This window comes from Taudactylus pleione, unplaced genomic scaffold (genome assembly GCF_031769625.1).
Source record: "Taudactylus pleione unplaced genomic scaffold, aTauple2 ptg000454l, whole genome shotgun sequence".
NCBI classification, from domain to species: domain Eukaryota; kingdom Metazoa; phylum Chordata; class Amphibia; order Anura; family Myobatrachidae; genus Taudactylus; species Taudactylus pleione.
This window is the reverse complement of record NW_028284856.1, coordinates 8745275-8817363: the sequence shown is the minus strand read 5'-3', so window position 1 is coordinate 8817363 and position 72089 is coordinate 8745275. Positions and strand designations below refer to the sequence as shown.

Below are 72089 nucleotides of genomic sequence, written 5' to 3'. Positions count from 1 at the left end.
CGTCACAAGTGCCGCTCACCGCCACCACTGCACAGCAAGCACCCTCAAGCAGCCCAGCCGGCGATTATGTCTACCAGCACTGCAACATAGGCTCAGACACATCAGCTCCGTGAAGGCTGGCTGCAGCAGAATGGTGTCTGATGAGTCCCCCGAGGTGAGGTGCTTCTCAGTCCAGCTGGCCGGCTGCTGCTGTATAGTAGTATACTGCAGCCTGATTGGGGGGGAGAGAGAGAGAATATATATTTTAGGAATAATATATATTATACTATATATGTTATATATATATATATATATATATATTGTGACTGTACACACACCACACACTGTTTATATATATATATATATATATATATATATATATATATACATATATAGTACATGTGTGAATATATATCTATATATATATATCTAAAATGTGTGTGTATATGTAATAATATATATATATATATTATACTGTGACTGTACACACACTGTTTATATATAGCTATATATATATATATATATATATATATATATATATATAGTACGTGTGTGTGTATATATATATATATATAGTACGTGTGTGTGTGTATGTATATATATATATATATGTGTATGTATATATGCATATCTATACATAATAATAAATTTTCTCAAAAATGTTTATAAATCAATATATATAATATTGTGTATATATTCTAAATATCTAAATATAAAGAGCATGTATACAAACTATGGGCCTCATTCAGCGTGCACTGCTGAACGCAGATTCCCAATGTGTGGGAATCTGTGCAGGCGCAGGACCCATTCTGAAAGTGTGCAGAATGGGTCCTGCTAACTCGCTTGCACAATGGCAGCAGACTGTCAGTGATTGACAGTCTGCTACCGTTTGGTTGTGTCGCCGCCGTTGCGGGGGAGGGAAGAAGCCAGGATCTCCGTCGGGTGATGGAGATTTCCTGGCCTCTTCCTCTAAACTGCGACGGCCGGCTGCGGGACCCCATGGGTCACCGCGGCCGGCCAATGGTACGCAGATCAACTGAGATATATATATATATATATGCATACAGACACACTCTACTATTTATATATAAATATATACACGAGAGAGAGAGAGAGAGAGAGAGAGAGAGAGAGAGAGAGAGACAGACAGACTCTCGGACTGGCACTCTGGGCCTGATTCAGAGCCGCTCGCTCTGACAGAGCGCTTGTTCTGAATCAGGGCCGGGCTTTTTTTTTTTGGAGCGGCCACTTGGCCTCTTGCATAGCTGTGGGTGACCACCCACAGCTAATGTGAGCAGCCAGGATGATGGTCAAGACCATCGCGACCTTTGTGCTTGCAACGAGACCCTCGTTCATCGCAAGCCCCAGAGAGCTTTCGGCTCTAACAGAGCTGGAAGCTCTCCACTGACATCACTCGTGATGTCAGTGGGGCCGCCCCCAAATGACAAGCGTTCCCTCGGGAACGCCTCCGTTTGGGCAGCCACCCTCCTGGCTCGCCCATCAAAGGGGGCGAGCTGTCACTCAACATCGACAGCTCGCCCCCTTTGGTGCGAGACCCGGAGCTACGTATTGCCCGTTGCTAGCCGGGTCTAGCGCATGCACTCGACGGAGCCGGCTCCGTCGTGCGCATGCGCTGTGGGCCACCATCGAACCGGTTGCGAGTGCTCAGCGCTTGCGACCGGGTCTGAATCAGGCCCTCTATCTCCAATGAATCAACTGCCAGGGTGCCCTCCTCTGTAATTGTAAATAAATAATGATAGTCGGCACTCTGAGACAACAAATAGATAAAGCTGTATTAAGGCATGTCACAGCGTCCGTTTCAAAGCACTACTGTGCTTTTTTTTTTTTCTTTAACATGTTACCTTGAAAAAAGAGCACAGTGGTTCTCTGAAACGTTGGGCGCTGTGACATGCCTTAATACAGCTTTATCTATTTGCTAAGTCTCGGAGTGCCGCCTATCATTATATGTATATACACACACAGTCCAAGGTGCGGCACTCTCCTTAATAAATACAACAACAACTGGTGCGTTATATATCAACGTTTAGGGCACCTCCATAAGTTAATTGAAGTTGTGTGTGAGTGCTGGACCATTTGATTTCTCTCTCTCTCTCGCTCTCTCTCTCTATATATATATATATATATTAGATTGTATCCTGAGGAAGGAACGTTGATTTCCTACTACGAGTGTTTGTATCTTTTGGGAGGTCGCTGGGAGTGCTGCCCATTGCTGCATACATTTTTTTCCTTCCCATCACAGGGACAGGTATTTAAGGAAGGCACCAGGCGCACATTACACTCTTAGCCCTTTAGAGTGCCGGCCGTAATTGCTGTGTGTGTGTCTCTCATACTTGCCTACATTTCTCTCCCTCCTTCCGGAAGAGAGCTTTCGGGTTTTCTCGGCGGGGGCGGGTCGTGGTAAAAAAAGGGGGCGTGGCCAGACGATTATACATATTTGGGGGCGGAGTATGGTGATGTGACAGCGTGAGCGCATCATCGTGGCCCTGCCCCCTTTTCACAATGCAGTTATTATGTAATTGTGAAGCAGGGGCGGGGTCACGATGACGCGATTCAGCATGTTTGATTTTTAAGTTTGAATCAATGGCAAATAAAAGTGCAATATTTGAATGAGATAGGAAGGGGCAGGTGCAAAATTAAATTTTTTGTCAGGGTGCATACAAACATAATAATTACCAAGCTAAATACCCACACTGGGCCAACAATGGCACGGCCGGATCCCAATCACATTCTTTGTTTACAGCTCACTTGTGGTGTGGATGCTCTCGGTCACTGAGTCTCGTGAGACCTGTGAAATCATCACGTGCGACAAAGCGGTGTCTGTATGCACCCTGACTAATATTTGTATCTTGCACCTGTATGTGTATATATATTTTAGTGGAAAAGGAATCTTACGGTTCCTGTTCTGCATTATCCATCCATCACTGATAATTGGCAATGTACACATGAGCAGTGTCACAGTCTTAGGATGAGTCTTTCGAGGATGGTTGAATGTATGTGGGTAGCTATGCTCCATGATGCTAATCACACATCACGGCACAGACCACACCCCCATATCAGTAGTCGCACCCCCTGCAACAGCACACAATAGGCCCTTCATAAATTTCAGCTCGAGGCCCATGAGGACCTTAATCTGGCACTGGACTGAGGTACGTCAGAATGATGCACCTAGCAGCAGACCAGCTAAAATGGTCTTGCTATCGTCGCAATCTACTGTATGGGATGATGATGAGGTATCATCTGATGATGGACTGCTTCTGGATGAGTTTGACTCTGAGCCACCTCCTCTGGAGGCAGGGATCAAGTCTAAAATATATTTTCCAGGCTAATACAAGCCGTAAAGACAGCCCTGATAATTGAGGATGAGGCTCCAGCACCTAAATCTAGGCATGCATATTTCATGGAAGAAAAGGTGACTGAGACTACATTCCCATTGTCTGACCAATTGGTGAATCACTTGGAAGCAGCTTGGAAAACACCTGGAAAGTGGTATCTACCACAGAAGCATCTAGTCTCTGCTTACCCTTTTGCTGAGAAATATTTTTCCAAATGGGAGACTCCACCGGTGGTGGATTCCCATGTCACACGCTTGGTAAGAAGCGCAACGCTTCCTATGCCTTCCATGTTGACCCTGAAGGATGTTACAGATAGGAAGGTAGAGGTATGCCTTAAATCTGTTTATTCCCTTTCGTGGGCTGCGTGCAGACCAGCTATGGCTATTTGCTGGGTGGTTTGGGTCATGGAATGTTGGGCTAACAGCCTTGAAACATCTTTAGCCTCTAATGCTACCAGGGCGCAGCTGAATCTGGTGGGAAATCTCTTAGATACTGCTACCTAGATAAATGAGGCAGCTTTAGATATTGGTCTACTAAATGCCAGGGTTTCTTCGGCGGCCATTGCGGCTCGACGCTCTCTGTGGCTCCGTTCTTGGAGAGCTGATGTGGAATCCAAGAAGGGGTTGGAATGTTTGCCTTATGATGGTAAAGTCTTGTTTGGCCCTGATTTGGAAAAGATCGTGAATACCTTAGCTGCAGCTAAGTCGGCTTGTCTGCCTTCGGCTTCTTCAGGGGCTCGGACTCCGGCCTTTTGGACTTATCAGGCCCCAGGTAAGGCTAGAATTCAGTCCTTTCCCAGGCCATCCACCTCCAAGAAATCAGCCAGGCCTAAAAAGCAGCCTTGGAGTACCAGACACCCGGCTGCCAAACCTGATTACAAGCCCTCTGCTTGACGGGACGAGCTTCCTCCTGGGGGACCCCAGGGTGGGAGGACAACTTCTTCAGTTCACCCAGCACTGGTGTCAGACTACCACGGATTCCTGGGTGAGGGAAGTCTGTCTCTTTTGCACAGGGCTTCTGAAAAACGCGGACAAGGCTTTGGCTATTCAACAGATGGTACAGTCCATGCTACAGGCAGGAGTCATTGTACCGGTCCCGATGTCCCAGAGGAACAGGGTATTATTTCAGCACTTTTTCTAGCCCGGTTGCCAAACGGTTCTTTCCATCCTATTCTCAATCTCAGGTCCCTGAACAAATTTTTCAGGATACCCAGGTTCAGGATGGAAACCCTATGCTCAGTTATACTAGCTATGGACCTGGGGATTTCATGGTGTCTCTGGATATCCAGGATGCATAACTGCATGTTACAATTACTTCAACTCACCAATGTTTTCTCAGGTTTGCTGTATCACAACAGCATTTCCAGTTTCAGGCTCTACCAGTTGGCCTTGCAACTGCACCTCGGGTGTTTACAAAGGTCATGGCGGTAATGGCAGCCTATCTGCGGCTGCAGGGGATCCACCTGTTACCATACCTGGACGACCTCTTGCTGCTAGCAGGGTCTCCAGAGGTCCTTCACCACTACCTGCAGCCAATGGTATTTGTGCTCCAGGTACACGGGTGGTTGGTCAACTGGAAGAAGTCCTCACTGATTCAGTCTCCATCTGGGAGCGCTGTTGGATTCACAACAGCAGTGGATTTTTCTGACAGCCGAGAAGATCTCCACTTTGCAGATGCGAGTACACAGATGCCTTCACAGTTGCCAAGTGTCAGTACACTCGGCGATGCAGTTGCTGGGATCTAGAGTGTCAGTGTTCGACATGGTAGAGTATGCCCAGTTTTATACCCGGCCTCTGCAGAAATCAATCCTGTCCAAGTTGGACAGATTCCCCATCATATATGGACTCAATTAATGGTGGTCTCTCCGGAGGTGCGCCTGTCATTTACTTGGTGGCTACAGACGGCCCACCTCAACAAGGGGCGTCCCTTTTGGTCTCGGACTGGGTCCTTCTGACGATGGATGCTAGTCTACGGGGCAGTTTACAGGGCTCTGCAGCAAGCCAGGCTGTTGCTTCACAGAAAACCTGTGCAGGTGCAGTCAGACAATGCCATGACAGTGGCTTATTTAAACCATCAAGGAGGAACTCGAAGTCAGGCAGCAATAACAGAGTTGTCATGCATTCTGACATGGGCGGAAGGCCATCTACCAGCCATATCGGCGGTGTTCATTACGGGAGTGCTGAATTGGGAAGTGGACTTCCTCAGCCGTCACGACATGCATCCCGGGGAATGGTCTGTCCATCAAGAAGCATTTCAGCTCTTAGTGGACAGGTGGGGCCTTCCAGATGTGGACCTCATGGCCTCTCGGCTAAATCACAAGCTGCCACAGTACAGGTCCAGGACAAGAGATGCCAAAGCTTTCTTGGTGGATGTTCTGTCAGTCAGGTGGACCTTCCAGTTTGTGTACCTGTTTTCTCCAATCTCCCTTCTTCCTCGAGCTCTTCGAAAATTCAAACAAGAGGTAGGCACGGTCCTGCTCGTGGCTCCAGCATGGCCCCGACGTCCATGGTACTCAAATCTTCGGAGTCTCTCCATCGACATTGTTGCCTCAACATCCGGACCTGTTGTCTCAAGGTCCTTGCCTCCACCAGGATCTAGGACATCTATCTTTGATGGCGTGGCTCTTATCGTTCATCGTTTGACTCAGAAAGTGAACGATTTTTTCAAACGATATAGTTTAACGTTAATCAATCAAAAATTGTTGTGTGTGTATGCAGCTTTAGGGTTAGGCACCCCTCCAGGAGTGTTAGGCACCCCCAGGAGGTTAGGCACCCCCTGGGAAGGTTAGGTTTAGGGTGCGGTGAGGGGGAGTTAGGTTTAGGCACCCCTGGGGGAGGTTAGGGTTAGGCACTAGGGGGGGAGGTTAGGGTTAGGCACCCCTAAGGGAGGGTTAGCATTTATACTTACCTTGTTGGTATTTCATCCACCGGGCTAACGTTCGGCGGTAGAACATACCAATTCCAAGCTCGTTTTGTTCACACCAAAATAATTTATATCTTCCATATCCTATGATAGATTTTGGAAGTAACTGGCCTAAGAGCCTCTATCATGGTTTTCACTGCAGACCCTCAGAATCCTGGATTCAAGAACCATGTCGTCAAAGCCAAGTGAGGCAAATTGGGGTGACGGCATTGACCCTGAAGCAGCAGGTCTTGACGCTATGGAACGTCTGCCAACATGACCTGAAGAACTGTGGGCCTGATTCAGAGCCGCTCGTAAGAGGCCGCTCGTTCGCTCCGAGCGATGTTCGCACAACTGCGCATGCGTATGGATCGTAATGCGCATGCGCCAACCAGTCATTACGGTCGGAAATCGAACGCTCGCAAAGTAGCGAGTGCCTGCTAATTTGAGTGACAGGATGAGGCGTTTGTGGGTGGTAACAGGGGAAGGTGCTTGAAAACGGGGAGTGGTGATCCGAACGCAGGCGTGCCAAAAGGTCAAAACGGGCGTTTTAAGGGTGTGCATAATTAACAAAGCAGCGTCATCGACCACGTCACTTGGTTGTTTCTTAGCCTGAACTGTTCTCATGATTGCGGTAGGAAAATCCTACCACAAGCACTGCAAGCAGTTCAGACGCCTTTCGATGTACTCAATTAATCAAATAAATAGCGGAGATGACGTAGGATGCGAGCGGCCAGGGGGCGTCTTTACAAAATAGTGAGCGCATATTTCGTTCACTCGATCAGACATAGAGGCGTCAACAGACCGCAAAGAGCGAGCGCTCAATTTAAATAGCCGGCCCCTTTTTCTGAACGAGCGAGCGCAAATAGCGTCCGGCTCTGAATCAGGCCCTGTATACCAATGATGGCATGGCCAGTCTGAGAATGACCGGACACACCATCTCATCTGTCAAATTCTCTGAATTACCCTTGGCAACATTACCAGTGGAGAAAAGATGTATGCCAGCTGAAACTACCAAGGCTCTGTCATGGCATCCACCACTACTGCTTGACGATCCAGAGACCGAGCTCTGTACCTTGGAAGCTTCTTGTTTAAATGAGAAGCCATCAAATCTATATCTGGAGATCCCCATCTGGCTACTAATTCTTCATGGAGCTGAGGGAATTTGGGCTGCACACAGGGGCTCCCCATTGTTCTGATAAAAAATTCAGAATCCCACCCAGGCGCATTTTGCACTTTACTAGTTAGCCAAATAATAAAACTTTTATTATTTTGCTAATACTGTAACTCAGTTTTGCTATAACAAAATTTATATTGCATTTATAGAGCAAATAGCCCTTCTTTCTATTTACATTTGTGTGGTGCTAGCAAAACACCTGTAACAGCAGCAATATTACCAATGATTGTAGTGGTAAAGTACCAAGCTGCACCCCCATTCCCTTCAAACCTACCCAAAACACGATACCTCCATCTTGACTTCCACCTCCCACCCACCCACAGAGACACACACACCTACTATATGGCTTCTCAGTTCTTCCTCTTAACTCAGATTTTCTTCTTTTTACTATCTCCTCCACTGTCCCTGATTCCACTCCCCCAGGGTTTCTGCACTGTGGGCTGACAAGCTCCACCAGAGAGACACTCCCTGCGTGCATATACGTACTGGGTGGGGAAAGGGGACCCCAAAAAAATGTGTGCCCCCTACCTATCTATGCCCCTGTCCCTTTTTCCTCTGTGTGCTGTCTATCCACATTGTGCCTCAGCCCACATTATCTATGTGTGCCTCTGCAGCCTCACCCATTGGCTGCTGGCTGGCGATCAAAAGAGGCACGACTGGACAGAGGATCAAGTTCATTCAACACCGCAAAAATGAACCTAAGGATGCCAAGTAAGCACAATTTTCAGTTATTAAGGGCCCATATATATCATTAATGCTGATGCGGTCTCTTCACTCCTTTCACATCGCAGGGATGGGCTCCATTCAGATCACCTGTCTCTGTGGGTACTATTTCATACATCCCGGAGCTATCATTGCATACTTCAATGCGATCATGGGCACTAATATTGAGTATGCTATTATAGACAAATTGGCCCTAAAGCCTTTATGGATTTTTCTCCAGTTTAAAAAGGTGCTTTTTTCCTTTTAATCATTAAAAAAAAATATTTTGAAAAGTTTAAATAGTTTATCTACTCTAAATTTTTGTATGTGTGTGTTAGCGTACATACTGTGTGCGTATATATATATATTATATATTAGGGGTATGCACCAGCCACTTTTCGTGTTTTGGTTTTGGATCTTTCTTCGTGTTTTGGATCTGGATTGGTTTTGCCAAAACCACCCTTCCGTTTTTTTGGGTTCTGGGTTTTGTGTTTTGGATCTGTATTTTTTTGAAAAAAAACATAAAAACAGCTGAAATCACAAAATTTGTGGATTTTTTTCTGCTCCTATGCTATTATTAACCTCAATAATCTTAATTTCCACTCATTTCCAGTCTATTCTGAACACCTCACAATAGTTGTTTTATGTCCAAAAGGTTGCACCGAGGTAGCTGGATGACTATGCTAAGCGACACAAGTGGGCTGCACAAAGATGTGGCCCATCTAGGAGTGACACTGCAGTGGCAGACAGGATGGCAGTTTGAAAAACTAGGCCCCAAACAGTACATAATGCAAAGAAAAAAAAGAGGTGCAAGATGGAATTGTCCTCGGGCCCTCCCACCCACCCTTATGTTGTATAGACAGGACATGCACACTTTAGCAAACCAATCATTTCAGCGCCAGGGTCTGCCACACGACTGTGGCTGAAATGATTGGTTCGTTTGGGTCCCCACAAAACAAGCTGGCAATTAATCTGTCCCTGCACAAACTGGCTCTAGGGAGGCAAGATGTCATCCTCATCCACCGATTCCTCACCCTCTTCAGTGTTGTGTACATCCTCATCCTCACAGAGTATTAATTTGTCCCCGCTGGAATCCACCACCACAAGTCCCTCTGCACGTTCTGGAGGCTGGTCTCCCTGGAAGAGTTGATAATTCATTTTTATGAACATCATCTTCTCCACATTCTGTGGAAGCAACCTCCTACGCCTTTCGCTGACAAGGTTCCCGGCTGCACGAAACACTCTTGCGGAGTACACACTGGAGGGGGGGGTAACTCAGGTAAAATAGAGCCAGTTTGTACAGGGGCCTCCAAATTGCCTCTTTTTCCTGCCAGTACAGGTACGGACTGTCTGACATGCCTACTTGGATGCTGTCACCGATGTAATCCTTTAATAGACAGACGCACGCTTGTCGCTGCTGCTTTGAGGATGCAGGTCCGGCTACAGCCCACACAATTCACAAAGACAGAAAAAAAAAAAAGAAGAATTTTTAATATTTTTTGGAGTGCACTTTGGGGGTTACAGCACCCTTTAACGGACAAGCCAGCCGGCCCTTTACTTATGGGACACAGGTGCACACTTGGCGCTACTTTGTTGATGCACGTGGGGCTACTGCACACACAATTCACAAACACAGAAAAAATATATATATTTGGAGTGTACTTTGGGGGTTACAGCACGCGTTAACGGATGAGCCAGCTGGCCCTTTACTTATGACACAGGCGCACGCTACCTTGTTGATGCACGTGCGGCTACTGCGCACACAATTCACAAACACAAGAACTTTTTTTATTTTATTTTTGCACTTGGGGGTAGCACCCCTGATGGACAGAGCACCCCCTGGACAACACTACAGCACCCCTTTAGGACTGGGACACTGCACAGGACTTTGGAGTGGACACAGCCCCTATGGACAACTGACTGCACAACACAGCCCAGCCAGCCCCTATGGACTTTGGAGGAGTGGACACAGCCCCTATGGACAACAGCAGCACAGTACAATACTACACAGCCTAGCCAGCCCTAACTCCCACTCTCCCTCTTCACTGTCCACAGCCGAGTGAGAAAATGGCGCCGACACGGGTACTTTATATAGAATCCAAAACCCGCAAGACCCGGAAGGCGGGATGATGACATTTTGCCTCGATTTCAGATCCGAGTCAGGCGGGAAAAGTCGAGCCTGACTCGGATCGGGGGGGTTCGGTTTTCAGAAATCCGAACCCGCTCACCCCTAATTATATATGTTTGCATGTATCTTGGTCCCTATATTTTTTTTTTGTGGAGGGGGGGTGTCACCGTGCATTACAGCACCAGGTGACACCAACCCTAGAGATCTTTCCTCTGCTCCAGTGCTAGCCACTCCACATCCAAAAGGCGAAATGGCCATTTAGGCCCATGCTGGTCCAGAGTCTGTATCAACGGTCCTTCTACAACAAGTAGTATCTGTAAGTAGACCACTAGGGTATTTCTCCAGTTGAAAGATTTTTATGAATGTGCAAACAACTGGCTGCAATCCATTACGCTGTCAAAGTGACAGAATATATTGTAGGTTTCAGACCATTGGTGGTGCAGACCCCTCACTCTCCACTGACCCTTCTACTTCGGGACACACTCCCCCCCAAAACGAAAGTACTTTTTGGGGGTGATCTTTAGTAAATGTTTAACTTTTTTTTTACGCAGTTTACCTTTGGGGGACTGTACCAATGTTCCAGTTGTGTTGCCGCAACTTTGCACCCCAATCCCCCAATTCTGCACTTTTTTTCCGCCTCCATTCCGAGGCAAATCTTTTCCGCTGGTTACAAGGCGCAGACTTTTCGCACCGGCAAAAAGTCTTTGCAATTGAATACGGTGGAACGTTTCCGACAGACGAAATGACGTCATCAGCGAAAACTTTGCCGGCAAATTAGTACGGCCCTAAAGGTTCAAATGGGGAAGCTTGTAACCCCTTAAGAACCGAAGACAGTACTACTGGTGGAAGCAGGCTGAACTCGAGGAAACCCTTGGGAAAAAAATCTGAAACCAGACTGACAGTGCAGAAACTGCACTCTCAAAGTTGCCAGGTGCAGACAATTGTCTAAACCTGCCTGCAGCAAAACCAGTACCCTGGAAATCCTGAACACCTTAGGATCATATTTCTTATGAGAACACCATTGACCAAAAGAATGCCAAACTCTGTAATAGATGCGGGCAAAAGCAGGCTTCCGTGCTCTTGAATTACAGAACTGGAAAATCCCTTCGCTTTTAAGATTGAAGATTCAAGAGCCGCGCCGTCAAAGCCAGATGGGGTAAGTCCAGATGTCGGCAGGGACCCTGCATTAGCAGATCCTGCCATAGAGGAAGCAGATACGGACTGTCTATGGACAGATTCTGTATGTCTGTGGACCAATGACGTCTGGGCCAAGCCGGAGCCACAAATATTACTGTTCCGCCTTCCAGAGAACTCTTGGGAGGAGAGAAATTGGAGAAAAGAGAAACGCCAGCTCAAAGTCCAATCTTACTACCAGTGTGTCCACAAAGGGTGCTGATGGGTCTCTGGACCCGTACCTGGGGACCTTGTGGTTGTGGCGTGATGCCATGAGATCTCTCTGGTAGACCCAATTTGTTTACCAGGAGCTGGAACACTACCAGATGGAGAGACCACTCTCCGGCGTGTATGTCATGGTGACTTGGGAAGTCCGCTTCCCAACTGAGCACTTCAGGTATGAATATTGTTGAGACGGCTGGAAGATGATGTTCTGCCCAAACCAGAACCTTTGTCACCTCTTTCATGGCTGCATAACTTTTTGTGCCTCCCTGATGATTGAGGTAGGCTACTGCAGTTGCATTGTCGGACTGGATCTGGTACGGCCTGCCCTGGAGCAGGTCCTGTGCCATGACAAGTGTTTTGTATACTGCTCGTAATTCCAGTGTGTTTATTGGCAGATGACTTTCCTGATTTGTCCATCTTCCCTGAAAGGTGTGATGACTGGTCACTGCCCCATCTGTGAATACTGGCGTCCGTGGTGAGAAGCACCCAATTTGGAATCGAGAATGGGCACCCTTTGTTTAGATGGTCCTTTCTCAGCCACCACAGGAGGGAGTGAAACCTCTGGAGTGATAAGGATCCTCTGGGACCTTATTAGATGATGCTGTCCATTACACCTGGAGAGAATCAATTTTTGCAGAGGCATGAAATGGAACTGACCATATCCCACCATGTCGAAGGTGGATACCATTGATCCCAGGACCTGCATTGCTAACAGAATGGATATTCTTTGCTTGCTTAGCAGCTTGCATATTCGCAATGGTAGGGCCGCAATCTTCTCCTCTGGCAGAAACACCCTTTGTGCTTGAGAATCTAGAAACGCTCCCAGATGTACCATCTGCTGTGTTGGAGAAAGTGATGATTTCTTCCAATTGATTATCCAGCCGTGCCTTTGTAGGCAGGCTATGGTCAGTTGAAGATGGTTTTGTAAACCATCGGAGTCTGCCCCAATATCAGGTCATCCAGATATGGCAGAATTCTGACTCCCCGACGCCTGAGTATCCATGACTGTTATTATCTTGGTTAAGACCTGGGTGAGCTGTAGATAAGCCAAAGGGTAGAGCCCCAAATTGGTAATGTTGCTGAAGGACAGCAAACCGTAAAACTTGCTGGTGGGATGGTATAATAGGAACATGCAGATATGCATCCTGAATATCCAGGAAAACCATGTAATACTTCGCCTCCATTGACAAAATAATTAACCGGAGAGTTTCCATACGAAACTTGGGTACATGGATAAACCAGTTGAGTGTTGTTAGATTTAGTATAGGGCTATAGGCCCCATTCGGTTTCTGAACCAGAAATAGATTGGAATAATAACCATTTCCTTGTTGCGACACAGGAAAAGGGACTATAACCCCGGTCTGCAGCAGGGAGTGAATAGCTTCCTGTAGGGCTAAAGTGAGGATGCCTCCTGAAAGTGACGGCATGCCCCTGAGAGACCACTTCTCAGACCCAGGCATCTGTTATTTGATGCCAATAATCCGCAAACTGAAGAAGTCGGCCTGCTCCATCAGGCCGAGGGTTTGTCATCTGGTTTAGAAGCTGGATGTCTTGCCGGGCCAGACTTCTTAGTTTGTCGCCTTGTTGTTTTGCGAAAACTAGTCTGTTTAGAGGAAGACTGTACCCTAACTCATCTCTGAGGACGGAAGGACCGAAAAGAAACCTGCTTAGCCTTTATAGCCGTGGATAGCAGACCTGCTGATTTTGAAGCTGCCAGAGTAGCTATTATTTTATCCAACTCTGCTCCAAAAAGTACCTTTCCATAGAAAGGTAAGACTTCCAGTTCCCTCTTTGATCCTGTATCAGATTTCCTGGTTCTTAACCAAAGGGCCCTGCGTGCCACTATTGAAGCTGCTTATCCTCTAGGAGCTAAAATTCCAGCATCTACTGCAGCTCCTCCCAGATAGGAAGTGCTTCCCATATGTGGGAGATAAAAATCATCTGTTCTCTGGTAGCCTCCGGTAGAGAGTCTTCCAATGCCCCCATCCTTTCTTCAACAGCTTTCGCTACCCAGGCTCCAGCCATAACTGTACGAGTAACAGCTCCAGATGATAGAAAAATTGAAGCATGTCTTTACTCAATATTTTCATCTGTGGAATCCTTCAGAGAAGATGCCGACGGAATAGGTATTGTAACATTTCGGATTAAGCACTTAACTGACAATTTATTTTTCCCAAAAAACGCTGCGAAATTGACTTTTCTTTTATGATTGAATTAGGTCAAGAACATCTTTTTAAAACTTTTCCAGCACGATTTTATAAATTATTTTTTTCAAACACCGTATACCATAAATATAGGAATTGTTATGGTATACTGTAGTGATGGCCATTGACAACTGTACCATCGGTGGCCAATGGGTTCAACCACTGATAGAAACTCGATGGTTTGAGACTGCAGCCACTGATGTTTCCTTAAAATCAGTTGGGGGCTGCCATTGTTGGTGCAGCAACAATACCAGTCAGCGATGGCAAAAACACATGTCAGACTATCAATGGTTTGCAAACCATCGATGATCGGTGGCCATAAAAATTGTAAAATAAAATATATATATATTTTTACTGGCCAAGGACAGAGGTGGAGCTAGAATGGGAGGGAGGGGGGTATTGATGCCGCCGACTAAAGTCAGTTGTCAGTCACACAACTGCACCCGCATTGGGGACACAGATCAGCCGCCCGGATGAGTGGGCTGGCCGAACCAATGCAGCACTGGAAGGTGCGGGTGGGGGGACGACCGGGGACACAGATCAGCGGCCGCCCGGGTGAGAGGGGTGGCCAAGCAGCAGCGTCAAGAGGAGCGGGTGGACACAGATTAGCTGCCCAGATGAGGGCTAACCGAGCCGTCGCATTGGCTGGGGGACGGCCGGGGACACAGATCAGCAGTGACACGGATGAGAGGGGTGGCCACTGGCCAAGCAGCTGCACCACCGGGAGGACGGAGACAACACACACACCATCCTTTACATCCTCAGGAAACACACAGGCCATACATATGATTTACATGAAACCAGCACAGGTGGCTCCCCCTCCTGTTTCCCTTTATCTTTTGACATGTTCAATAAAGGCAATGATTGCAATGTTATGTGACAGCCTTCTCAAAATCTTAATGAATGTGAAGAACTCAGAGAAAAACCTCCATCCCAGAGGATGAAGAGAAAAAAAACCCAAAACTGAGTTATAATTGACAGACAGAAATAAAAGACTGTGTCAATACAGCAGCTAGCGAACAGTCACATACAATGCATATGTATAATTACAATCGACTCTAGATCAACTACACAAACACAAAGGAATGGTAGGATATAGAGCATTATGGGGACTATTCTGCAAGAAACACAGTTGAGAATTCGTACACACCCGGGCGATGTATTCGCACTGCGTGTGCATGAATTAGCCAATGTGAGCGAGTAAGGGTACGCAGGCTGCACTCTGTGTACATAGACCCTTCCAATATTGATTGACAGGAAGTGCAGTTTGCAGGTGGTGACGGGGTGGTCGGGCAAACGTAGACGTGCCTGTGCATTGGACGCTGTTATAGGGGCATGCGTAATTAAGGCAGTGCGCCAGCATACGCAGCCAGGCGACTCAGTGCACGGAGAAAGTGGCCAAAATCCTGCATGAGATCAGGTCAACCTCTATTGTGTGCATGGTTCTCGATGTTACAGATGTTTGCCCTGTCTTGCGGACTACTCAGGCTTTGAATAAAGGGAAGTGGGCGGCATTGTGTAGTGCTGGGTTTCTGCATCTTATGCTGCGGTTGCCATGCATATACATTGATTAGCATATATTTGCAGCGGCTGAGAGCGTGCACTCCTGTCCCTTGCTTAATCAGGCCCTATATACCTTAACCAAGGGAGAGGTTATACAGGGATACTAACCCAAACACTCCTTAGACCAACAGTTACAGAGTGCACTGAGCGTGGACCGCATCTGCTGCCGATCCCCGGGCGTCAGACGATAAGGCCCCAGTGGTGTAGTGAGAACGAACAATCCCAGGGATTCTCACCAGAAGCAAGTACTGCCGTGCGCAATTCCTCGTAAGCAAGGAATCGCCTTACAAGACATCCCCATGCGTCCGGTTGCAGCATCCCTGCTAGCAAGCTCAGCCACAATCCTCTGGAATCACCAGTCGAGTTACTGGTGTTGTGGTCCGGCGGAGGTAGATGGAGCTGCAGTACGTGCGTCTTAATTCAGACGCTTAGTATTGCCAACCCTAAATAAATCATCAAATAAAAGCTTAGGACTGCCTGAGCAGTCCTGTTACAAAGGTGCGTCTTGATCCTGCCGCTCCAAACAAACAACTGAAGTCCTATGACTAGGGGCGGGGTATATTATGGAGGAGGACCCAAGGCATCCTGGGAGCTGAAGCTTTAACTGTTTGCTGCCTGGTCTCTCCACCCATAATATCCCCACTGGCCAGAATTGGAAAGCAGAGATACCCGTCAAGTTGAAGACCTTTAAGAGTAACCGACTGAGAAGTGGGGATAACCGTATTCTTAAACAACCTAGCAATAGGAGCATCCACCATAGGAGGAACTTCCCAGTTTACCCTTTTGCTTAAAAGGATACCAAAGACCCCTTTACTTCTTAGGAATACGGAATCATGAACCAGGTTTTAACAAGGCTTCCTTTAATATTTCTTTGAAATGAGAAAACTCTGGAAAAACGGAAACATGTTGCTTCTTATGTTTCAAGAATGAACTTCCACTAGCCTCTATCATAGCTGCCTCCTGTAACTGCAGACTTGCTCTTACAGCATCTATCAACAGAGAAGCCCCTGAATGAGAATGCGAATCACCCTCCCAGTTTGAGGTGTCTTCCCCGTCATAATCCAATACCCCCTCTTCCAAAGAAGAAGTGGCCTCTTCTCCTGGAAAAACTGTAGAGGAATGTGACTGTTTTTTAGCGGCTGTGATTCCTGCAGACTGTGCCAAATTATTTAAAGATCTCGCCATTTGAGACATCGCCCCATATTTTGCACCCATTCGGGCTCCACTGAGGGATCAGCCAAAAATGCTTGATCACATGATCTCACATAATTATCCTGGAAATGACAGTTCACCTATGGCATCTGCCATAGATCAGCAACTGTTCTACCGAACCTCCTTATAATGAAACCTCCTTTGAACAACCTGCAGAGCGACCCTTGGTCTGTACCTTTTAGCAATTTTTTCTCCAATTTTGTACAAATATACACAGAATAGACCCCTTCTCTGATTTATCCATACTGAAGACAAGCCTATTGCCATCTAAATTCTAAAAGTGCAGCCCAAAATAAAAGAGGTAAAATAAAGGTGCAGACACACGTAACGATTTTTGAACGATTTAACTATAACAACGTCATTATCGTTCCAAAAAATCGTTCAGTTTCTGAGTTATAACAATGAACGATTATCGTTCATGCGCGTTCCCGTTTATAGTTCATTCTGACTGACCAACTGAACGATTTTCATTAAGGGAAGTTACAAAAATCATTTGTAGTTCAAAAAATCGTTCATTACACTTTAAAAAATCTGACAGAAAATCGTTCATAAAATCGTTGGTAACAAAATCGTGTGTATGCAACTTTAAGCTGCATACACACGTAAAGATTTTCTGTCCATCCATCCAACTAGTTGATTGGTTGGAATGAAAATCTGGTAAGGTATGGGAGTAACTGATGATCAGCAATTTGCTCCTAAATGCCAGAACACAGATGAAAATTGTTGTTAGACAAGTTTGTTAAATGTTTGATTTAAAACAATTTGTTCAAACAGTTTTTGTCCATTTTCCGGCGTTTGGGAGCAAATTGCTGATTGTCATTTGCTTTTATACCTTACCAGATTTTCATTCCAACCAATCAACTAGTTGGATGGTTGGACAGAAAATCTTTACGTGTGTATGCAGCTTAAGAGTTATATACACACACACGAAAGCTATTGCCCATCAATGATAACAGTGCAGTAACTACAATAACCATCAGCCAATTTCACCAGGTTAACTATATAGTACAAATGCTTTTTTACTGCAGTTTGCTTTGTCATGCCTCCATCCCCCAGTGCCAGACTCCACGGTCCTCAGCTGCCTCTTACAGCAGCCTTCAATCTTCTATAAATACCTGGGGAAATAGAGACGTGGCTGGCCGCAGTGACTTGTTAATTCAGGACACCAGTAAATTCCCTGGCAACACGGCCCGCCTGATTAAGTCACCGCTATGCGACTCTACATGTAGCGGTGATCTACGCAAAACTCCCCCGAGCACCCGCTGTCCTTGATGTCAGCCGCCGCCGGCACCTCAGCGCTACTATTCAGCCTGCAACCTCAGTTTGTGGTGGCACTTAACGTGTCAGTGGCATCCTGGAACCAGCAAATCCCCTCTCTATACATAAAGCAGCAGCATGTTGTTACTTCTGTTACCCTCTCTTGTGAGGATTGAAGCAGTGTTGTGCTAACCACCCCTGGAGGTGTGAGACCAGCCTGCTCCATCAGACCGTGAGTACTTCCAAGCCCTGGCCAATCTGCTCAAAAGCAGTGTGCCAGGCAGCAGTAATATGGCAACAATATTTAACACTTTAGTTGTAAATCCTACCTTTCCCCTCAGCTGTGTGCTGGTTTGGAGAGACCCAGGAACATGCTAGTGTGGTGACTCTCTCAGGGGTTTTTAGAAGGTTTTGGCTGAACCTGTATCCCACTCTAATCTATATAACTCCCACTCTTAGTGTTTGTCACCTGTCTCCAGGAACTAAACACCCAAATTCAAACATAAATTAAAAGAAATAAAACCTAACTAAAAGCTAGGACCTATTTAGCTAGTGCCTGAGCTTACGGTGGTTAAGGAGGTTATATAGGGGGTGGGAGGCGGTTTTCAATTAGTGTCCAACTCCACCCATCACTACACATAACCCATATGTAAGGCATCTCCCAGAAGGATGATAAAGGAATTCAATATTTGATACTTATTCAGTTTCTCCCTTGATATTCGACTAAAGTTATATAATGTAATTTACTACAGCAGGGACCAGGCATCAGTTTCAAAGTAGTTTTAAAGAAATAGGGGCTATTACAAGTATGGCATATTGAATACATCCAAAGGAGGACATTACATCAGAAGTGCAATTCATTCTGCAACAGACCTGCTAGCTACTTACATTTTACATTTAGGAAAATATTTCAGCCCATGATTTGCAAATTTTCAGATACAACAGACATGTACTACAAAACATTTGTCCCCAATGTCATGTCTAATTTAAGTATTGTTATTGGAATGCTGAACATTCACAATATATCAGTATTAGATGCCATGTTCAGGCCCTGCAATAAAGCCATAGTTTTCTTTTGTGCAGTTTTTGTTTTATTACATACAGGAGATTGCACAGTACACTAAAACAGTGTGTAGCACTAATGAAAACAGTAAAAGAGCTAAAGTAGTGGTATAATTTGAGAATTCAATACAGAATTGTGAAATCCCTTTGTTCATTAGTTTTTCTGTACTCCACTGTCATAAATATTCATGTGTCAGATATACCTCATTGAGGAAAGTATCACTGTCATAAATATTCATGTGTCAGATATACCTCATTGAGGAAAGTATCAGTGTCAACAGGGGATGAAGTCAGCATCTGGGCAGACGGGATGCAGACGGTCTACATACCAGCGTCGGACCGCGGCTCCAGAATTCCAACCACTGGCATCCCGCAGGTAAGTATCGGGGGATAGCTACTAGGGGGAGGGTTAGGCACTAAAGGGGAGGGGGGAGGGGAGTTTAGGTTAAGGCATCGAGGAGGGTTAGGTGTAGGGAACTTACCTTCCAGTGTCGGGATTGTGACTGTTGGGATGCTGCTGTCGGTATTCTTACAGCAGACATCCTGACAGCCTGGATCGCATACCCAAACCGTCAACAGACATCACTGAATTGCATCAGTGCTATGTATCTACATCAAAACAATTTATTTGCACTCAAAAAAAAGTTTATTGCAAAGTTTGTTTGTTTTTTACAAACAAAAAACATTCTAGTCTAACAGTGTAAGTTACAAATTTGCAAAACAAATAAAGATGAATAAAAAACATTTGACATGCATATACAATAAGGATAATGATTAAGTCTAGATATGCAACATTTTTTGCCTAAATTCAAACAATCACATTCCTGAAAACTTAAAGGCCAATTCAATTATCTGTGATCTACCACTGGAATAGCTACCAGTGGCTTTGCATTGTGTCTCGCCACATTTCAACTCGTAACCTGCAGAGGTGCGAGTAGAAAACTGCTACCGTTGTGCTTGTGTACAGCGCGAGGTCCCAGGAGCAGCTTGTAGCTGATTCTGCAACCAAGTATAAATTTCAAAAATTGCTCAAAATAAAAATATCACATCTTAAGACTTAGGGGGTCTTTCCTATTTGGTGCAAAGGGGGCGAGCTGCCATTGCAACGGAGTTAAAATGTCATCAATGGCACAGCAACTAGCCCCCCCTGTACACGACTGACCAAAAATCTGTCCAGAGGTTACGCAAGTGCGGAATACAGCCGAACTTACTCATGCCACGAAGGATCTCACGGCTAGTAGGAATGACCCCATAGTGTGTTTTATAAACAATACCGTAATGATTACGAAGATGCAAATAAGACTACTTGAAGCAAGCATATACCATATTACATATTTTGTCATTTTAAGTATGTAGCTCATATACTGGTACATTTCTACCAGCACTTACCAAAATAATGACCCATTCCACAAAAGGCAATTCATTTTGGTCTTATTTCAATATATGGAGTTTTAAAAAGTGGCCTCAAAAAGAATTAAGAGTATTCTGCAAGTAGTTAAGATTTTATGTGGAAGAGAAAGCAAGTAACAGAACTGTACTAAAATGGTAAGCGCAGCAAGCATGTAATAGTTACCCATGCTCTGTTATATATTTTATTTATTCTGTAATATTCATATTATATAAATACAACAGGAAAATAAAAGATATATAGTGTTCTGATCTCTAATACAGGCTCTCCATTTTTCTTTTGTCTGGATAGGACAACAAAGTCTTCCATCTACACCTAATTCCCACCACTCTGGCATCTGGTTATTTAAACAGTGCTTTGCAAACAGTCCTCAAAATACCAACAGTCCAAGTTTAAAGCTTCCCATACTTGAGCACAGGTGACTTAATTATTATTGCAGTCATTCTGATTAACCATCTGTGCTCAAGAATGAATAACCTTAAAACCTGGGTTGCTAGTGTGTCTTGAGGACAGAGTTTAAGAAGCACTGTTTTAAACAGTGACAGCATGCTGGTGGGGGCCAGGAGTAAATAGAATACTGTACTGCAGTGATTTTAAACCTTTTTCTACTCGAGGCACATTACGCAAGATTTTAACATTGCAAAGGCACACTATCCTGGCGATGTGGCATGAGTAACCAATGATAAAACATATACATTGGCTCCCACATAAAAAAATACACACGCATTGGCCTCCTCAGGAATGAAACACACTACAGTACAAGTGTGCTGATCTGTCCATCACTAGTGTCCCGCGGCACAGTGGTTGAAAAACACTGCTGTACTCAGTTTATAGATTGGTATTGCAGGTTTTAAGACTATGGGCCATATTCAATTTGGAGCGAAATGTCGGAATCTGCGATCATTTATTGTCGATGACGTAATTTCAATTACCCCCGTGTTCAATTTCAAAGACTTTTCGTAGATTTGAAAAAAAAACAGGGATAACTTTTGACCACTGAAATAGGTGGCGAAAAAAAGTGCAGAATTGGGGTTTAGGGGTGCAGGCTTAAAACAAATAGCCTGCACCCCTGGGAATGTTATTTAAAAATAAACTGTCCAAAAAAAAAAAATCGGGACACCCCAAAAAAATTACTAATTTTGGGGGTTAAAAAAAAATAAAAAAATAGGCAACACACTTCTAAAATATCCAAATTAAATTCAGAGGGGTTACTAAGTATACGGCAGGTGTTCTCTACATTGCAGGAGTAGCGGCTGGTGCATTTTTGCAGAATTTTTAAAAATCACTTTCGGGACTTAAAAAAATGCTTGCCCTCATTTTCATGTACCCCAAATTTGATAGCAATAGTTATAGTTAATAGTTATTTTTCCCCCCTAAAAAAATCTAAGTGCTATTCTTCACCACTTCTTCATAGCCGCAAATATGCACCTGCTGCGGAAATTACAAACCCCGACTTCCTTCAGCAGGCAAAAATGGGGGTACCCATAGTGATCCCCCATGTCTGGACATCTTTAGGGGGGTTCCAGGCACATTTCCCAAAAATTCCCGGTTTTATTTTTTCGTAGATCCATATTCGCCGGGTCCCGTTTTCGCTCCTTTTAGATTGCATACGGGAATAAAGCAGGCACGCGCCCGATACTTTATCCCCAGAAAAGTTCCGATGTGGAGTGAAAAGTCCGGCACGGAATTTTTGCTCCCTAATTGAATATGGCCCTATCTAGGCCTTTTCATCAATTATACCACTTTTATATTTAATACTGTTTTTCCAAATTCAATTTTGGAAGAAAAGGTTAGCATTTCAAAAACTTCTTTATGTCTCCTATAATAAAAATATTCTATACCCTCCCAACATGACCCCTTCCATCAGGTGAAAATGCTCTGCTCCTGGACGACTTAATTTATGAGTGCAGTCACCTGTGTTGAACTAGTAATCGAGTTGCAACACAGGTGGCTGCAATCATAAATTAAGAGGGAATTCCAGGAGCAGAGCATTCTGTACCTGATGAAAGGGGTCATGTTATCCACCTCGGCAGTGGCAAACACAGGATTTCTAGAGGGGGGTTTCCAAATGCTTGATTTTAGAGTGTGGCCAGTCCATGAAGAGGGTAGAATTAGCACTTATCCAGCTATAATATGCGTCATACAAAGTGAATTGTGTTGCATAATTCCAGCATATACAGGACCAGCGATCACAGTAAGCCATTAGATGCAGCAGTAGGTCCATCCTGTCTGACCAGAATGTTTTTTTTCCAGATGTGGGCACTATTCTTGAGCATTGGAGCAAGTCCGGGAGTCTGAGGGAGCAGCAGAACTTAGCACTGCCCTGGACATATATGTACATATTGGTCTCCTTATGTACTGGATAGTGTATTATTATACAGTATTAATAATTAACCCTATTGATGGTCTATAGCAGTGCACCCCTAACAGTGTAGATTTTCCACATCTCCTAGTTGGTGCACAGGTCTATATATTACTGGCTGACACATTTTAAAAGATCCACAGGTGTTGCTAATCATTTCGTTTGTGATACTGAGAAGAACATGCAGCACTAGTAACATTCTATTATATTACTATTTCTATTGTGGTCACGGTGTGTGCTGGGGAGCGGGGTTTCCAGGCAGACAGAAACCCCCCCTGCGTTTGCCTATGCTCGGAGTACTACGATTATAAGGACAGGGCTGAAAGATTTTTCTTTATACAGGTCACCAGATGATTGTGTAAAGTGTTCCTCATATTTAGTGGTGTTTTACACTGATATTTATAAACATAACTTTTTTTTTTTAACGATTTGACAGAAGATACCAAAAACTTTGCTTGCACCAGAGGCTGCTTCCTTGAAACTTTTTCTACCACGAGTCAATTTTTTTTTTTTAATATGTACAGGAAAAAAAACAGCTACCACAATGAGAAACAGGCCTGCAATATGCATGTGTTCCCTGCAAACAGCCTGGTGAGGATATTCTTCAGATTATTTTCTACAATGTAAGACTTAAAAAAATAAATAAAAAATTAGAAAGTGGGGAAGGGACATAAGTATTAGGATTTATATGTGGTGGGTGCTAGATAAGAGACTTTAGTTCATATTTACCAAAAAGAGCTTTACTAAATAAAGAAATGTATTCTGCTTTGCAGCTAGTCATTTTAAGTACTACATAGTTATTTTGGGATAATTATGTACGATTTTCCATTTCCTCATCTATAGCCTAACATTTCTTGTTTACATGTTAAAAATTATACATGATATAGAATGAATAAATAAATGAAAGCCAAGTATTTCATGCAATTGTTGTTTCCAAATTATTTTTTCTCTTTAAAATTAATACAAGTTTTCTTCCAATTTGTATTTAGATTCCGGATGCACAGTCATGTTACCAGGCTCAAGTGAAAGTATGCTTTTCAGCCATAAATACAAAATTAAATATGAAGAGTACACGGCTATAAAAGAGTAATGGATATGTATGACGAAAAGGGTCACAGTAGGTTTCATTCACAGTCAGAAATCAGTCTAGAAACATTATCTGATAACATATATACTTAGAAAATCCAGTGTTTGGGAACATAATTCAGTAAGCCACCATATCATACAGCCATTTTCTGGAGAAATGGTCTATCGCTCCTGTTGCTTATTACAGGTTGCTGCAATGAGAATCTCTCTTGCACTGTAATAATAGTTGCAGCATACTTTGTTAGCTGAGGCTGTATAAGTGTATAAACCAGCAGTGCACAGAGAGCCCTCACACAGGCCCTTGTGGTCCTCACTAATGATGAGGTGGCAAACTCAGTGATTAGTAAATCATTGTAATATGAAATGGTACCATCTTCAGATCAACTCGAGTCAAAAAAAAAAAATACAGGCTGGTGCTCAGATCTCACCTGATGCTTATCTGCAAATAGAGAGCTGCTTCCTAGTGGGACTGAGGGCAACTTCTGAAGCTCCTGGTCTAAACTTTGTGTATGGCTTTTCAAATTAATACTACGCAGGTAGACTGCAATACAGGCCTCCATGCAGACTGAATTCACAGGCATTGTGGCAAAAATTAAATGTTTTTATAGCTTATGTATCTTTGTATCTATCTGTCACATAACAGACCCCCCCCCCCCCCCCCCAACATGACCCCTTGCATCAGGTACAAAATTCTCTGCTCCTGGACTTCTCTTTATGATTACAGTCACCTGTGTCAAACTAGTTAATTGAGGAGAAAGGTGTTTCAACACAGGTGACAGCAATCCTAAATTCATTGGGAATTCCAGGAGCAGAGCATTGTGTACCCTTGTGCTTCATCTGCGACTTTGTATGTGATTAATACTAATTCCTGTACCGTTAAAGTTGCAGCCCAGGCTCAGTTGTGCTGGGCATCACGCTCCTTATGGCGTATAGAAGTTAGGCGTATTTGGGCACATCTGTATACCAGCTGCATAGATTGCACAATGGAAACCAAATGGAATCTTTGAGTCTGCGAAAAAGTATTCAGCATTAGCTGTGTTACATGCAAGGTATAAACTATCAAAGCACTACAAAATAAAGCAAGCAATACAAAATTAGTTGACAGAATAATAGAAAATAGAAGGCTAGTTATGAGGCAATATTACCTCACCTAAATTAGGCTTTGGGATGAGTATTTAACAGCCCATTGTCCACATACTTCAGGGAACAGATAGCATCTGCCCGACATACACAGGAGTGTTATTCACTTCACTAGTCACAATGTCATTAAATTGCATTGTATATGGACAAAGTAGGTCAGTCTCCCTGCACAATGCAGTTTAAGACATCAGGTGAACACATCACTATGAAGCTAGTGTGTATGACCCCTTGGAATTAAGGGAATAGCGTTTCATATGCCACTAATCGTTGGAGCATACAATTTATGAAGCATATGTAACAACGCTTTGCAACCTTTCGCTTGCTAGAAAGTACAAGTGGATGAAGAAAAATCATGTTTCAGTTTAGTTTTCAAAAGCAATGATGTTTTCCCATTAATGTGAGGACTTGCATAAGCAAGTTTATATGTAACTTTCACACTAGAACTGCATATAAATTATATATCGCTTAGAGTCACAAACTGTACAGTAGTGCTAGTAAAAATATCCTGCCGACCTATACACTGCAAGCAGAGGCTTGCATGTCATATAAAGCTTGCTGCTTTTGGGGTTCTATGTACTAATAATCCTGCTACTGCCACAATTATTAGTCCAACTCGCAGGGGATATTTTTCATTTTTAAAAGAAAATATCCCCGCTATGTACCAATGGGGGCTCACAGGGACAGTGGTTGCGGGTTCCACTGTCCCTGTGGAAATCATTCATAGAACTGAAAACTTTCCCGGGGGAAAGAGACACTGCCCCTGGAGCCTCCATAGGCTTACAGCAGTTTAAACCATCTGAAGATGGTGTAAACTACCGTGGCTAAACTCCAAAAAGCTTTGCTTTTAGGAGTTTAGTACATAGGGGTCAGATCGTAGTCCTCATCGATAATGAGGACTGCGATCTGCAGCACTAAATAACACTTTGCCGAAGATTTCTGTGAGATCTTCTGCATTGTGTTTTTAGTACATAGGTAGGCAGTTTCTGCACAATTTTAAGTAAAAAACAGCTTGATACATAGGCCTAATTTCACAATGCTAATAAGACAGCTGAAAGTCTCACTGGTGTCTGTGCAGCAAAATAACACCCATTTAATGCATAAAATTCATGAATACAGTACATTAACTGTACGTGGAAACATTTAGATACTTGTTTGAAAGAAAACGATATATTACTTGTGTTGTGAGAATACACCATAACTAGTAAAGGCCAGTGATCAAAAGGTGCCAAAACACAGGCTTTAGGAGGGTCAGCTCCAACAGGCACTTGTACAATGGAAACAGCATGGCCACTTATAAATCATGCCTTTTGCTTAGATTAGCGGTAACACAATCTATTTAACATGTAGCATCTAAAACCAGAAGGCGTATGATGTGATCCCTCACCTGCAAGACAAACGTCTTTGTTTTTACACAAAAAAAATAAGGTGTGCATAAACATGTGTTTTGGAAAATAAACACAAACTAGTATTGAGAAAAATATTGATTAGATCCTAAAATAAACTAATGTACTAATTAAACCAATGTATGGAATCCCAATGGTAAACTGAACAAAATACAAACGTGGTGGGTGGTCAAAAGAGGTCTTAAAACATTTACCATTGTCTAAGAATGTGGTGTTGGATAGAGAATATATTAGATATAGTTTCCAGACATTCTATAACAGGAAAATTAAATATACTTTCCCATGATTGTGGTTACTTTATGCAGTTGTGTTGTCGAGAACTTTACACCGAAATGTAACTGAGCAGTTCTGAGTATAAAGATATAAAACAGTTATACTTTAAATAAGGTCCGATACAGTTCCACAATTTAAGTTCCAAAAGTGAACTGATATTTGGGGACAATCTTACTTTTCAGTGACATTAATCCCTCTCAGAATGTTTTACTGTAACAATGTAGGACACTGTTTTTTCCTTGAAAGAGGGTTTAAAAATTGTATTAAAAAGCCAAAAGTGAGAGCATCTCATATGTAATTTGGATTCAAAATCTGATGAATAAGTTGATTATTATATAATAGAGCTAGTATGCAGGGGTGACCCTGTCTGTGTGTCCCCCCCATCACTTAATATGGAACCACTACAACTGAACACAGTGTAAGCAATCATGGGACCAAGGGCCTGATCAGAGTTGGGAATAGAGAGAGAGAGATAGCACTTAACTGTCTACCTGTGTACAAGGGGTGTAAATACATAAATTTTTTGCATGTGGGGTAAATACTGGCTGCTTTTGCATGTAGCTCACAAATACTGCACAGCTTTATTATGACTCTACAATTTAGATGTCAGTTTGGAAACACTCCCCCCAAATCTAACTCTCTCTGCACATTTTAAATCTGCCCCACCTGCAGTGCAGCATGGCTTCACCAAGATGATCAGTTGAGAGAGATAGCTCTCTCTCTATTCCCAAGTCTGAATCAGGCCCCAAGAGTCAAAGTAATTTGCTCCATCCCCCTTACTGGATCTATGGGCTCTTACCAGCAACCAAGCTGCAATGATGGTACAACCTGCTGTTTATCTATATTGGAGTCCTGAGCGCACAACTCGATAGGACGTAAATAAAAGGTTGGTGGGAATAAATGGGTAACCACCACTTTTGCTTAATAGACTAAAACATAAAACTTATTTTCCATACAAACTTACTCCAATATATAGCAATTTCAATTACATTGCAGTTTGCTTGAATAGAAATATTTATTGCAATGTGTGTTAACGTGATTTGACAGTAATTATGGATCAATCCTGTCTCACATTTAGTAGCAAAACAACAGTATTACACAACCATGAAATTATTTTTCCTGATTAACACAGTAATGTGACCTTTAAATATGAACATAATATTTTGGAACATTAAGTCATCATAAGCCACCACATCTCACCCCCCTCCCAGGTAGAACAAAACACTTTTCAAAGAGCTTAGAGTTATATAACAGCAAAGTTCCTCCTCTCAACAGGTTATTGCTGCCTGAAGATAGAACCGCCCTAATGTCAGCACTTTGTAGATTCTAATTCCAGGGTTGCCTGGAAAATAGACACATCTGTAACAAAGCTATTGGAACGGGATGAATGTTTTAAATGCAACACACATACACAAATCAGAAGGTCTAATGGGGGGTATCCACTTAGCGATTTAAACAAGCGATTGCACGATAACGATGTCATTATCGTGCAATCGCTTGCAAATCGCGCATGCATCGGGCATGTTGTGGACGGAAGCGACCCACGATGTGTGTGCCCACGGGTTGCTTCCGACGTCGCCCGTACATGCAGGTCAACCTGACAATCTCATCAGGTTCTGCATGTGCGGGGATGAGGGATGTGCCGGGACTGAACGAGTGAGCGTTCAGTCTAGGCACATCACTAGCTATACAAACGACAGCACGATTGCAATGTCACAATCGTGCTCTCGTTTGTATATCACTAAGTGGATACCCCCCATAAAGCACTGCCTCACCTCCAGATAGCTGATGAGATGGATCAATCTTTTAGTGGTAGCTAATCTATAAGAAACATGCTGGGATGATTTGACAATGGATGTAACCTTTTTCCTTCTGTTGAATAAAGTGCAGCTCCTGGCCAGTATACTTGTGTAGTACATGGCTACACTCTGCACAATTCCCCAACTAACCCAAAGCTTCGTGATACAGTCATACAACAAACAAGGAAACAAATCTACTTTAAATGGCTACGGTTCATCAGCTTTGAAAGATTAGGTCACACATTTTAGAACAGCAATCTACCAACATCTCCCCTCACCTCAATTTATACAACCAATTTTTCCATGCCGGGCACCACTGTTTAGAAATATGGACCACAGCACAATACTTCTTGTCCACTTGACTAAAAGCAGCTGTTTAAATCAGAGTTAGTTTAGAAGTTTGCCAGTGTTTGGCAACCAGGAGATTGGCAATGCCAATACAGGTGCTGCAGCTCTGCCCAATGCTGGGTTAAGCATGCCGACGACAGGGACAGGTTTCCCAAATCAAGGTGGTACCTTGGAAAGGAGCCCATGGTGCTTTTAGCTGGGAAAATGAAGGATACTGAGATCAAATGAAATTACCTTTTAAGTCAGATATCACTTTACGTAACTTTAAAATAGAACAAACTTAAACCTACATAAGACTATTTTTGCAATTAATATGGTAGTTTTCTCCCAACATCCTGCAATACCATAATGTATGAACACAGGAAAACAATTCACAGCATAGCTTTTACCAGTTAAAGTTGTTTTTAGAACTGCACCAGCCTTTATAACTATGGTGTGAAGTTTGAGGGGCCACTAAACATTGCTTTATCTATTAAGTTTTCCAGTGCTGACAGATATACATTATTTTTGTTTACTTTATCTGCAGATTCTTAGTATATCTGTCAGCTATGATGGGGTAAAATACAATGGTTTACTGATAAGAAGACACAACTTGTGTTTGGGAATTCCTGCCTTGAAATCACTTGGTTGATATCTAACAAAAGATTTGGCTATTTGAGCGTTAGAGACCTGCCAGTGACCAGCCGACTAGACACATAGCTCTAGCCTGGCCTCTGAGCATCTAAGCTACATATATACTCCTAGAACATCTTATCGTTGCAACGGAAACAAGAGTTCTAAAAACATTTCAAACTTTAAAAGTAGGCCATCAGTGTCACAAACAAGTTAACCAATAAAACTGCACTGCGTTCTGTGAGAACAAGCCACATTAAAACGTCTTCTCTACAAGATTTCTGCCATTAGAAAACAAACTTCTGTTCTCACTGCAAGATATATAGTGTTAAGAACATTAAAAATAAAATAAATTAAAAAAAAAGGATATAAAACCTTCCCAGATATGCCTGGCAGCTGATTTTTGTCTTCACATGAATTACAACTAAACAATGCCAAAAATAAAAAAAAGATTCCAGATATAAAAATAGATTTCTGTTGCTCTGGCAGTAAATCAAACATTGTAGAGATTCATTACATCAGATAACAGCCTGTAGAGGTTGCACGTGGATCACCCTGTAAAATAAAAAAAAAACAAAAAAAAAAAACACAAAATTAGCTTTCAAAATTAAAAACCTCAATTGAAAAACAATTTTTAATGTCCTGGAAGGATTCAGATGGCAAGAATCAGAGCAGGGGTCCATTTGGTCCAGGTCAATCAACATATGCATAATAACTTTACACTGGTCAAAGCACATTTCACCACTATACAGTATAACTCGTTTTGTAGCTAAGACAGCATTTATTAGAATGTACACTTTCAAATTACTAATAAATAATATGAAGAGATTTAGGGATCTATATACTAATAATCGCGGTACTGCTGAGATTATCCATCCATCATGCAGGAGAAATTTTCATTTTTAATTAAAATATCCCCACTATGTACAAAGAGGAACTCGCAAGGATACGGCTGTCCATGCGAGTTATATCCCCAGCAAATTCTAGAAGTCTATCACAGAAGTGAAAGACTTCTCCGGGGGAAGCTAACACTGCACATGCGCACAGCGTCAGTTTCCGGAACTGGCCGGGGTCTGTAAGAGAAACCGAAAGTTCTCTCCTGCCCCATAGGCTTACAGCAGTTTACACCATCTGAAGATGTATAATTTGTGCAGAATGTTATGCAACAAATAGCTTGATACATAGGCCCCTAAAAGTGAAAACAGACTATATAACAAGGGTAAAAATTATGCGACTTTATGGTGTTAAACTACTCCCAATTTTTAACTCATTACAATAAGTTGTCTGAGTGTTCAAATAAACTGCAATATAATGACAGAATATAGACAACATTTGAATTCTCCTTCAATATCTTCTCATTGTAAAATATATTAATGGTGCTGTCAAGAACGAGTACTGTCAATGTGGGTACACACTTGCACGATATCGGCCCGATTTGCCATACTGGAAAAACAAAATCGGGCATATCGTGTGGAGGGTGTGCCCGACTGAGCTCTCCACATCCACATTGTTTAGTTGTTCATTAAAGTTTGTAATGTGTACCGGCATTTTGCATGGCCCGAGGCGCAGGTAAATCGCTGCGACCATCGGCAAGATTGCCGGTCGTACAAGTGTGTACCCGGCTTCAGAACGGCTTTATTGGATACATCCCTCCAGGGGGCATTTGCTCACTTTGAGGTAAGAGGAGCCTAATTAAGAACAACCATTCAAGTTTCCTGTTGAATGACATTGTAATTATATATTCTTGGGTGCAATAATTTGTTTTCATTTTCAAAAATACTAAAACACAAATAAATATACGTGTGTGTATATACAATATGCAAAATCAAAATATACTATGAAAGTAATGTACACATTGTTTTGCATATGTAATAAATTTATCATTTTAGAAAGTGTAAAATAAAGTATTCACTGTTGGAGACAAAATGTGGGAATGAAAGGGTGAGCCAAGATAAGGAGGGGTGGAGGGTGCAGAGAATAGGGGCGTATAAATGATCGAGAGCCAGATAGTACTGTGTATATTTAGTCATACAGTATAGGTGGCTGCAATAGGGGAAATGACCTGCACCTTATTAAAATTCTATTCATTAAAATATAGTATAAAAAAATAAACTGATTTCTACTGTATAAAAGAGTACTCTTACTAGTTACCAAATGACAAAATTGGAAACCCAAAGACTAATTCTAAGTAAGGCCTGTACGCACTACTCTCCATAATACGTACATTGTAGTTAGGAGCTTCTCTTGGCATCAGACTATGGCCCATATTCAATGTGAGGCGAAAAGTCGCGGATTTTTCGCCTACATCGCATTTTTTTGGAGAAAACTTTCCGTGCACGCTTTTCGCCGTATTCAATTTCAAAGGACGCTAAAACAGCACCCGGCGAAGCTTAAACAAGTGGAAAGTCCTGTCAGATTTGGGGAAATCAGCCTGACACCCCCCAAAAAATGCTCTGACATGGGGGTTCACTATGGTACCCCCTGATTTGGCTTGCTGAAGGTATTTGGTGTTTTCAAACGGGCTCAAAAGCTGCTAAATAGTGTTTTTGTGTAAGTGGGGTTTTTTTTGCAGAAAATAAGTTATCCCAGCAAATTTGGGGTACTTGAAAATGGGGGCCAGCATATTTTAAAGTTGCTAAAGTTACGTTGAAAAAAAAAAAAAAAAATTGTGAAAAATCCACCTGCCGCAAGCGCCTGTGATGAAAAAAAAAACCTGGGGCATATTTGGGGACCCCCCCAGAGTCAAGTTCGCTAGTTTTTAACTTTGTCCCCCAACATTTTTTTTTTATCCCCAAATTCAAAGTGTTTTTTTTGGGGTGTCCTTAAGTGTTTTTTTAAAAACTGTCTGAAGGCTGCACGGGGGTTCCCGCAACATTGCACCCCAAAACCCCAATTTTGCACTTTTTTCCGCCTGGTATTCATAGGCGAAAAAGCATTTCATTGACTTTCTGCCTAGGCGTACAGTCTTCCAAATTGAATATGGAGTAAAATCAAAACAGGCGAAAATGACGTCATCAGCGAAAAGTTTTCGCCAAAAGCTTGCGAAACCGTCTTTTCGCTTCAAATTGAATACGGGCCTATGTTTCCTGCACAACTCAAGTGTATACATGCATGTGTAAACTTCAAATATCGTAACCCCCCGTCCCAAATATAAAAAATACATAAAATGAACACAAAAAAGTTTCTAACCTGCTGATGAAAAAGATCTTCCTCCCCAAAATCTGCTTCTTCGTCCTCTTCATCCTCCTCTACACTGGAGAGAACAGACTTTAATAGTGTTCTCACCGCCACTTCCTGTTGGAATAGTGTGAAGAAATGATCAGGTCACAAATGACATGTATAATAAAAAAGGTATGCACAGTACATAAACAATGCAACATATATATCAAAGCATTATTTTGATTTTACAAGAAAAAGAAAAACCGAAGTGTGCAATGTAAAATTTAGAAATATAGTGAAATAAAAGGAGAAATAAAATGCCAACAGAAATTAGATTTTTTTTATTAAAAAAAATATAATATATCTAATATATATATATACATACATACACACACACACAAACACACACAGCCTATCCACACTTATAAAAAAAAAATATGAGATATGGTAAGAACTTACCTTTGTTATCTCTATTTCTACGAAGTCCATTGGGTTCCACAGGATACCTTGGGGTATAGGTGTGACGTCAGTCATCGGGCACCATAGAGTTAAGCTTTCAGCCTCCCAGGATGCACTAGGGTCCCCCTCCTATACCCCGCCCCCGAGCCAAGGCACCTCAGTTAGTTACCAAGCCATAGGCCGGAGGAGGAGAAGGAAGAGAGAGAAAGAAGATCTGGATACACACAAGAATCACACTCTCACCAGAGGGAGACGGAAAAACCGGTGACCAGAACAAAGCCCATCTGCAGCACAGGTGCGACAGGGCGGGAGTCCTGTGGAACCCTATGGACTTCGTAGAAATAGAGATAACAAAGGTAAGTTCTTACCATATCTCATATTTTCTACTTCAGGGTCCATAGGGTATCCACAGGATACCTTGGGGATGTCCCAAAGCAGTATCCTTTAAGGGTGGGGATGCTCCTGTGCTGAAAGGAGAATCCGCCGCCCGAAGGAAGCATCCTGAGAGGCGAAGGTGTCAAACCTGTAATACCTCACGAAGGTATGGACAGAGGACCACGTAGCAGCCTTGCAGATCTGGACTGCAGAGGCACCACGTCGAGCTGCCCACGAAGGACCCACAGACCTAGTGGAATGAGCCTTCAGAGAAGGAGGAACCGGCAGACCTTCATTACGATAAGCTTCAGAAATAGCCATACGGATCCAGGCTGCCAAAGTTTGCTTTGAAGCAGGCCAACCCTTTTTACGGAAGCCATAGAGGACAAACAAAACGTCCGACTTCCTAAACGAAGAAGTGCGGTCAACATAAGTCCTTAAGGCCCGCACAACATCCAAAGTGGCCTCACCCACTGAAAGACCAGGTGAGTTAAAAGCCGGAACATCAATTTCCTCGTTAACATGAAACTGGGAAACAACTTTGGGAAGAAAATCAGGCCGAGTGCGGAGCACTGCCCTGTTCCCATGAAAAATCAAGAAAGGGGGTCTACAAGAAAAAGCCCCTAAATCAGAAACACGTCTGGCCGAAGCTATGGCCAGAAGGAAAACAGTCTTCGCTGTTAGCCATTTAAGATCCACTGAGCACAGTGGTTCAAACGGCGGTCCCTGGAGAGCCCTCAGGACCACAGCCAAATCCCAAGGCGCCACAGGTGGAACAAAGGGCGGCTGAATGCGGAGAACACCTTGCATAAAGGTGCGCACATCCGGGATTGTAGCAATCCTACGGTGAAACCAGACAGACAGGACCGAAACCTGTACCTTCAAAGAAGCAAGGCGAAGCCCATGATCTAGTCCCGCTTGTAGGAAGGCAAGTATCCTAGACAGACGAAACTCCAGCGGTGCATAACCTCTCGGTCGACACCATTGGAAGAACGTATGCCACACGCGATGGTATATCCTCGCGGACGACGGTTTCCGAGCTCGCAACATGGTACGCACCACAGAGCTGGAAAACCCCCTGGACCTCAACATGGCTGTCTCAACAGCCACGCCGTCAAATACAGCCGAGCCAGGTCCGGGTGAAGACAAGGACCCTGCGACAGAAGGTCCGGTCGTAGCGGCAACTGCAGAAGACTGTCCACGGACAGACCCTGAAGGTCTGAGAACCAGTGCCGTCTGGGTCACACGGGAGCTATCAACAGAAGCATCCCTCCTTCCTGTTTGAATTTCCGGATTACCCGTGGAAGAAGGGAAACCGGAGGAAACAGGTATGTGAACCGGAACGTCCACCGGACGGACAGAGCATCCACCAGAGACGCCTGTTCGTCTCTTGTGCGAGACCCGTACACCGGCAACTTGTTGTTGTGCCGGGACGCCATGAGGTCGATCTCTGGAAGACCCCACCTGTCCACCAGCAGTTGAAAAACGTCCGGGTGCAGGGACCATTCCCCCAGATGAACGTCCTGGCGACTTAGAAACTCCGCCTCCCAATTTAGCACTCCCGGGATCAAGACCGCTGATATGGCCGGAAGATTGCGCTCCGCCCAAACCAGGATCTGAGACACCTCTACGAGAGCCGCCCGACTTAGTGTTCCTCCTTGCCTGCTTATGTAGGCCACGGTGGTAGCGTTGTCCGACTGGACCTGCACCGGGCGACCCTGGAGACCTCGATGTGCCTGCTGGAGAGCATTGAAGACCGCACGGAGTTCCAAGATATTTATTGGAAGCTCCGCTTCTGTCGGCGTCCACCTGCCCTGGAACAAGTGTGGAGCCGAAACTGCTCCCCAGCCCCGAAGACTGGCGTCCGTTGTCAACAGGACCCAATTTGGAACCCAGAACGGACGTCCCTTGCTGAGCTGGGTCGTCTGCAACCACCAGGCAAGGGACAGGCGAACCTCCGGGGTGAGCACTATCGTCTGGGACTTCAGAGACTGAGGCAGCCCGTTCCACTTGGACAGGATCAGGTGCTGCAGAGGTCTAGAGTGAAACTGGGCATATTCCACCATGTCGAACACCGACACCATGGAGCCCAGTAACCTCATCGCCGAGTGTAGAGACACCCGGCGGCTGTGCAGACAACTGCGCACCCTCGACTGTAAAGCAGAGATCTTTTCCTCTGTCACAAAGATCCTTTGCTGTCCCAAGTCCAATAAGGCTCCGAGGTGCAGAATCCGCCGAGACGGGATTAGAGTGGACTTCTGCCAGTTGATTAACCAGCCGAGCCATTGCAGCAGCGCAATGGTCAGGTCCAAGTGGCGTAGAAGGAGCTATGGAGATCCTGCCACTAATAACAGGTCGTCCAAGTACGGCAACATGCGGACTCCCTGCAGCCGCAGAGAAGCCGCCATGACCGCCATTACCTTGGTGAACACACGCGGTGCTGTCGCCAGGCCAAAAGGTAACGCCCAAAACTGTTAGTGGCCGCTGCGGATTGCAAACCTGAGGAACTGTTGATGGCGCAAAAGAATAGGAACATGCAGGTAAGCGTCCTGTATGTCCAATGACACCATGTAGTCCCCAGGTTCCAGCGCCAGAATAATGGACCGTAGGGTCTCCATCCGAAACTTTGGCACCCGCAAAGACTTGTTGAGAGCTTTGAGGTTGAGAATCGGACGATACGACCCATTGGGTTTCTGCACCAAAAAAAAAAAAAAAAAGATTTGAATAGAAACCCTGGCCCCTCTGGGAGAATGGAACAGGCACTATAACTCCAGCCTGGAGCATAGTGTGCAAGACCTTCCGCAGCTCCGTGGCCTTGTTCCGGTGTGATGGTAGACCCGTGGTGAAGAATCGAGCCGGGGGTCTGTGCCGGAAAGAGAGAGCGTACCCGTGGGAGACCACCTCGAGAACCCAAGTGTCTGTCGTGGTGACCGACCAACATCGAGCGAACTGCAGCAGGCGGCCTCCCACTTTGGGATCCCCCAACGGGAGGCCCGGACCGTCAGGCCGCAGGCTTGTCATCAGGCTTAGGGGCCGGACGTCTGGTACTCCATGCCTGCTTCCGGGGCTTGGCCGATTTTTTGGGACCAGCCTGTCAGGGAAAAGACTGTGGTTTGGGCCTGCCCTGGGCCCTATAAGACCGAAAGGACGATGGTCCTGAACCAGAAGGAGCCGCGGCCGACGGGAGACATGCCGATTTGGCTGCCGCCAGCGTGGCCACAATCTTGTCCAGATCTGGACCGAAGAGAACTTCTCCGTTAAAGGGCAACGCCTCCAAGCCCTTTTTGGAGTCAGCGTCCGCCTTCCAGGATCGCAACCACAAGGTGCGACGAGCAGCCACCGCTGCTGAAAAAATTAGAGACACCAGTGTACTAATGTCTAAGGCCGCCTCGTTGATATATGTGGCCGAATCACAGAGATTACCAATCAACTGCGTTTGTTCGGCCGGACAGTCGGAATCAAAGGACGCCTCCAATGAATCCGCTCAGCGCTCCATCGCTCTGGCAACCCAGCAAATGGCCATAGCCGGCCGCGCTGCCCCCCCCGCGAGGGAATAAGCGGACTTCAGGCAGATTTCCACCTTGCGGTCCGTAGCATCCTTAAGAAAGGACATGGATGGCATCGGCAATGTGGCACTACGGACAAGACGTGTCACATGAGAATCCACCTGTGGAGGGGATTCCCACTTAGCGAAATAATTATCCGACGTATAAGCCACCGCCAGGCGCCTCTGCGCCTGGTATCGCTTGCCAGGCTGTTTCCACGCCTCCTCTAAATGGTCCATTAACTGACCCGAAAGAGGAAAGACTGTGGCGTCACCCTTCACATCCTTAAAAAAGGCATACTTGGATTTAGCAGCTGGGGGAACTTCGTCCTCAATGACCAAGGCTGTGCGGACTGCCCGAATAAGTCCAGAAATATATACATTGGACCTAGCGTCAGCGTCCTTAGTATGAAGAGGTTCCTGATCGTAAGGATCCAGAATCTCCCCATCATCAGACGTCCCTTCGTCATCCTCATAAGGAGCCGACAGAGACGCCACCGGCCGTTTATGTGGCCGCATCACAGTCTCCCCTTGCAACACATCCGACAAGTGCTGTACAGAACTCGTCAGGGAGTTAACCCACGCCGGCTCCAGAGAAATCGGGAGACTGCGGGGTACCACCAATTGTCTTGGGAAACCCTGCATGGGTGACGACACCACTGACTGCTGGGACAAACCCATCTGAGTAAAAGCGGGCTGCGGAGCTAACTGGCCCACTAAGGTTGTAAGCGCCTGAGCGAAACAAGCCCAGGCGGCTCCTGTACCGGTACTGTAACCGTAAGAGGCCGCGCCATTGACAAACACTGCCGGCAGAGGCCCTCCGCGCTACCCTCCCCCTCCGCTAACGGTACTTTACACGTAGTACACTGCAGCCGGAGAGGAAAATCACTTTCAGACATGATGGTACTAAGTATGTGAATTGTATTTTAAAGAGGTGAGAGACCACCCTGCAGCACCGCACCGCAAGGGCTTAGCAGAACGAACAGGGACAGTAATAAAGCTGACAGTCAGTATAGAAGATACAGGCAGCAGCGCTAGCACAGTCACATACAATGCAAAGAAAATCAATTCCTGCACTAACCAGCGCTGATCACTCAACTACACAGACACAGGGTCTGGTAGGACACAGCGCTGCATACACAGACCTGACCACGGCGGAGGAGAGGTATGCGGGGGGACCCAGACCAAGATGCTTCCTTCCAGGCTTCCAGCAGCGTTCACCATGCGTTCAAGGAAGATGGCCGCCGAGGAGCAGAGGGGAGGCTGGCCTGGGGGAGGAGGGCTGCTACAGGACCAGTCGGCAGTGTGCAGAGAGGGCTGTGTGCAGCGGGGGAGGCGCCGGCTGTGAGACAGGGAAGGCGCGCTCCCCTGGCATGCATTTAACCCCCAGGACGCCGCAGCGCTACCGCTCTGCTGCGGTCCGCTGTCCCAGGGGGGTAGTGGAAGCGCAGGTTCTTACCTGGCTCCACGCTGCAGCCAGTCCCCAGGTAGCCCCCTGCCTGGGGACTCTGGACCATGTAACAGAGTGGACCCACCGCGGGACCCCGCTGCTTACCTTGCTGTCCCCCTTGAATCCGGCCATGGTCCGGAACATCTGGGGTCACCGCTAGCTGTGACCCCAGATGCTCACCAGCATCCCCGGATCGGTACCGGCGTTCTGGTACCGGCGGGGGTGTAGGGAAGACAGCATGGACGTCAGGACTGACTGTCCATGCTGTACATCCAGATGTGCAGCCACAGCTGCATACAGGAAAGCTTCAGGGGCTCTTCTTAGCCCCCACTCCAACAGGTGCACCAGACTCCGGCCGGGCACCAAACTAAACTGAGGTGCCTTGGCTCGGGGGCGGGGTATAGGAGGGGGACCCTAGTGCATCCTGGGAGGCTGAAAGCTTACCTCTATGGTGCCTGACGTCACACCTATACCCCAAGGTATCCTGTGGATACCCTATGGACCCTGAAGTAGAAATAGGATTTTTGGTCACCTACATGCAATTCGCTCCTGCAAGTTGGGTAAACAAATGTATTTAATAAAGGATAAGGGATTAGGGATATACCTCTGCATTAGGTTTTGGTTTAAACAAAGAAATATTTGTGTATTGGCCCCAAATGACTGATATAGATCACATGAGTAATTAACCTTTGGGGGTGCTGCCAAAGACAATAAGAGAGTAAACATGCAAAAAGAAAAAGCATTGTCTCTTTGTTGGCGCACATAAGAAAAAAGAAAAATATGTATAATTTAACTTTTATTATACTAATTAAAAATCACTACCTTTTTAGTGAAATATGAGATCATAAAAAATAATTAAATTGTTGAAACAAAAATGTATTGTAAGTATCGTTATTTTTTGAATTATTGACATTACATATATCTCTATGTCCTATAATATATTCGGTTGACCTTCTGATTGATCACATAATAATCATTAATCAAATAAAGTGTATATCATCAGTGATATATTGTCATCTATTGAGTATGGTCTGTAATAATTTCATAAACTATTTATCCAAAAGGAGGAATCAGTTAAATAATTGATATAAATATCATAACCACCTTTATTAGGAAGATTATTGTCTATCCTGGATTATTGTCACATGGGATCATGTGTCCAGTATCCAATATACAGACGTCAACTTCCCATTGGGGTAAAATATGATGAATCTTCTTATTATCAGATTCACAATACGTAGGGAGTGTAAAGGGTTAACTCACAAAAACGGGTGCGTTAGGGTTTGTTATACATCCTACAAGCCTTTATGTGCAGAAAGATATTTTTATTGTATCATTCCTTATTTAAATATATAAATCCCAATATGATGTGCAGAGGAATCAATAGTATCCTCTAATAGATATTATATATTGTGTTAATACATTATCTGATATTTTTGTACTGCAAGTTAACAATCCTTTTTTAGGAATTCAGCAATAGTATATATCAATTGTAGTGCCCCCTGTTGGTTATTTTCATTTGTGTTGACACCGCACTATATAATATTTTATATTGCTGTATATGTAACACCCTCTAAAGGATATTACACATTATATCAATACGTGTTATTGGTTCTTATGCAATCAAAAATCTTTTTAATACACTCCCTATTCAGTGATTCATATTGCAAATCAACAACTCTTGGTTGGAAATTCAGTAATAATATGTACCAATTACAACACCCCCTATTGGTAGCTTTACTTAATATTAATACTGTATTATGAGATGTTATGTGTTGACATATAAGTTATTATAGCACCCCCTATTGGATGATTCACACTATGTTAGTACAGCACCATACAGTAATTTGCACACTTAAGCATATCAACCACAGCACCACCTATTGGTTACTTTTATATTTTATTAAATTTGTGCAGACAGTTATTTTTATTGCAGCGACCCCTGTTGGGTATATTTACTGCATGTGTAAAGTAAAAATCTCTATTGTTTCTCACTATATTAGTTTATAAACAATTGTATAATCAGACTACTGTTTGCCATTCCAAACAATTATTTAGCGGGATACAAGTGATATAACAATCTTTTTAAGATATATCATCGAGCATTAAAAAGCTATCAATGCTCTGTAAGATTTGTGCAGTCAGTTGTTTTTAATTGCAGCGCCCCATGTTGGGTGTATCCGTTGCACGTGTAAAGTTCTCTAGTGTATCCAGTTCCCACTATATTCATTTATATTAATTGTATACTCAAGTTATTATTTACCATTCCATTCGACTATTTTAGTGGGATACAAGTGGTACTCCAATTTTCTTAGATCAAAACATAAGACATGAAAGAGCAATCAGAGCTGTTCATGCCACGCCACCTATTGGATACTTTTATATTACTCTGTAAAATTTGTTGCAGTTACTTTTATTGCAGCGCCCTCTGTTGGGTGTAATTGCTGCACGTGCAAAATAAAATTCTCTAGTGTCTCCCACTATATTAGTTTGTATTGGTTATACACTCAGGCTACTATTTGCCTTTCCAATCAATTATATAGTGAGATATAAATGGTATAAAACTCTTAATTCACAACACACAGCATGAAAGAGCAATCAAAGCTCTTTGCAAATTATGTAAGGTGTTATTTTTTGCAGCGCCCCCTGTTGGATGTATCGGCGGCACATATAAAATTTTTAATGTATCCTGCTCCCACTAAATTAATATATTAATTGTAAACTCAGATTATTTGCTATTCCATACAGTTATTTAATGGGATGCAAGTGGTACAACAATCTTTTAAGGTCACAACATAGAGTTTGAGAGAGCAGTCAGAGCTGCCCACGCCAACGTACGTTTCAAAATTAAAGTTTTTTTCAAGGCAACCCGTTTGTGCCTGTTAGTATGGCTTTATTGAAAAATAACAGCCAATTAGGGCATGTTTCTATAATCATGTGAGCCGCCGGACCAATAGCGGACTGTTTTACTTATTGCTGATCACATGGGGTATCAGGCCAATCAGCATTGGCCTAACTCCCTCCTAACATGTGATACCAGCTTAGTCATCCCGGCACTCATGACCCATTCAAGCTGAAAATTAGTCATCGCCTTCTATACGCGTAGGACGCCGGGTCAATCAACAGCCTGCTCCACTCATCCAATCAGGACTCATCAGCGTCATCACCCAGGACATTGGACCAAATCAGTCATCTTCAATCAAAACAACACGATCTTATTACTAGGACCCATAGCATCATGTTGATACGTTACCTAGCAACCAGAATCACACACTTCTATGGCAAAATCACTTATTCTGTCTAAAGTAGGTCTCTGGTTTGTCGTGTAATAACAAAGATCAGAGCATATCTTATTGATATGAATAGATAACGTTCACTGCACTAAACATATTGATAATCTTGATAATAATCTTTTCCCTTTTATAGATTATTGTTACATAATTATAACCCAATGGAATCATATTGACATTAAATACTGTCATTATAAGTTCTATAATTGTTTTAATTATATATCATAGATTATGCATAATGATCAATTAATGATACAATTATGTTGCCCATATCTGTATATATTACCCATATTTATTAATATTCCTACAAATATTCCTTTAAGATTGTATAAAGGAAAAGGATTAATTTATTGTTACCATAATTAATAAAATTTAGATAAGTGTTTATAAAAAATAAATTAAATTTTAATGGATATCTAAACATTTAATAAAGTATGTGTATGTGTATATGAATATTGTGACTTGTGTATATGTATTAATATAATGTTCAAAAAATTCACAGCAAATTAAAACATAATGCTAATATTTTGATACGTATGTAAGTGCAAGTAAAAAAACGAAAAGAAAAATAAAAAAAGTGTAAAAAAATTGGTATAATGGATTATTAATTAATTCACTGATTATTGTCATGACCTTACTACAGTCAATAAACTAGTGAAATCTAAATAAGTGTCTATATACACTAAAAATATAATAAACATTTAATAAGATATATTTATATGATGTGCATTTAGTAACTAGTTGGTGTGTTAAAAATATGTGAAAGTGTAAAATTGTGTGAAAAAATAATAATTATTAATAAAGTGAGATATGACTCCAAAAATCCATTTATTTATAACTTAAATCGACACAAATTCATATCAATAATATATATATACCTATAAAATTCATAATGTAACTTCATCTATCTAAAAATTTGATTATATCAGAAAAAGATCCATACACAAACACGAGTAAGGGCCCCTCATTATCGTAATGATTAATTATTAATGAGATAATCCACAAGAAAGAAGAAACAGTATCTAATTATTTATGTATTCCAGTAAATAGATCATAAAAAAGATGAGTAGCTTATGTTTTCATTTAGTCCAAAGGGATGTAGACTATTCATTAGGAAAATCATTCTAGTTTCAAACCTGAGAAGTTCCCTATCTATATCCCCACCTCTAACACCTAACTATTTGGTTTATACCATTATGAATTACTGAATAGGGAGTGTATTAAAAAGATATTTGATTGCGTAAGAACCAATAACACGTATTGATATAATGTGTAATATCCTTTAGAGGGTGTTACATATACGGCAATATAAAATATTATATAGTGCGGTGTCAACACAAACGAAAATAACCAACAGGGGGCACTACAATTGATATATACTATTGCTGAATTCCAAAAAAAGGATTGTTAACTTGCAGTACAAAAATATCAGATAATTTATTAACACAATATATAATATCTATTAGAGGATACTATTGATCCCTCTGCACATCATATTGGGATTTATATATTTAAATAAGGAATGATACAATAAAAATATCTTTCTGCACATAAAGGCTTGTAGGATGTATAACAAACCCTAACGCACCCGTTTTTGTGAGTTGACCCTTTACACTCCCTACGTATGGTGAATCTGATAATAAGATGATCCATCATATTTTACCCCAATGGGAAGTTGACGTCTGTATATTGGATACTGGATACATGATCCCATGTGACAATAATCCAGGATAGACAATAATCTTCCTAATAAAGGTGGTTATGATATTTATATCAATTTTTTAACTGATTCCTCCTTTTGGATAAATAGTTTATGAAATTATTACAGACCATACTCAATAGATGACAATATATCACTGATGATATACACTTTATTTGATTAATGATTATTATGTGATACACAATTTTGTAAAATCAATCAGAAGGTCAACCGAATATATTATAGGACAGAGATATATGTATTGTCAATAATTCAAAAAATAACGATACTTACAATACATTTTTGTTTCAACAATTTAATTATTTTTTATGATCTCATATTTCACTAAAAAGGTAAAGTGATTTTTAATTAGTATAATAAAAGTTAAATGTTACATATTTTTCTCTTCTTATGTGCGCCAATAAAGAGACAATACTTTTCTTTTTGCATGTAAACATAAATGTACACTGACTACAAGCTAATACAGCTGTCTCAGACAAAATATCCAAACACAGTCACTTTGTGCAATGCTCTAACAAGTTATAATAAACTTAAAAACAGGCCTTGGACTTAAGGGAATGCTGCAAAAGCAAACAAACATAAAAAAATACAATAAAAGTCATATCAGTTAGCCTGTGATTAATCCAAGTAATGTTGATGCCTTCTAAATAATATAATACTTTAGACGTACCTCTTCATCACTGTTCACCAAGGAGATTTTGAAGTTACCATCTATTCCCCAAGAAGTTTGGTTCTTCCAGACCAAGACAGAAGGAGGGCTATGGGCCACGCCTGCATCTGCACTGTATATCTAGTGAAACATGGCTGCATTAAAAATCTAGACAACTTAAACTATTACACATCAAAATCAATGTTTTAGCATACGTCACAGAAAGCTACTTGAGGACTCACAAGATGTGAAATGCCCCTTAAAGGATTAAACAAAACAAAAAAAAACACCTCACCTTAACAGACTGGCCTGCTTTCAGCACATACTTGGGGGTGAATTTGTAAACGATTTCTTTTTCTCCAATTTGAAACTTTAGTTTCCAGCTCCCTAGAGATTGGTCCTAGGAAGTAAAAGATGTAAAGTGTAGCAATTAAATTTCTCCCCAATTCTTTTATCTTTTAAAAAGGTAAGACACTACAGAAGCACATACACTACACTCAGGGGGGGATATCCAATTAGCCGCGATAATAATTATTTAGCTGAAAACCTATTGGATTATTCTCCCAAATTTGCCACTTATCGCATGTTTGCGCGGTCCCATTTATCATGCTATCCTATTGCAAAACAGGAGATTACCAATTTGCACTATAATTCTTGCATGGATGACAGGTGATAAGTACAGGTGGTTAAATCAGCCTGTACCCCAAAAAAGGTAAACTAAGGTAGGGTAATGGTATAGAAGGGCGTTAGTGGCTATAATCCAAAGGTCTGGGGTTCTTAAATTGTGTCAAATGGCTGTTATATGTATATTTCTCTAACAGCAAAAAAAAAAAATATGTAGAAAGCACTATTTTTTGGCTAAAATAAATGCTGTAGTAAAACTAGGGGTACATTGAAATAGGTGTACGTACATTTTTGTGTCATTATAGGGCTTTTTATTTTCAATGTTAAAAATACACCTGTCACTTGCACCTCCAATGTTTAAATGACTTGTCCCACTACTTGAAACCCATTTTTCAACACTTAACTTTTCACCCCAAAAATGAAATGTCAGTATTGGCCAAATTAAGCCAATTAAAAATTAGCTTTGCCTATTTAGTAATTAAGGAGGGTGTCCCAGTGGTCCTGCACCGTCCCAAATTTTTTTTGCCAAAATTAGGGTTTTTTCAGAACTTATCATCACCTGCTCTAAGGTGGTAAAAAGAAATATGCAATAATTCCTATACAGCTGGAGTCTCCCAAACCCAAATATTCAGAAATACGGATTTTTTTTAAGCATGCCTGAAATAGTGACAACTTTGCTTTTTGGTACAATGTACACAAACTGTGCTTAAGGGACAAGCTTATTAAAACTAAAGTATAAAATTACCTTCAGGCTTTGTGTATTAGGTGTATATGAACAAATTAATTTCATGTATGTACAAAAACTGAGTCACACAATTATTGAAAATATGGTATCAAATTATATGCAGGCTGTGTGTATATGAAACAAATGCTTTCCATGTTTAGATTTGGGTCCCATTCCCAAAATGTTTCATTATGGTATGCAAATATTCCAAAATACGGATTATTCCAATATCCAAAATACTCCTGGTCCCAAGATTTCGCATATAAGAAAGCCGCGGCTAATAAGATAGCCCAATAACCATTTTTGGAGAAAGTTGGTTAAAGCTTCTGAGAAAACAAGAGATATGGTAAGAACTTACCTTTGTTATCTCTGTTTCTACGAAGTCCATAGGGTCCACAGGGTTGACCTTGGGGTATAGCTGGATCTGGATCCACGGGCACCACGTAGTTAAAGCTTTGCTGCTCCCAGGATGCACTTGGGTCCGTCCTCCTCTATACCCCGCCCCCGACCACATGCACCTCAGTTGGTAAGCAGATAAGGCCGGAGGAGGAGACTAAACAAAGAGAAGGAAGACTGGAACACACAAGAAACCATACTCACAGAAATGGGAGACGGAAAACCGGTGACCAGCCACACAGCCCATTTGAAGCCAGGTGCGTCAGGGCGGGCGCCCTGTGGACCCTATGGACTTCGTAGAAAGAGATAACAAAGGTAAGTTCTTACCATATCTCTTGTTTTCTACTTCAGGGTCCATAGGGGGTCCAACCTTGGGGATGTCCCAAAGCAGTTCAACTAAGGGCGGGGACGCTCCTGTGCTGAAAGGAGTCCCCGGCGCCCAAAGAATGCATCCTGAGAGGCGAAGGTGTCAAACGCATAAAACCTCAAAAACATCTGAATTGAAGACCAAGTAGCCGCCTTATACAGCTGAACAGCGGAGGCGCCACATCTAGCAGCCCAAGAGGGACCCACAGAACGAGTGGATTGAGCCTTAACAGAGGCTGGCACAGGTAAACCCTCCTGTGCATAAGCCTCACAAATAACTGAACGAAGCCAACGGGCTAACGTTTGCTTGTTGGCAGGCCAACCCCTCTTGTGAAAACCGAAGAGGACAAACAAAGAATCAGACTTCCTAACCGAAGCAGTCCGGTCCACATAGATTCTAAGTGCCCGGACCACATCCAAGGAAGCCTCACCAGCAGAAAGATCAGGTGACTGAAAAGCTGGCACAACAAGTTCCTGATTAATGTGGAACTTTGAAACCACTTTGGGCAAAAACTCAGGACGCATGCGGAGCACCGCCCTGTCCTGGTGAAAAATCAGAAAAGGAGGGCGACAGAAAAGCGCCCCCAATTCTGAAACCCTCCTGGCAGAAGCAATTGCCAGGAGAAAAATGGTCTTAAACGTCAGCCACTTGAGCTCCACCGACTCAAGCGGCTCAAAAGGAGGACTCTGCAAGACCCTCAGTACCACCGCCAAGTCCCATGGAGCCACCGGAGGCACGAAGGGAGGCTGGATCCTGAGAACACCTTGGAAAAAAGTGTGAACATCTGGCAGTGTAGCAATCCGTCGCTGAAACCACACGGACAAAGCAGACACATGAACCTTCAGAGAGGCCAGGCGTAAGCCGAGGTCCAAACCCGATTGAAGAAACTCCAAGATTCTGGAAACCCGGAACACCTGCGGATCATAGTTTCTGGATTCACACCACTGAAAATAAGTGCGCCACACCCTGTGGTAAATCCGCGCGGAAGCAGGCTTGCGTGCCCTAAGCATGGTACCAATGACCGAACTGGAGAAACCCCTAGACCTCAAGACGGCTGTCTCAAGAGCCACGCCGTCAAAGACAGCCGACCCAGATCCGGGTAAAGGCAGGGCCCTGAGACAACAGGTCCCGACGCTGAGGAAGAAGGTACGGAGCGTCGATGGAGAGGCACCTCAGATCGGAGTACCAAGGACGTCTGGGCCACGCCAGAGCCACCAGCACGAGCGTGCCTCCGTCCTGCTTGAATTTCCGCAGAACCCGAGGAAGCATAGTGTTCCCGCTAGGCTGTTTTAGCAGGGCGCGGCACCCTGCCCTCCTTCTGGAGGGCAAAAAGCACCCTGCCCTCCAGGAGGAGGGCAAAAAGCGCCCTGCCCTAACAGCCTGCGGGAGCCGTTCTCACCCACGGGACGCAGTGTCCCGCGGGTGGACAAACATGCGGTGACCCGGTCACCGCCGGAGAATAGACACCGGGCGCATGCGCCCGGCGTCTATTCTCCCTTTCTGCAGCGCTTGGGGGCTGCCCGGCATGTCCATAAGCGCCGGGCACGCCCCCAAGTATGACGAAAAGGGGACGAGTCTTATAGACACGCCCCCTATTCGTAACCACGCCCCCTTTTCGGACGCGCAGCGCGCCTTCGGCGCGCTCACAACATTGCCCTCTCTAGCTCCGGCACCCTGCCTGCCGCCGGAGCTAGAGGGAACACTAGAAGCAGGGATATCGGAGGAAACAGATACGCCAGGTGAAACGTCCATTTCACCGACAGAGCGTCTACCAGACAGGCGCCTGCGTCTCTTGTCCTTGACCCGTAAACGGGCAACTTGTGATTGTGATGGGAGGCCATCAAGTCCAGCTCCGGCAGCCCCCACCTGTCCACGAGTAGCTGAAACACCTCTGGGTGAAGCGACCATTCCCCGGGATGCACGTCGTGACGGCTGAGGAAGTCCGCCTCCCAATTGAGGACTCCGGGAATGAAGACTGCCGAGATCGCTGGAACGTGACACTCCGCCCAAGCAAGAATGCGAGACACCTCCGACATTGCTGCCCGACTGCGAGTTCCCCCTTGGTGGTTGATGTACGCCACCGTGGTGGCGTTGTCGGACTGCACCTGAACCGCCCTTCCGTGAAGAGCGGGGCCGGACGACTGCAGGGCCCTGTACACAGCCCGCAGTTCCAGGATGTTGATGGGGAGAAGTGCTTCTTCCGCGGACCAACGACCCTGAAGCGATAATGAGCCGGTCACTGCCCCCCCAACCCCGGAGACTGGCATCCGTCGTGAGCAGGACCCAGTCTGGGATCCAAAAAGGGGCGCCCCTCGACCAGATGCGCTGTCTGAAGCCACCAAGCCAAAGACTGCCGAACCTCCGGGGACAACACCAGCATCTGAGAGCGGATCCGGTGAGGTAACCCATTCCATTCCGATGCAGGGGCCGGGAATGGAACTGGGCAAATTCCACCATGTCTAATGTCGACACCATGGACCCCAGAACTCTCATAGCTGAATGGACCGACAGGCGGCAACTGCTCAGGCAACTGTGTATCCGCAACTGCAGGGAGGAGACCTTCTCCGGAGCCAGGAAAATCCGTTGTTGACGAGAATCCAGCAGGGATCCCAAATGAACCATCCGCTGTGATGGAATCAGGGAGGACTTCTTCCAATTTATCAACCACCCGTGTGCTTGAAGACAAGCAATGGTCAGGTGGAAATGTCGAAGAAGCACCTCCGGGGAGCTCGCCAGCAGCAGAAGATCGTCCAGGTACGGCAACAGACGTAGACCCTGACCCCGAAGGTGGGCAGCCATAACTGCCATCACCTTGGTGAACACCCTTGGAGCCGTGGAAAGGCCGAAAGGCAACGCCCGAAATTGGTAGTGATGGTTCAGGATAGCAAACCTCAGATACCGCTGATGTGCCGGTGCTATGGGCACATGGAGATAGGCGTCCTGGATATCGAGGGACACCATATAATCCCCGGGTTCCATCGCCAGAATGATGGAACGTAACGTTTCCATCCTGAACCTGGGAACTCTGAGGTATCTGTTCAGAGACTTCAAATTCAGGATAGGGTGATGAGAACCATTGGGTTTCTGTACCAGAAACAGAGTAGAATAGTACCCCGTCCCGCGCTGAGACTGCGGAACGGGAACAATGACCCCTGCTTGTAGCAAGGATTCTATAGCTACCTGAATCTGACCAGCTTTGGTCTTGTCCAGAGAAGGACTCGTACAGAAAAACTGGTGGGGTGGCCTGAACCGAAAAGACAGGGCGTACCCCTGAGAGACTACTTCTCGAACCCAGGCATCCGTGGTGGTATTGTGCCAACACTGTGCGAATTGGAGAAGTCGGCCTCCCACTCTGGGGTCCCCCAGAGAGAGGCCCGTCCCATCAGGCAGCAGGCTTATCTTCCTGCTTGGAAGAAGGGCGCCTAGCACTCCATGCTTGCTTCTTGGGCTTGGGTGCGGCCTTGGTCGCCGAATGTCTCGGGAAGGACTGGCCCTTGGCCTTACCCTGAACCCGAAAGGACCGAAAGGCAGAGCTCCTCACTTTAGCCAGCGCAGAGGCCGAAGGGAGGAAAGCCGACTTGGACTTAGCCAAAGTATCCACTATCTTGTCCAAATCCGGACCAAATAGTGAATCACCATTAAAAGGCAAGGCCTCCAGACCCTTTTTTGAATCTGCATCAGCCCTCCAGGACCTCAGCCACAGGGAGCGCCGAGCACACACCGCTGCAGCCGACACCCTAGAAGTGAGCAGGCTGGCATCCAAAGACGCTTCCCCAATATAGGAAGCTGCATCCCGCATCTGTCCCACTAACGCTCTCCGGATATCCAGAGCCTCCTCAGGAAAGGTATCCTCCAAGGCATTGGCCCATGCCTCAATGGCTTTAGCCACCCAGGAGATAGCCATGGACTAAATGGACTTTAAACAAGTCTCCACCTTCCTGTCCGTGGGATCCTTCAAAGAGGAGATAGACGGCAATGGCAGCGTCGCGCTTTTGATCAAGCGGGTAACGTGGGAATCCACCGCCGGCGGAGTCTCCCATTTCCTGCAATGAGCTTCAGGAAAAGGATAGTTCGCCGCCAACCTCTTCTGTGGATGGAACCTCTTACTGGGTAATTGCCAGGCCGCCGCCATATGATCCGATAATTGATCAGACAGGGGGAACACAGTTGAAGTCCCTTTGGCCTTTTTAAAATTAGGAAACTTCGACCTAGGAGCCGGCGCATCATCCTCAATATGTAGGATAGCCCGCACCGCCCTAACTAAGGCTGGAACATTAATAGAGGACTTAGCTTCCACCTCCTGCCCCATGGCATCAGAGTCAGAGTCCTCATGGATTTCTCCATCATCTGAGGACACTTCCGAGTCCGACAACTGCGCAGCTAGTGAACTCACAACCGGACGTTTAGACGCCCTTGGTGGCACATTACCTTGCAACATGGACTGAAACGCCGAGGATGAAGCCGCCAGACTCTGTACGGAGCTGGAGAGAACATCCACCCAAGGCGGAGGAGCCGTCGGAGCAAAACTCTGCAAAGGCACTACAGACTGACCGCAACATTTGTGGAACACCCGGGGAATGGGGGATGGTGGGCTGCGGCAACGCCCTAGAAGGGACCGCTGATGGGACCGATAACCGGTCCGCAATAGACGCCAGCACCTGTGAAAACATCGCCCAAGGAGGGTCCTGTGATACAGGGGGCTTGGAGGGGCCTGGTACCAGCTTGCACCGCCCGCACAGACCATCCTGAGATAAGTCCTCCCCATCAACTCCAGCAGCACAGCGTCTGCAGGAAAATAGCACAGGAGCCACAGAGCGCTCAGTCTCCTCATCAGACATGATACCGTAAATCACAAGAAATACGTATCACCAGAGGAATTACGGTTTTAACACCCGCGTACTCACCAGTATGCGACACAACAGCCCAGATATGGTACTGTGTAGCACACAACAGTATGTGACTGACCCCACAAATACGTGTTTTATATAAGTGAGGGTCTCAGAAAAACGCCCTTCCCCCACACACCTGCCGGGCCGTAGGAGAAGGAAAGGGATAGTTATAAGTTGACAGCAAGGAGAATAAGTCACAGACAGGCAGCACTAGCAATAGTCACATACAATGCAGAAAAGTTAGTACTCACTGCACCTTCCGCTACAATCAACCGCCCTGATTCAGTGTCTGGGAGGGCTATAGAGCTATGTACACTGTCCTTTAGCAGGGGAGAGGTACACAGGGGGACCGGTCCACTTGAAACCGCCTGGGAGTCTGCGATGCCTGCCAGTAAAGATGGCCGCCGGAGACCTCAGAGGAGGAGTGGCCGTAAGATAAGAGCAGCTCAGCGACGCCAGACTGCTAGTTGAAAGGCGCGCTGAGCTGAGGGGAGGAGCCGCTAGACAGGGAAGGCTGCCTCCCCTGGCTAGCAATTAACCCCCGGGTTGACGGTCCCGCTACCAGCCTGTTACCCTGGTGGTCTAGCAAACACGCGGGGTATTCCTCAATAGAGGGGGAGCCCGCCGCCGCTAGCGCCTCCGGTCTGTCCCCAGACACCGGAGGCTTCTGACTGCATAACCCGCGGCTTACCTGATCCCCGTCGCGTCCGGCAGCAGTCAAGGGAGTCCCCAGAGCCCGGCTAGTACAGGCTGTACTGGCGTCGCGGCGCCAGCGGGGAGAAGCAGCGGCAGCGTGGACGTCCTAAAGGACAGTCTGATGCTGCCGCTCTAAAAGTGTAAAAAAAGTAGAAAAAAATAAAAAATTTCTCTTTTAAAATAAAGCTTAGGGGCTGCTCCTGCAGCCCCACTGCGACAGGGTGACCCGACTCCGGCCGGGCACCAACTAAAACTGAGGTGCCTGTGGTCGGGGGCGTGGTATAGAGGAGGACGGACCCCAAGTGCATCCTGGGAGCAGCAAAGCTTTAACTGCGTGGTGCCCGTGGATCCAGATCCAGCTATACCCCAAGGTCAACCCTGTGGACCCCTATGGACCCTGAAGTAGAAAAACGGGTTATCGGGCCCAATCGGATACACCCCTATGAGAAGAAAAACAGCCATATGGTGTTACATGCTACAGGTTAACACACGTTGTAGCACACTTGGGGGGGCGTGGTAGGAACTTGCCGTGGCATTGGGGGTTTAACCACATCGTGGCCCCGCCTTGTGAAGCAGGGGGAAGGGCCACAATAACATGATCCACTGCGGGAGTTCAGGTGAAACAATCACTGGCAATGAGCATGGCATCAATTCACACTGCGGGGAAAGCTTGGGGGGCAACTGCGTCTCACGGTCATGCCCTTTTCTAGTGACCATGCCCCCTTTTCAGGCATGCGCAGAGTAGTGTTCTTCAATGAGAGACGCTCTGCCTATTACCAACCCTAGAAGAAACAGTATGCTGAGGTTTTAATCTACAAATATGAAAATAATGTGCAATAAAATGCTGATATGTTCTGTCTGGGCACTCACCTTGTCAGAATTATTTTTCAGGTGAATATACTTTCCCTCCAGATCAATCTCCTCTATAGTGATGCTACCAGTAGCACTTGACTGCTGCGATATATGAAATTTACTAGTACTACTTCGTCCACTAGTGATGCCAGAGCCCTCTACTCCACCAGCACTGCTTGAACCACGTGAGGAGATCCTACTCCAGCTACCAGAAGTCTGAATGTTGCCACCTTCTTCACTTTCTTCAGCTTCAACACGTTTCCTCTTGCTACGAGATTGGCGGGTGGTAGAGGAGCTGCTGCTGGATGTAGCTCGTGACACTGTAACACGAGATTGTGGACTTGGTGACAATTTCAACCTTTAAATTGAAACACAAGTCAGTATTTAAAAGTAGTTCTAGCATTTTGCAAAGCAAAGTAATTCTTACTTTATGCATCGCTACAGTAGCCATAAAACATGGGTGGTCAAAATAGTTTATATGCTATTACAACATTTAAAAATAATTTATACAAAGATTTCAAGTCTCTCTAACGAAAAAAAAAATAAACAACCCGTGAACATCTTCAGATTTGCCCAGACACATCTAGGGTACAATGTGCAAGTGTGTGAATCATTTGTAAAAATGTCACTCTGAAAATAGACAAATATTTCTCCAGTAATGAGTTTTACAGAAATTGCATAATTCTAATAGTGTTCCCACTATCTTGTATTAGCGGGGCGCTGCACCTTCCTCGATTTTAAAATGGCAAAATGCGCCCTGCCCTTTTTGCGGCGCCTTGCTTTCCCTACACACAGGACAGTGTCCCGAGGATGGGAAAAGTTGCGGTGACAGATCACTGCCAATTGAACATATGCAAGGCATCTCTACACCTAGAGGGGAGTGTTTGGGGTAAGCCCAGCACCTGTGGAAGCCCCAGGTGTGACAAATTGGAGGCGTCCTAAGGACACTATGATTTTTATGTTTTTTCATGTGGGGATTTTTCCTCTTTTTATTCAATAAGGAAATGTATTATTTTAATGTTAATTCTACACTGGTTATTACTAGCATCTGTATATAGTACCTAAGAATTAAAGTACTTTTCATTGACTGAACACTCCAAGCGCTGCTGTATTCTTTTGTGGTTAATAACAAGAGATATGGTAAGAACTTACCTTTGTTATCTCTGTTTCTACGAAGTCCATAGGGTCCACAGGGTTGACCTTGGGGTATAGGTTGGGAACCAAATCCGGGCACCACGCAGTTAAAGCTTTTAGCTCCCAGGATGCACTTGGGTCCACTCTCCCTATAACCCCACCCCCAAGCCAGAGGCACCTCAGTTTGTAAGTAGCCAAAGGCCGGAGGAGGAGAGAAAAAGAGAGAGAATACTGGAACACTCGATAACCATACTCACAGAAATGGGAGACGGAAAACCGGTGACCAGCCACACAGCCCATTTGAAGCCAGGTGCGTCAGGGCGGGCGCCCTGTGGACCCTATGGACTTCGTAGAAACAGAGATAACAAAGGTAAGTTCTTACCATATCTCTTGTTTTCTACTTCAGGGTCCATAGGGGGTCCACAGGGTTGACCTTGGGGATGTCCCAAAGCAGTTCAACCAAGGTAGGGGACGCTCCTGTGCTGAGAGGAGAATCCGCCGCCAAAAAGGAAGCATCTGAGAGGCAAAGGAAACCAATGCCCAGAACCTTAAAAAGGTGTGGACAGAAGACCACGTGGCCACCTAGCAAGGCAAAACAGCCAAGGCGCCACCGCGAGCCACCCACGAGGGTTACATGGCCCGAGGAAAAACAAGCATCAACAACAGAAAGGCCTACCCATGGGTAGGCCCCTGAAGAAGACATACGAGGCCCTCCAGACAACATTTGGCCACAGGCCAGCCATCCTTTCCTGTTAAAACCAGAAATCTCAGACCACCAATAAGGAGTCCGATTTCCGTCAGGAACTTGAACGGATCACATAAATCCACAGAGGCCGGACCACAGTCAATGAGGCCACACCAGCCGAGAGGACTGGGGACTGAATGGCCGCACCATAAGTTCCAGAATAATATGGAACCTAAAAATCACTAAGAAGAAACACAGGGTGAGAGCAACTCACACCCTGACAAGATGCCCTCCAGAAGAGGGAGCCACATGAGAACGCTCCCAATTCCGACACTCACCTGGTTGATATAAACTCCCTGAGAGAAAGCCAAAGCAATAGACCATGTAATGGCTATCACAACCCGCGGTTCCATTAACTTTCCCCGGAGTTAACGAAGAACCACTACTAACTCCCAAGGAGTCCCTAGGGAGGACAAATGGAGGCATAATCCAGAAAACACTCCAAAGGATGAACTGGATACCAGAGCGGAGCAATTCCATATCTTAATCATACTGACAGTGTAGAGATCCGCACTGTCAGGAAGGCCAGGCCGAGGGTGAAACCCAAGCCAGCCGGAAGGAATGCCAGAATATCTGGAAATCCTCAACACCAGAGGATCGTATCGACAGGTATAATACCATAAGAATTATGGCTGCCACAGTTTGTGGTAGGTCCCAGCAAAAGCTGATCCATGTGCTCTAATCATTCCAACAATGACAAAGCCAGGGAAGCCGTAAGACCACTGTAGGGACGCAGTCAAAGACAAACGACCCAGGTCCAAGGCAAACCCCAGGACCCTGAGACAACAGGTCTGGGCAGTGAAGCATCAGGAATGGAGTATCGATGGAGAGACTCCGAAAAACCAAGTACCCCTGACATCTGGGGCAATCAGGAGCCCCCAGCAGGAAAGAATCTCCGTCTCGATTGAAACACTTCCCTCGAGGAAGAATGGAGACCGGAGAACACAGGTACACAAATTGGAAGAACCACTTCACCGACAAAGAGTCACTGAAGGTTGCTTCAGAATCCCCAGAGTTGGACTGTAACACCATAGTGTGATAGAGTCAGAAGGCCATGAGGGTCACCTCAGGAGGGCCCCCCCCCACCTCTGCTCACCAGGAGATGAAACCTCTCTTGGGGAAGAGACTAGTCCCCGGGATGCACGTCGTGACGGCTGAGGACTCCCGCTTCCCAATGGAGAGCACCTGAAATGAACACTGTCGAGATGGTAGGGAGGAGACCCTCAGACAATGTCCGAATGTACGACATACCTGACATTGCCACCCAACGAACAGTATTGCTAAAAAGGAAGCCACTGTTCTGACCCTGTCGGACTGAACTTTTTCAGGTTCACCAGGAAACAAGGGCTATGCCAGAGTGAAGGCCCAAGACAGGCTAAAGTTCCAACAAGTTAATTGACAGGGTGGAATCGACAGACATCCAACTGCACTGAAATGGATGCGAACCAGACACTGTCCTTAGCAAAGAATACCCAGGACGAGATGGCCATAGTCACCCGAAAAGGGACCGACTTGCCTCCGGGGAGAGCATCATCGTTTGAACAGTGAGCAGACAGAAAAAACTTGTTCCATCTGGAGATAAGCCAATTATGGAAAGGCCTGGAATCGAACTAAGCCCATTCCACCCTTCCAAAGGCAGACACTGAATAGTGGACCATGCATCCCAGAGTGTAAAGACATATGTCGACTGCGCAGACATCCATGTACTCCTAATGGAAGAGTGGAGATGCCGTCTTACGCCAGAAGAATTCTCAGATTCTGAGAATCCAGCAGGGCTCCTAGGTGAAGAATACCAGAGAGGGATGCAGGGAGGACTTTTTCCCCACTGATTAAACGTCTGCACCCTGAAGAAGCCACAGTCGACCTGACTCGGCTGTAAAGTACCCAGGTGATCCTGCTAAGTGCAGGAGGCCATCCAGGTACAGGAGCATTGGGATATACTGAACAGAAGAACTGTCAGAAAATCCAAAACGCTGGTAAACCTCTGTGGGGCTGAGGACAGTCCCAACAGGCAGAGCCCGAAAAATCGTAAGTGCTGTGATACAGCAAACCTCAGTCCATGCTGAGGCAAGGTCTCTGTAAGTACCCGTAGGCACGCGTCCTGTATATCCAGTGATACCATAAAGTCCTCAGGTTCCAAACATAGTATGATGGAGCATAGGGATTGCCTCCTGAGCCCAGGTAGCTTTAGGAACTGGTTCAGGGAATTGAGACAGAGAATAGGCCAAAGAGGACCATTCAGCCACCGCACCAGAAAGAAAGCAGAACAACCAGTCTCTCACTGAGAAAGTGGGGATGGCCCAATTAGCTCCGCTTACCGCAACAACTGTATAGCTTTCTGGATTTGTAAGGCCTTGTTCGGGTCCGAATAAGGGCCTGCGTACCATCACATGGAAATAGGCCGCCTGAGCAAAGAGAGGGCATACCCTCCTACCCACATAGCCGCGGAAACTAGACACTAGTACCGGGCGAACTGAGAAAATCGCCATCTCCCAGTGGTAGGCTTGTCTCGTCAGGCTGACGATATATCCGTAGGTTCAGAAGCAGGATCGGCTGGCAGTCCAGGCCTGCTCGGTACTGGATATGTCGGCCCTTGTAAAGGCCGACAGTCTATGAAGAAATAGACCTTTAGGCTGACCCAGAGGACAAAAAGACTTAATAGACTTAGTCTGAGGCCCTGTAGTGGGCATAGCTGAAGGTGGGAAATTTGTACTGCCACTGTCAAGGTCAGGACCCAACAAGATCTACCCTATAGATGGTATCTGCACCTCTGCATTCCCAGAGCACAGCCATAGGGTATTACGGAGGATACCGTCGCAGCCGGAACTCTGAAAGTTAGGAGACTGATATCCAATATAGGCATGTCCACCTATGACAACTGCATATATTATGTGAGCGACCAAATACATTTGAACCCCAGACGTGTTGGAGGGGAAAAAACATTACAAATGCATCAGCTCTGTATGCAATAGTATTAACCAACCATGCTATAGCCATGGTAGGATGGGTAACAACCCCTGAAAGCGAGTATACTGATTTCAGGCAGAGTTACCACCTACGGATCAGAAGAATCCGACCACGCAGGAATGGGATGCGTAGTAACGTCTGTAATCCGACGAGTAACATGCCCATCCACCCCAGGAGGGGCTCGTGATGACCCTCAGGGAATTTGGGACAGGAGGCCAAACACTGTTGTAATACCTCATATCTGGCAACAGCCAGAGTCCAGCCATGCGATCCACCCGCTAGTCAGCAAAAGGGAACCAGAAGGCACGTAATACTGAGGGTGTATGATACAGGTGCAGATCAACATTCACTCTAACCAGAATGGACCTGCTACCAGCCCTAAAGCAGGGATAATAATACTTGAAATAGGCTTCCCCCCCGTGTAAGAGGGAAAGAGCCCAAAACAGTATCCAGTTCACGGCAGAGCCAACTAGGAAGTAACCACAGGGCGTCAACCACGCCAAATTGCGTTTCGTAGAAAAACGACATCCACCCAGGGTGGCTGTTGTGGTAATCCCTGTAAGGGGCATGACAAACTATTGTGACACCAGGGAGAATTCATATACTCGAAAAACCCCTGCAGGGAGCGATAGTCTGTGTCACAGGGGAAGAGTGCAAGAAACTGCGAGATACCCTGAGATGAAAAAGGGCAGTATGGTGAAGTAACCCCAAGTGAGGTACAACAACAGGGCCCACCCGGAGATCCGCAATCGAGAGGATCACGAGAAAACAAACTGCCCAAGGGGGTCGTGAAAGGGGCTGGCACCAGATGACTCCACACAGAACCCTTTAAGAGTTAAATCCTCCGCACTAACACCTGCAGCACATGGCTTGCAGGATAGTAAAAATGGGTGCAGTATAACGCTCTATCTCCTGGTCAGACATATCTGACCAAGCCTTGCGATCAAGCAGCGCTATACTGGTCCTGACTGATACTAAAAATTAGCTGCAGGGACCCATTTTCAGCGTATGCAACACACAGTTCCACTCAAAATATGGCAACGTGCAGCACGCAACAGTATGTGACAAACCTCACAAATATTAACAAGTATATAAATGTGAGGTCTCAGAACCACCCCAACCACAGCTGTATTAGGGCAGATAAGGAAAAGGGATAGATATACACTGACAGGTGAGAGAATAAAGTACAGTCAGCACTAGCATAAGTCACATACAATGCAGATATACACATATATACATAAACATGTCATATAATATACTGCACTATTACACTGCATGCAACTTACCCAGATTCAGTGTCTGGGAAGGCTACAGCACTGTGTACACTGACCTGATGGTGAGGTACGCAGGGGGACAGGACCAACTGCCATCGCCGGAGATTTCTGCTGCACCGCAAAGAAATGGCCGCTGGAGACCTCAGAAGAAGCGTGGCCCGTGCAGGAAGCAGCTCAGCGACGCCAGACTATAGCTACTGAATGGCGCACTGAGCTGAGGGGAGGAGCCGCTGTAACAGGGAAGGCTGCCTCCCCTGGCCGGCTATTAACCCCCGGGACGCCGGCTCCCTACACCGAACACTAAGTCCCTGGTGGTCTAGTGGACACACGGGGTATGGGGGGCCCGCCGCCACTGCCGGCGCCTCCGGTCTGTCCCCAGAGACCGGAGGCACAGGACTGCATTTCAAATGCGCGGATCACCGCAACCGGTGACCCGCGCCTTACCTGCTCCCCGTGGATCCAGCAGCAGTCCTGGGCGCCCGCAGAGTCCGGCTAGTACAGACTCTGGGGTCCCGCTGAGATCCCCAGATCTGTACTGGCGTCTCAGCGCCAGCGGGGTGACGGAGCGGCAGCTTAGACGTCCTATGGACAGTCTGACGCTGCCGCTCTGAAGAATCCAAAGTAAAAATAAAAAACGTTGTCCTTTAGAAAAAATAAAGCTTAGGGGCTGCTAATCAGCTCCCCACTGCACTAAACGGTGACCAGACTCCGGCCGGGCACCAACTTAAACTGAGGTGCCTCTGGCTTGGGGGTGGGGTTATAGGGAGAGTGGTCCCAAGTGCATCCTGGGAGCTAAGCGATTTAACTGCGTGGTGCCCGGATTTGGTTCCCAACCTATACCCAAAGGTCAACCCTGTGGACCCCCTATGGACCCTGAAGTAGAAAGTTCTATATCACACCAGGACACTACCTGGTTTCTTTGTGCAGCAGCTGAAGTGTTTATAGACAGTGAATATTGAGTACAAAATTTTGGATTCAAAGGGACTCTTAGTAGCGCTACCCATTGTTTCTTTATTCTTCTCATATGTTATACGACCTCTCTTAAAGTAGGCCACACTGCTTAATGCAAGATGTGCTCATCTGTTACAATTGAAAGGCAGTCTGGTGTCGAGAATTATCGCTAAAAACACAATTTAATCCATTAAATAACTTTGGAATTTATCTGCAGCATAAACAGAGCCGTCATATACCAGTGACCGAACACGTCAGATGGTGCCCAACACATTATACCAGCACCAGAGACTCCACATATCAACATCAATTACCCTACACACCTGCCTGTGTCCTCTCTACAGCTGGCTGGTCACACTGGAAACCAGCATCTACTCCTAGTCCCTACAGTACCAGCATTTATAACTAGTGTAATCTAGGTTTTCTTAAAAAAAGGAAGATTTCTGTGTTGTTCGGCTTAATGGCCCTACGCCAGTCACCAAGCAACTAGAATTCATGCAGCTCAGTGTTATTTTTAATGTTTTTATATTAAAGCCTAAAATCATAACCTGAAAAATGTATTGTAGTATTGCTATTTACTATAGAATATCCTCAATTTGTGTTCATTATAGCAATGGCACCACATGAATCTGTGGTCAGGGCTTCAGTTTTTGATTAATGGTGTATTTTCTCATGAAAAAAAATCTGTTGTCTACAAACTAAACATATTTGAAAAGTAACTAAAGTATCAGTACATTAAATACAAATAAGGTAATTACGTGCAGTTAAATCCCTTTCAGCTTTAAAAACACACACATACCAGTACTTTGTGTATTGACTTGTTGGGTTTATGGGTACACCATTAAAGTCACCACTGACTGAAAACTCTTTACCTCTCCTCTTCTCCTTCCAGCAGCTTGCGGTAAGCATTTATCTCCATGTCTAGAGCAAATTTCACATCTAGCAATTCCTGATATTCAGTCAGCTGCTGCTGTATATGGTCCCTCAGTGCTGCTATTTCACTCTCCTTATGGTCCAGCAGTCGGCGGTATTTGTCACGGTCACTGGATACTAAATCCTCCAATTCACGTATGCGGTCCTCTGCTGCATTCAGCTGAAATGAACATATTATAAAAGTCAGAAACTGTATATTCAGCAGCAGAACTGCCTATAAATACCAAAGAAAAACTGAGCAATGTTAAAATATAACCTCATTTACTATTAGATAATATATATATAAGCCCCATAAAACAAACTAACAATAATAAATGAGAATAAGAACAGCATAAAAAACAAAAGCGTGTTCTTTCCTGGGCTGTACCTGTTTCTGAAGACCGGTCAGCTGGTAACTGAGAGTCTCCATCCTCATTCGTGCCTCAGACAGCTCCTCACGAGCTACGTCTGCAGCCTGGTCATTGTAATCCGAAGAACGCTTGATGTTGTCCAACTGCAATGAGTAAAGAGATATCTAACCACACGGAAACCTCTACAAGAAGAAAGGTTTTAGCTCTTACTTACTGCTGTAAACACAAGAGTTGTATATAAACATCATACATGCTTTGAAATCTACATTTTGCCTTTTGCATAGGATTCCTTTTCACCAGTGGTTTTCCAGATGGATACATTTGTGTGGGTGCAGAGGTAATGTAACAAACAATATGTATAATGTAAAAAAAACAAAAATAATACCTTTGCCTGGTATGTCAGCTCCAGCTCTTCTCTGTACATATTAACTTGTTCATCATGCTGTTTCCTCAGCTCATCCAGAGCCTGTGCCAGTTTGGACTCATAGTCATACTTTTGGCCTTTGTCTACTTCTACTAAACTGCGCTCATGACGCTTCCTGGTCTCTCGGAATTCCTGCAGATAGTAACATGAAATTACGATACAGGAATGGCCCCTGATGGTCTATAACCATTGCATGTAGTAACAGGAAAGGTGTAGAAATGGTCCCACCTCCTCGTGTACATTCTTCCTGAACTCCAGCTCCTCCCTCAGACTCTGGCAGCGATTCTCAGAGTCAATACGCATCAAAGTCTCCTTTTCCAGTTGCTTCTTAGCAACAGCATGAGAATCTTCAGCCTGTTAAAGCACCATACTTAGTCCATTCACGTGCAATACATTTTACAGGAGTAATGTAACATTTACCCAACACTGTACAAGTGACTGTATAAACTGTGAGCATGTTTTTATTTAGCCAATGTGTATACATTTCAATTAGATTGACCTTTTAAATAACCTGCCGATAAGCAAGCTTGCAATATTCCAAAAGAGCCCTATGGTTACAAGCATTTCTTCAGTGAGTGAATTAATACTGTACTACCTGCTTTAACCCACGTAACAAGTGTGTGAGCGACTAATCATGATCTATATTGTTTATGAGTGCCTTATTAGAAATGTATTGGGTCTTTGGGTTCACATTGATATATTCACTCTAGTTATTGTGATATTTCCAGGATGATTAAAACATAGTATAGCTTCCTTGTAAATTTATAGTTATTAATGTTTATTGATTTTCTAATTGGGCTGAGAATTTATTAAAATATTTGATATATCAGTCTGTCAATTTTATCGATGTATTTGGGGTTCCCAAACTCCCCTACTAAGGGCAGCAGACAAACATATAGGGGGAGATTCTAATGGCCATTTTGATTAGAATAGGTCACGTCCAGCACTAAAGATATTATATCGAAGAGTCACATGAATCCTTAGTGAACATATTAGTTGAGTAGCCATTCAGTGAGCAATCTTCAAGGTCACTTAGATCTCTCAAATTATTTTAAAACATGTAAAATAATTTAACCCATTGGTGCATCAAGAAGTAAATTCATACAATGTCACGCAAGGTCTCACAGCTTACATGGCAAACACCCCATGTACAAGCAATTACGGCCGTTATTGGCGAATATAATCTCCATAAGAGTACCGACAACAGGGCACATAGGTATCTGTTTAAACAGAGGTCGAAAATTTAGCATTGGGTTTGTGAATGATCAGTAGCTGTAGAAATAAGATCAAAAATGGCAAAACGGGTGGCTGAATGTAAATAGTAAGTCACTTGGATAGGGGACGCAATATTAAAATAATCCTGGTGACTGCAACATACACAATCTGGTCTGCTCATATGGGGCAAAACACAGATGCCACCTTCACTTAGCAGTTTAGTAATTATAATAACAGCTTTCATTTATCAGTTTCTCTTAAAGACTTATGCCCTATGCTGGGCATCTCCTCCATACAGACTAGCATGGAAGAAGCTTCCAAAAACAGTCCTCTACGAAAACACCCAGATACATTTGGTAAATTCAAGAGTGGTGCACAAGCTAACTGTCCCCACAATGTAGTATGCCTATGCAAGCATTGCTGCATAGTAATGGTACACCAACATACTGCCAATAAGTGACTTCATTACTCCCTTACTTCATTACAAAGCTAAACACTTATTATAGGATTACATTTATTAACTTTAAGCCAATAACCACCATAAAATCACAAGATCACCAAGAAGCAGCTCATACATATGTATTCCAACCCCAGAAGGCCGCCCATGCAAAACCTTAGTAAGATGCAGGGAGACACCAATTCAAAGCTTAATCCTTTTGCTGAATACTTCGGCCTGCGGGTGGATCAGCGGGATAGTGCCCTGAAATCGGGATGGTTGGGAGAACTGCATCTTCTATATTCGACCGCACTGGTCGAGCGCTTTAAGAGCCGCCCCTGCACTTATTAGAGGTTAACAGAAAAAAATATATAGCAATAAAGAGTAGGGATATGGGTTTCTTTTAGCAATGTTGGTTAGGCTGAGACACAATAACATACCGTTAAAAAAAAAAAAAAATTAGTCTCATGAGGAAAAAAAAATAAAATAAAAGTACACATTAGGAATCTTATTTTTTTCTTATGTATCATGAGCAGTCTTACAGATTGTACTGCTGTAAAACATTAAAACATACATAAACTTAGGAAGGTCTCCTGTATTAGAAACTATTATGGCAGGCAATGATACGGGCAGCAATGATTATATATAACAGCAGTATCACAACATACCTTAGCAAGCTGAGCTCGTAGATCAGCCAGTTCACCTTCCAGATTTCGCTTCTGATCAAGGGCTGCACTCAGTTCTGCCTCACTCCGGAAATGCAAGGCCTCTAGGTCCTTATTGCGTTGTTGTGCATGAAGCAGATCAGCATCTTTCTTTTTGTAGCTGGGGAAACAAATGCGTTAAGACAGGGGGAAGGAAACACAGAGAGCACGCAATTGGGACAAAAATACAATGGGGAGGAAATTCAATTCAGCGCGATGATGAATAGCTGCAGGAGGGAGCTCCCGCAGCGGAATGGGTATGATATACCACCGGCCGCATGTTCGATTCCCGTCAGCGGCAGCCCGACAGGAGCAGAGTTAGAAGCAGCGGAAGCCCGACAGCGCTGGAAATCCCGATCGTGGATAGGTAAGTATACACCAACCTAACCTAACCCTTCTTAGGGGTGCCTAACCCTAACTTCCCCCCCAAGTGCCTAACCCTAATCCCCCCTAATAGTGCCTAACCCTAACCACCCCCTTCCCCGCTGCCTAAACCTAAGTCCCCTGGGGGGGTGCCTAACCCTAAGTCCCCCCCGGGGGTGCCTAACCCTAACCCTCTCGGGGGGGTGCCTAACCCTAAGTCCCCCCCGGGAGCCCTAAACCTAAAGCTCCCCCCCGGCGGCTGTCCGTTCGCGGCGCCCAGCATCACTACGATCGTGATGCCGGGCGCCGGTCTCCCGGCGTCAGGGAAATGCAGGAGTCTACATCTAGACGCCCGGCATTTCACCCATGCCGGGATAAGACAGTCGGGAAGCCGACTGCCAGCTGCCGATTGCTTCCCCCCGCAGCTACTCAATTCAATGTACTGTGTGCCTTGTCGGGAAGCAGGCAAGTAAGAGAATGCCGGCTCTCGCGACTTAACCAGGTTGTTAAGACGCGGTAACCGGCACTCTCAAAGTGCCGGGCGTGCGGATGTTAGCGCCGCGCTAAGCCAGCAAACAGCTGCGCTCCCGACACTTTGTTGGATTTCTCCTCGCATCCCCAGGGGGGTGCGAGAAGAAATCCTTTAGCTGCCAAAACAGCACGGTGTATTTATAGCTGCAGGAGCTCCCTCCCGCGGCTATTCTATATCGCACTGAACTGAATTCCCCCCATTCTCTCCTAGAACAAGGACAAGAATAATTTGAACTATTACGGAAATCAATATCCATCAAACATTAATTTAAACCGTGCTGTGCATTACATTTGCTTTTATCATTCATTGAAGAAGCAATCCCATTAAAGATTGTTTATTATATTAAAACGTAAATCCATCACGTTTCCTGCAAGATATATGGTGGCAAACTTACTTTCTTTGAACTACTATTAATGATTTACAGTTTGCGACTACCATATTAATAGTCACACAACGCATATAAGTGAAGGGAAGATTCTGATTAAGATAAGTGACGCTCATTGCTGAAAATGCGGAGATATAGACAGTGGTCTAAACTGGAATTTAGAAGTGAAGGTATGGAAAACTGAATGGCCGGAAGCTACCTGAATGGCCGGAAGCTTCAGGAAGTTTGATAGGCTTATGTCTTATTTTAATAAATAATGCTAAAATAAATTTAAGGAGTGTTCTCTAGTCTGTGTCCCCCACCTCTCTCATGTCACACACTAAACAGAAATGGAGAATACACTGCATGTAAAAGATAGACAATTAGATCCAGTATCACTGCAGTAGTTCTCTGCAATTCAGAACAATTTGTGGATTATGCGATTATCCAGGCAACTTTCCACATATGAGAATCTGTATTCATCACTAAATCCTGCACGTGTCCCGAGATTGATGCAGAGAGTGAGGCTGAGTAAACTAGAACAAAACAATTCCTGCTTTGTTCATTCTGCTAAATAAAGGTTTTATCAGAATATCACTTTTAGCGGAATTAGATTCTATCCTAAGCAGTGTCTATTACTGAGATTTGTTGCAGCCATTTTCTGTAGAAAGACAGAAACCTCACCTACTGTGGCTTCTGCATTGCAGTCTTATTTGTTTGTGGTAACTGATTACCAAGAGGTAAGTTAGATTATCTATTCTATGAGGAAAGTGCCAGTAAGGCAAAACACCCCACTTTGTCCACTGGAAGACATCATACAAAAAACCATAATAATGACTCCAGTTCATGACCAACTGGGACAAAATTTGCTGTTACAAATAAATAGCCTGAGGTATATCATCTTTACAGTGGCATCTACAAAGTTTGAGCAACCACCGTCATGGTAATGACAAATGCATTCTCCCACTCTAATGCATGGGATAAAGGGCCTGATTCAGAGCCGGACGCTATTTGCGCTCGCTCGTTCAGAAAAAGGGGCTGGCTATTTAAATTGAGCGCTCGCTCTTTGCGGTCTGTTGACGCCTCTATGTCTAAGCGAGCAAACGTAACATGCGCTCGCTATTTTGTAAAGACGCCCCCTGGCCGTTCGCATCCTACGTCATCTCCGCTATTTATTTGATTAATTGAGTATATCGAAAGGCGTCTGAACTGCTTGCAGTGCTTGTGGTAGGATTTTCCTACCGCAAACATGAGAACAGTTCAGGCTAAGAAACAACCAAGTGACGTGGTCGATGACGCTGCTTTGTTAATTATGCACACCCTTAAAACGCCCGTTTTGACCTTTTGGCACGCCTGCGTTCACATCTCCACTCCCCGTTTTCAAGCACCTTCCCCTGTTACCACCCACAAACGCCTCATCCTGTCACTCAAATTAGCAGGCATTAACTATTTGGCGAGCGCTCGATTTCCGATCACACTGACTGGTTGGTGCATGCGCATTACGACCCATACGCATGCGCGCGAACATCGCTCGGAGCGAACGAGTGGCCGCTTACGAGCGGCTCTGAATCAGGCCCTAGATGCGTTATGCGGCTTCTCCTGTGCTATGTTCCAGGCGGACTACAGTTAAGGTGCTCCCGGCACTTGCGACCAGCCTCAAAGCCCTACTTTACATGGATTTCTGCTTACACCTCAGGAGGATACAAACAGAAATTCATAATAGCTCCCAGTCACTTTAGACATGACCTATAATCAAATGAATCACCCCAATGTCATGTTTGTATAACCAGCTTTGCTGCTTCAGTGTTCTCCCCATGCTGCTTTCTGCAGTCGCATCGCCCGGCAGAAACAGCCTGCCGCCCGGCACTTTTCCCCGCCAACCTCTGCTGTGGAATGCTGGCCTCTGAAGTGACCGGAGACTAAAGAAGCCTCCGATCGCTTCAGAGGCAAGCGTTCCCAGTGATGCACTGCGCGGGTGACGTTATGACGTCACCTGCAACGTGAGGGGACTGCCCCGCGCGCCTGCTGGATCTAATTAAATCCAGTCAGTGCGAGGCAGCAGCCAGCAAATGAAAGTAAGCGCTGGGCTGGGGCTAGGACCAGTCTGGGGGCACTGCATAAGGGACACTATTAAACCTGTTGGCACTGCATAAGGGGCCAGTCTGGGGGCATTATTTAAGCCTGAGGGCACTACATAAGGGACCAGTCTGGGGGCTCTACTTCAGCCAGGGGGCAATGCATAAGGGCAAAGTTAAACTACAAGGGCCAATGCATAGGGGAAAACTACAGGGGGCACTGCATAATGGGCACTATTGACTGAGAGCCAGTGAGGGAGCAGCCTGAGACCTGTCAAGCTGGATTGGTAAGGGAGATACCCCTTTTCCCGGCACGCATAATTGCGAAGGCCCCCACCCGGCTACTTTTGGATGCCACCCGGCTGGAAAAAATTTCTGGGGAGAACACTGGGGGTTTAGGTTAGGGATTATGATTAGGCACTAAGGCGGGAGGGATAGATCCGGGGGAAAGGGTAAGGGTTAGCGGTAGGGAACTTGCCTTTTAGTGTCGGTATTCTGACAGCCGGGATCCCATACCAAACATATATACATATATATATATATATATATATATATATATATATATATTATACACGCACACACACACACGGTTAGATTTTATTTTTTTATTTAGCTTTTTCCAATCCTGGAAGAACATTTTCTAATGGACACATGTACAGTTGTATTATTCCTTAGTCATTGTTTTAACTACATAGCATAGGTCGACAGGTGCATATTAAAAGAACAAAAGAAAGCCCGTCACTGTATATATTGATGATAAAGCAGGAGAAATAAGTATGGACTGTCTGCAGTGGCAAGGTAACACAGGATTTCATGGTCATTTAAATATAGGACAAATACACAGTAGTAGGATTCTAATACGCAAATTCTGACCATTTTTCTCCCGTATTTAACCTGAATCCCCCATCAAGACATTTTTGAATATTTTCCTGTGCAATATATATTCACTTATAAAGACATGAAAATAAGAATAGTGATTACAGACAGTTTGTAGCTATACAACCATATTAATGGGGATGTTCTACAAGACAAGATAGAATAAAATAAACATAACACTAATTGAAATTATCTTCAAATAAGATGTAAGGTATCTGATTGTCATACATCACATATAAGGTCCAATGCGTCACGTAAGACCCTTAACAGCAGAAGTGAAATAGCGAGTAACGTTGCGGTTACACTGTACTTTCTAGGGGTTTAACCGCCACTGGATGATCTCTCACTCCTCACTGATTGCCTTGTGCTAAGTGGGGGGCAGTAGAATTATAGGTGGATCAATCTTCACCCTGACTGTTCTGTTATTTCATTTTCATTAGGAGGCATGTCATATAGACTAGTGTGATTTAAACAGTGCTATTGGGACACTACATGACAACTATGCTGCTTTATATTTTCGCCGCTTGTTTAATGATATTATAATCACCTTTATTTTATGGTGATTACTACTAGAGGTATTCATCTCTATTAACCACCAACCTCCGCTGCATTGACAAATAGGGATTGATCTATGCGACAGGACATACCACTAGATAGGTATATATCCAGAGACCATAGACCTTCCTACAGATTGTATTGTGGGTGGATTCATGTTATATGTTATTTGTGTTGTCTTTTGTCCTTTATCATAGATATATTATCTTTGTTGATATTAAAAGTTATGTTTTAATCTATTTTTCATTATTAATGAGTGCTCACAAAATAGAGTTTCTTTTCTTCTTTTTTTGTCTGCAATCAGGTTTCTACTCTAGTGAGCACCTCCACTGCCCGAAATTTAGAATTTTGATATGAATAGGGAATAGTGGTTATATGTCAGCACCTTTACACCTCATTACTATTGGTCAGTGCGTCGATTTTCCCTTTTTCCCCTTTCCCTTTCTACATAAAACCCATACTACCGGCAGCCACCATATTACCCTCAAAATTCTTCCCCACACTCTCACAATCTTTCTCTACTGCCTAACCCACACAACCTTTTCCCTCACCCAACTCACAAAGGTGTTTTAACTGCAACCAAGTGGAACGTGTAATTAGGAACTGTAAGGTGAAGAGGGTAGGACCCCCTAACCAGGTAGTACCTAAATATCCACACAAGGGATATATGCAGAATGCAGGGAATGTTCCACAGTCACCTGCTCCAGTGGTGGCCTTAAATGCTGTATTGGAGAGTGAGAGTCAACACTAGGGGGCAGGTCATACCTGTAGTCTACAGCCAGTCAGGTTAACTGGGGATGTTAGAGAAGAACCTGTAATGATAATTGACGTAGCTGGTACTAAACATTATTTTCTTGTAGACACAGGGGCGACCAGATCCATGATAAAATCTCCATCTAATTTATATTTGACCAGTGAAACAGTAGCAGCAATGGGTGTAACGGGTAAAAGTGCAACATTATCCTTTAACCAAATCTGCAGAGGTTACTATCGGTCCATTGCATACCAGGCATTCCTTTCTCCTGGCAGCAGCGTCCCCTACTAACCTACTGGGAAGGGATTTGTTATGTAAGATGGGATGTGTCATATATTACACCCCTGATGGTATATTCTTAGATATTCCAGAGAGAGTGGTGCACGAGGTGAGGGATATATTGTTTCAGATAAAAATCCATTTCAAGTAGAACAACTGTTATCTCAGATACCGGGGTCCCTCTGGACCAAAGATGGACAGGACACTGGATTGATGGCAAACGTAGCTCCTGTAATGGTAAATTTAAAAAGCGGTAGGCAAGCTCCAAAAATTCCCCAGTGCCCGTTAATACAGGAGGTAGAGATAGGGGTTTATCCCATAATTGAGCGGTTATTACAACAGGGAATTTTAGTCCGTACAGCAAGTGTAGCCAACAGCCCCATCTTTCCTGTGAAGAAGAGTGGTGGGAGGGGTTATAGGCTGTTACAGGACCTTAGAGGGGTTAATAAGGTAGTAGAAAGCCAATTCCCCGTAGTGCCGAATCCAGCTGTCATTCTCATGCAGATCCCACCAATTGCAACCCATTTTACTGTCATTGACCTCTGTTCTGCTTTCTTCTCTGTCCCTCTTCATCTGACTGTCAGTACCTATTTGCATTTACATACAGGGGGTTACAATACACATGGATATGATTGCCCCAAGGTTTCATAGACAGCCCCAGTATCTTCTCCCAGGCCTTACACGACTGTTTACAATCTTTTCAACCTGCCAATGGATCTGTTCCAATACAATATGTGGATGATTTGTTGTTGTGTTCTGATTCGTTTACGTCATGTTTAAATGATACTAAACTTTTACTGCTTCATCTCTCGCAAACAGGGCAGAAGGTTGCTAAGGACAAACTACAGCCATGCCAGTCCAGGGTTAAATACTTGGGACATTGCCTAACCCAGGGGTTACGACATCTGACCACTGACAGAATCCAAGCCATACAGACCATGACACTGCCGCAGAACCAACAGCAAATCCGTACCTTCTTGGGAATGTGTGGATACTGCAGAATGTGGATCCCAGGTTTTTCTATTTTGGCCTTGCCATTACAGGACTTAGTCTCTTCCTCAAAGCCCGATCGTGTCATACACACAGAGGAAACAGAGCAGGCTTTCCTTAATCTTAAGGATAGTCTGACAAGAGCACCTGCATTGGGAATATCTGATTATGAAAAACCTTTTGATTTGTACTGTACGGAAGCTAATGGTTGTGCAGCAGGTGTCCTCACACAAAAACATGGTGATGCCAGTAGGCCCGTAGCATACTACAGTGCACAATTGGACACTGTGGCAAGATCACTCCCAATGTGTGTAAGAAGTGTAGCAGCAACTGCTCTATTGGTCAGTAAGAGTGAGGATGTAGTATTAGGCCATAATGTGATTGTTTATACACCCCATGCTGTATCTACTTTGCTGAATTCTGCCCAAACCAGACATGTCTCAGCTAGGTTCACAAAATGGGAACTAGCCCTAATAGCACCTGCAAACATCACCATCAAACGGTGCAGTACATTAAATCCAGCAACGTATTTAGCATATGTGCAACAGGATGCACAAAGGGTGGAGAGAGGTGAGTCGCTGGCGGAAGGTCAGTTCTGCAGGTATTTGATGCACATGATTGTATGGAATATCTGAATCAAATCTTTACTGCAAGACTTCACATACGGGATACACCTTTAGAAAATGTAGATGTGACATTTTACATGGATGGGAGTTGTCATAGACAGACTGACACTGAACAGTTATGTATAGGTTATGCTGTGGTAGATGACGAAGACATCATAGAAGCCGAACCTATTGGTCCACCCCACTCAGCCCAAGAGGCGGAGTTGGTGGCACTAAGAAGAGCTTGTGAATTAGCAGAAGGCAAATCTGCTAATATCTACACTGAGTCTAGGTACGCCTTCGGGGTGGTACATGACTTCGGTGCCCTATGGCATCTGAGAAATTTTATGACAGCAGCAGGCACACCAGTCACACATTCCAGACATATAAAAGGACTACTGACAGTGATCCACTTGCCAAAGGCAGTGTTGGTAATTAAGTGTAAAGCCCATACATGTGAGGATGATCTGGTGTCACTGGGCAACAACAGGGCAGACAAAGCTGCCAAATTGGCAGCAGGGTTAAAAGTGAACGTGCCAATTAACCAAATGATGTTTCAAACGATTGACATGCAGAAATTGAGATGCAAAATTTGTGTTCCATGCAGGAAAAGGCAGTCTGGAGGTCCAAGGGATGCGGGCAAGAGTCTTCTGGACTCTGGAGAGACGGACAAGGTAAGCCAGTGGCCCCCAAGGCGTACTACCCAAGCCTGGCTGAGGCAGCGCACGGTCTGACTCACTTGGGAAAGCAAGGTATGTGCAAATTGGTGAGAGCATACTGGTGTGCACCAGGTTTTTCTTCCCAAGCAGAAAAGAAAGCAATGTCCTGTTTGACCTGCTTGAGGAGAAACATTGGGAAAATCATCCCTACTGAACCATCCCATATTCCTCCGACCAACGGACCTTTTCAGGTAATACGAATTGATTTAATCCAATTACCACCCTGCAGGAATCTCAAGTACAGTGGGGCAAAAAAGTATTTGGATAGCCAACGATTGTGCAG

At 44.7% G+C, this 72089-nt stretch overlaps 1 protein-coding gene across 1 annotated transcript; it reads right to left on the bottom strand.

The window, feature by feature from the left end:
• Nucleotides 1–27604: 27604 nt before the first annotated feature.
• On the bottom strand, nucleotides 27605–63811 carry LOC148505415 (lamin-B2.L-like). Its single transcript, XM_088448364.1, has 10 exons — nucleotides 63659–63811; nucleotides 61568–61693; nucleotides 61301–61471; nucleotides 60933–61058; nucleotides 60505–60725; nucleotides 52580–52919; nucleotides 44309–44413; nucleotides 44035–44154; nucleotides 32557–32661; nucleotides 27605–29922 (listed from the first exon to the last, which is right to left on the bottom strand). Exons 2-10 carry the CDS (start codon nucleotides 61640–61642, stop codon nucleotides 29881–29883), a joined length of 1305 nt encoding a protein of 434 aa, XP_088304490.1. The 5' UTR covers nucleotides 61643–61693; nucleotides 63659–63811; the 3' UTR covers nucleotides 27605–29880.
• Between the last annotated feature and the right edge of the window lie 8278 nt (nucleotides 63812–72089).

What these genes read in the sequence shown, in the direction of transcription:
- LOC148505415 (XM_088448364.1), bottom strand. Translation starts at nt 61,642, where the DNA reads ATGCGTATTGACTCTGAGAATCGCTGCCAGAGTCTGAGGGAGGAGCTG. An exon ending in TGACCGGTCTTCAGAAACAG is followed by an intron (nt 60,726 to 60,932) that starts GTACAGCCCAGG and finishes TGTTCATTTCAG; the next exon opens with CTGAATGCAGCAGAGGACCG. An exon ending in TGAAAAATAATTCTGACAAG is followed by an intron (nt 44,414 to 52,579) that starts GTGAGTGCCCAG and finishes TTTACTTCCTAG; the next exon opens with GACCAATCTCTAGGGAGCTG.